This window comes from Elaeis guineensis, chromosome 13 (assembly GCF_000442705.2).
Source record: "Elaeis guineensis isolate ETL-2024a chromosome 13, EG11, whole genome shotgun sequence".
Taxonomy (NCBI): domain Eukaryota; kingdom Viridiplantae; phylum Streptophyta; class Magnoliopsida; order Arecales; family Arecaceae; genus Elaeis; species Elaeis guineensis.
In genome coordinates, this window is record NC_026005.2 from 42,373,464 (window position 1) to 42,445,285 (window position 71,822).

The following is a 71,822-nucleotide window of genomic DNA, read 5'->3' on the forward strand; positions in this document are numbered from 1 at the left end:
CATAACTGAAATATCTATTTAAAAGTCTCTATCCTCTCGTCCGACAACAACTCACAGCTAAGCAGGATGGACTATCCATGGTGGTTAACTCCAACAAATGGACAGAATAATATTTGATATGTATTTGTGAGGTAAGTAGAGTCAAAGATTAATACATCACTAAAGTAAGTGCATGCTATTCTTGATCTTAGATGGATCCAGAACATAATCTATAGCTGCGCATTGCTATTCAAATCCAATGTATAGAAAAAATTTATATTTTTTTGCTTGTATTTGTGTGAAGTAGACAACCATTGACTTTGCATCTCCTTCTTTCAGCTGACTTTAATGTTCTCGATAAATGTAATTATGAGTGTCCTTCTTTATGAATTCTAATTGCCTTCTTCTCCCTTTCCTTCTTTCCATGGCAGAGTATATTTGAGTTGTAGGTATATTCACGGCATGCAAATTTGTAATCTCTGCCTTTTTTGGTATGCTGATATTCCCGTGGGACCGTAGATAAGCGACAGTTAATATGGATAGCTCATGGTTGTGTTCTAAAACAGTATCCTTCAATCTCCACTTACCAGTCTTGTTATTAAGTTTGGCTTTTATTGAGGCCTTAAAATTAATTTTACTAATATTTTTGAGATTTATGGAATTATCCATTTTTTTAGATTTTTTTTTCCTCCAGCATGCTAGACATTTGAAGCATAATTCTTATTTTTATTGGATCTACTGCACATGGTTGTGATTTCAAAACCAACTCTTCTTGCATAAATATTATAGAAATTGTAAACATCAATTATTGAATTGAACTCCATTCCAATATAAAGATCAATATTACTATTATCTAAATGCGGTACAATAGGAGAAGATAGATTCTTAAAGAACCACCACATGTTGTCATAAGATTATCAAAACAATCTTTGAGAGATATTTTATCTATAAGATGTCAATACCAAAATATCATAAAAATATAAAAAGGATATACTTCAAAGATGTTAGAGGAACAAGACGTCATAATATTAACATATAATGTCATAATTTTAATATACGATGTAATAATATTGTCAAAATTATATATGAGATACATTTTACCTACAGATTATAATAATTTTTAACATAAAATATCATAAATTTTATCTATTATGTCATAAAATTATCAAAAAAACTATTTTCAATAGATATTTTATCTACAAGATATCATAATTTTGATCTAGATGTCATAAAAATATAATAAAGTATACTTCGGAGGAGTTATATGTACAGCATATCATAATATTAATCTTTAATATCATAATTTTGATATAGGATATAATGATATTATCAAAAATTATATATGAGATGAGTTTTATCTATAGAATATTATAATTAAAAAATAATAAATTTGATCAATTATATCATAATACTGTCAAACTTATATTTGAAAGGTATTTTATCTATACGATATCATAATATTATACTAGAATGTAATAATTTTGATCTAAAATATCATAAAAATATCAAAAATATATATCTTGCAGGTATTTTATATTATCGAATGTCATAATATTAATCTAGTATGTCATAATTTTGACATCGGATGTCATAATATTGTCAAAATCATATTTTAGAGGCATTTTAACTACATAATATCATAATTTTAATATCAAATATCATAATTTTATAGCAGCATGTCATATAAATATTAAAATATATATATTTTAAAGATATTTTTTCTGTAGGATATCATAATATTAATCTAGAATATCATAATTTTAACTCACGATGTCGTAAAAATATAAAAAACCTATACTGATAGACATTTTACCTACAGAATATCATAATTTTAATATAAAATATTATAATTTCGATCTAGAATATCATAAAAATATCAAAAAAAAATTGATTTTATCTCACCAATAGGATGGCATAATATTAACATATAATATCATAACTTCTTCCTAAAATGTTATAGTATCATCAAAACTACTTTTGATAGATATTTTATATATAGGATATTATAATTTTAATTTTGAACGTCATAATTTCGATTTAGAATGTCATAAAAATATCAAAAAAAAAATATTTCACTTACAAGATATCATAATATTAACATATAATATCATAATTTTTTCTTAAAATATCATAACATCATCGAAACTGTTAGATATGTGCCCTAGCAGTCAATTATTGGCTGACACATTTTATAATTTTAGGACTTAATCTTGTACATATAATATTTTTATTATCAATAAAGAATTTTTTATTCTAATCATGTTTATGTGTCCATAATTTATCCTAAAAATTAATAAAGATGATTTTTGTAGATTCTCAAGGTGTTGAGAATTTGAAACATACATTAATTAGTGGTTAATTTTTAAATATTTTTGATTAAAAGATTGTCATAAAAGATAATGATCAATCCATTCGATATCGATGCACGGTTCACCTCTCTTGTAGACAGATAAGTCTTAGATCTGCAGTGTAAGGATATTGGAATGAGGGTGCAGGTGGTTGTTAAAGAACAACTTATACTGAACGTGATCAATATGAGAAATCACTTGGATGTCTACTCACTCATCAGTGGTTGACTCGATACTGTAGTTGTGTGAGTGGTTCTTTGACTTATGGTTGTTGGAAATAGTGTCCCAAAGTCAATCATCAGTCTGTTGATGGTTGTGCTCATTTTTGTATATGTACATAAATTATGAATTAATAAAAATTATTTTGATATTTTTCATCATAAAATATTTCATCTTCTAATGAACTCTTATGTTGTGGTGAAGTCCTTAGGACTCTTTAGACTCAACAAAGGAGGATTTGTCGTTTAGTCCTTAAATCTGTTCGCGACCAAATGATACGTTGTTACCAAGGATAACAACGTTTATCAAGCATAGATCATTGTGTGCCATATAGGTTGGTTGTCCTCTTAACCAATGAGTGTGGAGATACTGGTATGGCATACAGATGAGATGTAAGGGTACATCTGTACTGAACGTGACCGACTCCGGAGCTATTTCTGCTGTCAAGATTTACTCCGATGGAATATGAGTATAAATATCCCTCCGACCTGAGACCGTCACGGTGACTTGCAAGCAACTCACTGCACTTAGGACTGGACTACCAAAATTTCTAATTCAGTGACGGAAGGCTGCTGGGTGTAGTCAAGTACTTGACTTGTCGGTACGTGTGTCAAGATGGCATTGACCACTCCAGTTTAGGAGCTGTGTACAGTCGTGTTTCAATTTAGCAAAACCTTGGCCAGGGTAGTCCTTGTGAGGAGTCACAGGACTGTTTGAGTTGAGCACGATTCGGATGATCTGATCAGAGTTGACAGTTTAACCCTGAGTCGTCCTAAACACAGGGGTCAAAAGGATAAATTATACAGTGTTGCCCAGCTATGCAACCCAAGAGGGGGGGGTGAATTGGGTTTTAAAAATTTTAGGCTTAACTAATTACTTGTAAAAATTATATATCAAAAGCTTGATGAATGAGAAGAGAGACTTTAGTTTGAGATTAATTACTTAAAACAAGAATGCAAGGATATAATGGAGAATTAAAGAGAAACAATAAAGCATGCCACAAACACAATGATTTATAGTGGTTCGGTGCCAACCTTGCACCTACATCCACTCCCCAAGCTCCTACTTGGGAATTCCAATCCACTATACTTTGTATTCAACCCGAATACAACCGTCGGAAACTCCGACACTAGCTATCCCAAGCTAGTCCACTTGTTTTCCGGGTACAAGCCGACCCAATACACTCCGATTTCAGGTTCGGATCAACCTTTCCTTGTTTTGGAAACCCTCCAAAACAAAAATAATTACTCACAAGATAAAATCAGTTTAGAGCACAAATAAGTACAAGAATAGCTCCTTAAGTGAGCGAATATAACAATAAATACGCTTTACTCAAATGAAGAAGCCCCTCTTGGATTTCCTCAAAGTGGATGAGAGATGAAGTAAATGCTTGAGGAGTTGGTGAGCTTGATTGATGGCTTCTTGAAGGCTTTTAAATGAGCTCTTGTATGATGTTGAGTAGTTGGCTTGAAAAACCTTCTCTTGAATGCACTTGAATGCTCTTGATTTTCTCTTTTCAAATCACTTGAATGCCTCTTGGATATTTGGATCTCTCTCCATTTTGTTTTCCACCTTTTGAAACCTTTTATAGCCTTAAGAGACAAAGGAAAACAAACTAGGCAGAAAAAGAGCCGTTAGAGCACAAAAAGCAGCATTAAAAAGCAACCAAATCTGGCCAAAAACTAGCCGTTACAGAAAAATCCCGTCATATGAGTCGACTCATGAGTCGACTCATGCCTCAGGGGTCGACTCATGAGTCGACCTCTGTTGCAAAGTCCAGAGATTTGGTTTCTGGATTTTCTTGGCCCAAAACAGCAGAAGTCGACTCATGAGTCGACTCATGCCTTGTGGGTCGACTCATGAGTCAACTCACAGGTCGTGCCAAGCCAGAAAACCAGCGTGCCATGGCTAATCTTTGCGTGCCAATCAGCTCATAGTTTCATGAGTTGACTCATGAGTCGACTCATGAACTTCAAACCTTCATAACTCCAAAAATATAAGTCCAAAAACCATGAAACTTTCACCAATAGATTACATATCATTTGTTCTACACGATGATCCTATCAAATCAGAGTTTTGATGAAATTACGATTTTGCCCCTGTAGAGCATAAGGTCTTTTTCAAATAAAAAATATTTGTATCCCTTCAAACTGTTTTGTAGTCATCAAAATCAATCTAGGAGCAACATACAGTAACCATATTCATATAGATTCTGAGTGTTGCGATTGTGACTCTTCGACCTATCCGAACGTCGGATACCATTGCTAGATGGTCACTTCGATTAGTACAGGAATTGGTTCCTGTGCTATCGGCTTAGGTTCGAACCTGCAGGATCACACACATTAGAGGTTCCTATCTGATCTGATGGCTGATGTAGAATCCTACATATTTAAGACTCAGTGATCGAGAATCAGGATTCTCTAATTATGAGTTCCACACATTATGGGTACCGGGGTCAAGAGTCCCACTGGTTGGGACTTTTCGATCAGGGTTATATATCGATGAATTTTGATGTCCGATTGCCCATCGAATTTGGATTCAGTATTTATGAGAGGTTTAATTAATAATTTGATCGTTAATTAACTCAATTTGATTGAGTAATTATTTTTGGATCAAGTCCAATTGAATTGGATTCAGTTGGGTTTGACCCGATTAGGTTAAGAGTTGACCTAATCGTCGAGATGGTTTGGTCCCTGATTTGATCAGGGGTTGGGCTTAGTCAATTTCTAATTTAATTAAGATTTTATTGAGCTTAATTAAGTCTAATTAAGTTGGGTTTAAATTAGTCTAATTGGACCTAATTTATTTGGTTCAATTAGGTTGGTTTAAATAATTAAACCATCTTGACCCAATCTCCATGCGCCACCTCACTTTCATTACACCCATTTGAATTCATGAGAAGAAACTTCTCATGAATTTTTTTCTCATGCCAAGTCCTTCTCCACGCTCCACTTTAATGTGCCAAATGAATGGATAAGGATGATTGGTTGGCCATTCAAATTCAAAATAAAGTTTGAATTTGAATGGGCAATCAGTCTTTGCATCTTATCTCTTTTTTTACGCCCCATTTATTACATGAGAAAAGGTTTCTCATGAAATCACTCCATGTACAATTTAAGCCATGCCTCATGCTTTTAGTGGATAAGAGATGAGTTGGTGTCCATTTGAATTCAAATTTGATTTGAATTCAAATGTGTAATTACTCATCTTTATCCTTTCTTTTGGATAAGACGTTTGACGTTGTTATAAAAGGAGGAGAAGAGTGGCGCATGCAAGAAGAAGATTTTTGGAGAAAAATTCTGGGGCGTGAGAAGTCTTATGCGTGAGAAGGAAGTCCATATCCTTTCAAGAGAAAAAGAAAGAAAAAAAAAAAAAAGTGGGTGCAAGGTTTCCAATGAGTTCCCTAGAGTTTTAGCATGGGGTTCAGGAAGTGAGAAAGTGAGCTATGAGTGTCGTGAGCCCACAAAATCTCGAAAAAATCTTCAACATCCTCTCAAGCACATCTATTGATGATTCAGAGCATCTGAAGAATCGACAGATATCGATCGAAGGAGTTCGATCAGCATCAGTCGTCAAAAGGGCTCTACAACGAGCTAGCACTCGTGAGGAGTTGATCAGATTGGGAGCTTCGTGTGGACGATCTATAGAGGCCAGACATACTGTGTGACTGCATCGCGATGATCAGACTCTTCCGACGGTGATCAGATTACGGCGATCTACTACCCACACAAAGGTATTGTGTTTTGAACACATTACAGTAAAGTGATTACTGTTCGAATTTGAATTTCAAATTTAAATGCATGCATGCTATATATCATATTTAGATCCTAGTATAGGATAAATTTATATTAATTAATTAGATTAATTAATATTTTTTTGCTGTAAAATCATAATTTTGAAAAAGTTTTAAAATTACCATTTTACCCCTGCACTAAATTTTCCCCACAATGGTGTCATAGGCTATTCGCAGCGAGGCTACTGAGTTTGATTGCACATTTTCTTGGTTCCTAACCATTCGGATCCTTGCTGTGTATGTTGGCTACAGTAGATTCAGATTTGCTGTTACGAGTATGATACATCTAGAAGGAATCTATCGATTTTGGTAGAAAAGAAGAAGTTCTATGCAATTAGCGAGACTAAATTCAGAAAGTCTTTGACCAAAGCAAGGGTAAATACTGAAAAAGAGTCTTCATGGAATTCATAAATAAACTTGAATCGAGCTAATCTAGCATATAACTGATGATGAGATTTGACGAGTTCTCCATGACCTCAGTCAAGTCCGGACTCATGATAGAAGAACTAAATCATACGATAACACCTAGAGGTTCATACTTTCATTCTACTGGATTGCTACTATATACTGCTAGGTATCACTGATAGATTGTAGAACTCATCGGACATCATCTTGATGATCGATGACCCTCGAAGGGTAAAGTTGAAATTGTTCCAATCTATTGAAAAATATTTCAATGATATTATGATGGAGATCATAATATATCTCACTACCAGATAGAATAGAATCTATGGGATCACACATTAAGAGATTTAATCTTGAATTAACCAATTGGGCTTATAAAATTCTAATTAGATTAGGATTTAGTAAAATTCTATTGGATTTATGAGAACCATGCTAGTATATGGTTAAACCTAATTCTTCTTTAGACTATGATTTCTTATTAGATAAAGAATGGATCAAGCCCATAGCCTTGACCCTAATCTAAATCCATTTTGATTTAGATTTAGCTGGGTATTTAATTGTGAGCCCAAATGGATTGAATTAATTCAATAAGTTGGCTAACTAATCTCTTATTTTTTTCTTTGTTATTTTTTTTTGTAGCGAGGAATGATTGGAAAGAAGTAAGGAGGCGCAAGCCTCCCTTTTGGCAGGTCCAAGGGGTGCTAACCCCCTGGAGTGGAGTGAGGAAGAGAGAGGGGCCCGCCCCCTCTCTTGCCTTGGCATGGAAGGAGAGAGAGAGGGGCCACGCTCCCTCTCTTGTGTCAAAAATCCTAGAAGGGGCGCCAAGAGTTGGCACCCCAACTACTTGCCTTTTTAGTTTAGGGGCACCCACTTAGTCTACCTTATTTGCTGAGGGGTGCCTCATCTACTTGCCAAAGGAGGTGAAGCCCATACCAATTAAGTCTGATTTTTTGAAAAAATAATCAGATTAAAAAAGTAGAAATCTTTATGAGATAATGACTAGCCTTTTTAGGTTGATTGGTTCTTGATTTAGAATCAAGAAAAGGTATATATAAAAAGATGATCTCTTAAGGTTTAATAATGATTGGAATTAGATCTCTCTCTCCTCTCCATGCCTCACCCTCTCTTCCTCCTCTCTTTCCCATGCCCAAAGGTTGGGCGTCTATCATCTCACACACCTAAGTTGAAAGGTGTCTCTTCTATAGCAAGGAATGAGGAGAAAAAGACTGCAGTTCAAGGGTTGAGGTTGCAGTCAAGATCAATTATTGATTAAGATTCAAAGAGTTTAAGATCCTACTAGGAGAAGAAGGATCTACCACAAGAAGAATGATTCAAGATTGATCTCGGTGGATACCTGTGAGGTCGGACACGTGTGCGGCTCCAGGATCTTCGGATCTAAGATCATCAGTAGCGGTGTATTTCAACTCGCACAAAGGTATTGAGATTTCATCTCTTCTTTATTTTAACTTTCAGATTATATGCATATCTTTATTTTTGGGCTCGGATAGGATTAAATGAGATCTAATGCATGTGGGGTTAAAGGGTTTAACCCGATTTATTTTCACTACTATTCAAAAAAATTTTGAAATCTATGCATGCATCCTATCTGATTTTTTAATAGTGGTATCAGAGCCACTAATTTTTAAGACATGTATAATCTAATTTTTATCTTAGATCTGAAAGTTTAGTTGATTTAAAATTGATCTTGTGCTGGTATAATAAGGTTATCCTGATATAAGATTTACCCTCTATATTGAAAAGGTTGTCCTAGCACAAGATTGATCGATTTTGACAACTATTTTCGAAATGATTAAATCAATCTTTTATATCCGAAAATTAACGTATATGGTATGTCTTATTTCATATTTAGATCTAAAATTAGAATGATTAAATATTCGCATTTGACTGATATAAAGTTGTCCTGATATAGGATTTACCCCTTATATTGAAAAGATTATCCTAATTTGATGCGAACCAATTTTTTTAAAAATATTTTTAAAATATTTTATCATTATTTTATATCTGATTATATATGTATTTGATATATAATTTTTAGTTTAGATCTAAAACTACATATATGTGATATATGATATTAGGTTTAGATCTGAAACTATTTCAAGATCATAAGCCACTAATGCATACAATGAAATATAATCTAAAAAATATTTTTAAAATTTAAAAATTATATTATTGCATGTGGATATAATCTTTCTTTTCTATGCCCAAGGGTTGGGCGTCCATCATCCCACATGCCTGAGTTGAGAGATGTCTCTTCTACAGCAAGAAACAAGGAGAAAAAGGCTACAGTTTAAGGGTTTAAGTTGCAGACAAGATCAACTATTGATAAAGATTTAAAGAGGTCAAGTTCCTACTTGAAGAAAAAGGATCTACCATAAGAAGAAGGATTCAAGATTGATCTCGGTGGATACCTGTAAAGGTCGGACACGTGTGCGATGTAAGGACCTTCGGATTTAAGATCATCAGTAGCAGTGTATTTTAACCTGTGCAAAGGTATTGAAATTTAATCTATTCTTTATTTTAATTTTCAAATTGTATATATATTTTTATTTTCAGGCTCGGATAGGATTAGATGAGATCTAATGCATATAGGGTTAAAAAGTTTCATCCGATTCATTTCTGCTACTATTCAAAAGATTTTTAAAATCTATACATGCATCTTATCCAATTTCTAATAGAAACTGTCTTCGGCAGGCATTTTACATATAGGATACCATAATTTTAACTTCGAATATCATAATTTCGATCCAAGATGTCATAAAAATATCAAAAAAAATTCTTCAATTTTGTTTTACCTATAGAATATTATAATATTAATATATAATATTATAATTTAGATCTGAAATATCATAATATTATCAAAACATATATTCAAAAGGTGTTTTATATACACTATGTCATAATTTTAACATCGAATGTCATAATTTCGATTCAAAATATCATAAAAATATCAAAAAAGATTCTCTGATTTTGTTTTACATATAGGATGGCATAATATTAACATATAATATTATAATTTAGATCTGAGATATTATAATATTATCAAAATATATATTCAGAAGGCGTTTTACCTACAGAATGTCATAATTTTAACATCGAATGTCATACTTTCGACCTTGAATGTCATAAAAATATCAAAAAAAAAAATTTAATTTTATTTTATCTATAAGATATCCTAAAATTAATATAAAATATCATAATTTTGATCCATTATGTCATAAAAATATCAAAACATACCTTCGAAAAGCATTTTACATACAAAATATCATAATTTTAATGTTGAATATTATAATTTCAACTCAAGATGTCATAAAAATTTCAATTTTATTTTATTTACAGAATACTATAATATTAACATATAAATCATAACTCTCCCCTAGAATGTCATAATATTATCAAAACTATCTTCGATAGATATTTTATCTACATAATATCATAATTTTAATATAGAATATCATAATTTCGATCCAAAATATCATAAAAATATAAAAAAAAATTAATTTTATTTTATCTATAAAATATCATAATATTAACATATAATGTCATAACTCCTCCCTAGAATGTCATAATATTGTCAAAATTATCTTCGATAGGCATTTACATATAGAATGTCATAATTTTAACGTCGAATGTCATAATTTCGATCCAGAATATCAAAAAAAATATTTAAAAAAAAATTAATTTAATTTTACCTATAGAATATCATAATATTGATATATAATATTATTAATTAGACCTGTAATATCATAATACCATCAAAACTGTCTTCGGTAGGTGTTTTACGTATAAGATGTCATAATTTTAACGTCGAATATTATAAATTCGAACTAAAATATCATAAAAATATCAAAAAAATTTAATTTTATTTTATTAATAAAATATCATAATATTGACATATAGGAGATATTTGGTTGGGAGGAGTGGAGGTTCAAAATCAAAATCAGAATAGGTAACTCCCATTCCGACCGTTTGGTTGGGAGGAGTCCTATTTCGATTCTAATTTCGGGATGGAATGGGAATGGCTCAATGTATATAGAACTCAATCCCTACTCTCCTCTATGGATTCAATTTTTTATTCTGATTTCGATTCCGATCATGAACTAAATATTTTGGAGGATTTGGCCATTCTGATTTTGATTCCAAGCCATTTCAATTCTCATTCCCATTTTGATTCTGGTTGCGAACCAAACATCCCCATAATGTCATCATTTAGATCTAGAATGTCATAATATTGTCAAAATAGCCTTCGGTAGGTATTTTACGTACATAATGTTATAATTTTAATATTGAATGTCATAAATTTGATCCAAGATGTCATAAAAATGTCAAAAAAAAAAAAAAATTTATTTTACTCATAGGATGTCAGAATATTAACATATAATATCATAATTTGGATATGAGATATCATAGTATCATCAAAACTATCTTCGATAGGCATTTTGACCTATAGAATATTATAATTTTAATATTAAATATCATAATTTCAATCTAGAATATCATAAAAATATTAAAATAAAATTTTTTGATTTTATTTTACCTATAGAATATCAGAATATTGACATATAATATTATCATTTGGACTTGAGATGTCATAATATCATCAAACTACATTCGATAGGCGTTTTATGTATATAATGTCATATTTTAATATTGAATATCATCATTTTCACCCAGGATGTCATAAAAATGTCTAAAAGTATATTTTCAAGCTGATATCATAATATCAATTTAGAATATCATGACATCCTAACTTATTATACTTTCAGATAAAATTTTTATCACATGCTGTATTCAAAATTGAAAAGAGAACTCCATTTGAAACCTACATGTCATGCCTCCGATCCGAGATTGTGAATCGAGGATCATGGCAACCGTCATATACTCATAGAAAACTCTTCGCATAAGCATGCAAGGCATCTTATCATGCTATCTTAAAACAACAGCGGAATAATTAGTCAATAATTCAAATCTAAAACATAATGGCCTAAATTTTTTCTTTAATATCTCAATAAATTCAATAATGATTCATAGGCCTTACATCAAATTCAATAAGACTTTCAACCTAAATTAAAAATATGAAGATTCTGCTTCTGATCACTCTTCCATTCATATCTTGTATCATCTTAATTCCTCAACATCTATAAAAATAGTAAAATAGGAGGTAATGAGCTAGACAGCCTAATAAACAATGATCACTTTTCAATAGATTTCATCAGACATTTAAGTAAATAATCATTTATAGAAAATAAGCATATATAGTTCATCAATTTGAAATCAATTTCAATTATGCAACATAATTCACGCCAAATTTATTTTTTTTTCAAAAATTTAAGTTTCTTTCCAGATTTTAATTTCTTTCATTCTTAAAATTTTTTCGTCAACCATGAGCTATGACCATATTTTTTCTATGGCAGGATCATAACACCGTGTATCTTCTTGCGGTGAGCTGCGAATCATCTGGCAGTAAAGTCTTTCGAAACCGCTGGTCTCTCTGGCGGTTTGTCGCTGGTCTCTCTGATGACATGAACCCTCAAGACAAATCAATTACCAACGTATATACCCCCATTGGCGGAGTCCTTTATATAGTCAGGTTATCAATTCATAATGTTCTTATATCAGAATTCTTCATAAATCATATTTCATATTCTAATTTCGATAATAAAACATATAATCATGTAGTATCGAAATCAATCAATATAATGCATCATGGAATCAATATGTTCAATCATGCTTCATCATAACATTTTAAATAAGATATTTTCATAATAAAATATCATTCATTCAATTCATGCATCGTTTCACAAATTATGTCAGAAAAATATATTATAATTTATCGATAAATCTAGAAAAAGTGAAACATTACTTACCTCGAACGCATTCCAATAAATCCACATAATTCTATAAATTTTCTTCCAAAAATTCTGTTCGTAGATCATATCGCGATATCCCATGATCAAACATGCACAATCCTATATAGAATCAATTTTAATAATTAGAAAGAATACGAATACCATATTTTAATGATTTAGATTGGGTCCGATCATCTAATTTCATCTAATCAAAATCTAATTAACACCTAAACGATCCAAAGTTTGACTATCAGATCAAATCAGATTCGAAGTGATAGGATCGAGGTTTCTTCATTGATTTCATAAAATCAAGTAGAGAGAGACAATTAAAGGAGAGAGAATTTATGAGGTACAATTCGAATTGATCAGGTGACACAATCCAATATTACGATTGGTCCAATATCTCGATTGATAAAATCAACATGATCAAATCAAGTCATGGCTAGATCGAAATCATGGATGATCAAATCTAAAGATTCATGGTCTGATCAAAATGGGTGCCAGTACGCTGTCTGACAACCATGGATCAGGGTTCTTCATTAGAATCAGATCAGGACTATTAAAAAAAAATTTTTTCATTCACTAATCTTTTTAGAGAGAGAATCAATCAAGAGAGAAAATATTTTAGAGAGAGAAAATTTTAGAGAGAGAAAATTTTTAGAGAGAGAAAACTCATCTTGAATTTTTTAGATAATATGATTCAACAAATCTGATCGATCGGATCAAATCATGCTGAAATTATCATGTGAACAATTCAATAAAATCATGAGAAATAAAATCTAAAAATACCTGATATGATCAAAGTGGATGTCGGTGTACCATCCGACGATCACAAATCAAAAATTCATCATGAGGATCATTTAAATTCATCATCATTCTTCTCAAAATTTTAGAAATCTTAGGAGAGAGAAATAATCTAGAGAGAGAATTTTAGAGAGAGAAAGTAGAGAGAGAAAGTCCAATTCTAGAGAGAAAAAATACTAGTTCAAGCTGAAGAGAGAGAGGGAAGAGAGAGAAACTCTCTTTCTTATATTTTATTATTTATATCATTATTTTTTTAATTAATTTATTTTATTTTTTCTTTCTTCTTTTCTTTCTTTCATTTTTTTTCTTTTTCTTCACGGAAGAGAGAGGAGAGAAAATCCTATTTATTATTATTATATTATTATTATTTTATTATTTTATTCTTTTTATTTTTTTTTCTTTTTTCTTTTTTTTCTTTTTCTTTTTTTTCTTTTTCTTTCTTTTCTTTTCTTTTTCTCACGGGCTCTTTCCTGGCCGAAACAGGGGACGCGATCCCCCCTTCTTTCCCGTCCAAATCCCCCACGAGATCTCGTCAAAACGACGGGAGAGGAGGTCCAACCTGAGGTGGCGCAATCATGACACCCGATCTGGGTGCTCGCCGGCGGCGAACGGCATCGAAAAAATCCAAAAAAATCCGAAACAGAGGTTCTTGGTACCAATTTTTTTTTTCCAAAATAACACCGTAATAATCAGCAAAAATTCTAGTTTATAATCAAGAGGAGATTGAGGAGAGGATACCTTGCTCTTCGTGGAGATTTTTAGGCCACAAAATCACCGGCAAAAATCTTCAATCCAAGAGCAATGAACAACGAAAAATCGAGAGAAAAAGAAGATGAAAGGAAGATTTTAGGGTGATTCACGAAGGAGGAGGCGAGGGGCTTGGGTTTTATAGAGGAAGAATCCGTTTTTTACTCAGATTCCCCTCTCTTTTTCATGGTGGGAAGAAGACTCTCAACAGGAGTCTTTTTCCTCCCGATATCCTTTGTTTTCTCTTTTTTTTTTTTTGTTTGGGCTTTGTGGGCTGGGATTCATTACTCGGGCTGGGCCATCACATCTTTTCCTCTAAAAGAAATTTTGTCCTCGAAATTTTTCTTACTTGAGTCTTCGTATTTCCTTACTTGAATCTCATCCTCAAATATTTCAAAATTCTAATTCTTAATACAAATTCATTCTTAAATCATTTCATAAAGAAAAAGTCAATACATTAATATCGATCTGAAACGGAACTATTCATTTTCTTATTTATCAAGATCAACATCTCAAAGATTTTCAATGTTTCAAGATTTCAAAATTATGATCTCATTTCTTATAAAAATTAATGTTCAATATCTCATGACTCAAATTAAAATCAAATCTATCTCTTGTGAATAGAAGAAGGTCAATGTCTTTATTCTTGCATAAGAACTTCATTCATCATCATCATTCATTTTTTTTTAAAAATATTATCCACTCTTAATTTCAACCCATCATAAGATAGGAAAAACATACTTATGTGAATCATATGATGACATCCCAATCAATCAAAATTCAAAAATATTTTTTTCTTATTCATACTTTCAAAGGTTGAAGATTTATCATTTCAATCTCATTCTCGAACTTTTGATATTTTAATTCTCGATACAACTTTATCATTAAGTCATTTCATAAAGATCAATATCACCATTGTTGATTGAATCAATATCACTGTTTCTAGTCATCGAAATTTTCTTACTCAAACCCTCAAACTCTTAAATATTCTAATTCTTGAAGCAAATTTTATCATTAAGTCATTCCATAATAAAAATCAATAACTCAAAAATTGATCTAAATCAAAACTATATTTTTCTTATAATCAAAATCAATGTCTCTATTCTAAGTAAGTATATCAATTTGCTTTATCTAAATATTAACTATTCTTAATTAATTGATTCATTATCAAATTAAATTATAAATAACTCCAATTCATCTTTTGTAGAACAATCGTCAATACCAATAGATAACCTCAATCTTTTTCATTCAGTCAGAAAAATAATAATGATCAAAAGAGTTCAAACTTCAAATTTTATTATACCCTGGAGATAAATATTTGAGTATAATAATCTAAGATCGAAATCATTATTCGATAAACAATCTCAAATTCTTCCTAATAAATAGAGAATTATAAAATTTAATTCTAGGATAGAGAAAATTTATCTCTAAATATTTTAAATCTAAAATCAAAAATCAAGGATCCACTCATTCTAGAATTAGGATGCTAAATATTATTTTTTTTTAGCATAGTAGGTGGAAGCACTACTTTTAAAAATCACATTAGGATATCTAAAATAATTCAAAATTTTTAAAATATTATTCTTTCTAATATCAATAAATTTTTTGTATCAAACTATATCATCTATCATAATTCTTTGACTCAAAGAATCAACATTCCTGACTTACTCAAAGTAATCCAGATTACCATGCTTCCGCTGCGCACTCTGATCTAACAATTAAAATTTCTTAGGTTCATCAAAAAAAATTTAATTAAATTATTTCTTTACCTTATCAATAGAAAAAAAATTTTAAATTTTAAATTTCAATTGAAGCCAAAAATTAACTTCTAATTCTCATTCATACTTCTACTGGTATACAATAATCTTGATTACCCTTGAGTCCAATATCATATTTAAACTATCATATAGATTTACTATAATCAATATGAATTAAATCTTAATTCTCATATCAATTCAATTCAAAAATTTTCAAACCAAAAATTCTTATAAGTCAAATTAATGAAGAAAAAAAATCCTTCGATGCTCCACCAAATTTGAACATAATCAGAATATATAAGAATTTTAAATCATTATATATATATATTTTAAAATTTTTATCATCAGGATCTTCAATATCTATCAAATATCCTTTCATAACAATCATACAAGTTTCAAAAAATCAAATCTCTATTTAATAGTAGTTTCAATTAGGGACCTCGTTAACAAAAGCAAAGGAACTTCATATCAATTTTTAAATCTAAAATTTCTAAATTATAAATTCACATGGATCCCTTAATCTGAAATAAATATAAATTAGATCTTTTATCTTAATCTAAAGATATCAATTTTTTATTAACAACCTCAACAATAATATCAGAAAATCTCTTGATCAACTTAGATAAGAAATCTTTAAATTAAAATTTCATGCACATCATGTAGTCTCCAAGAGATATAATAAGATCTATTATCTAGATCTAAGGATGATGATTAAAGATTCCAGTACGATGAATATTCTACAACCTCATAATTGATTTCATCAATAAGAAATAGGTTTCTTTACAATATCTTCAAATATGCATTCATCCTAATATGCCATTTTATATATAATCCACATACCAAATTTAATTTCGATAAATATTCCAATCAAGCATCATAAAAGATTTTTCTTAGCCCATTCTGGAACAACATTTTATTATCAAATCTTTATCTTGCCAATAATAGTCAACTTCTTAACTAGAAGTAATATCATAGTATTATTCTCACATCGAATTTGAACTTACGATTCACTTGAATAACCAATGATCAAATTAATAACCACAATGCACAATAAAATTTTATGTCAATCCTTTTGTGATTACTTTCGATCAAGATCTAACTAATCATATCATAATCTATAGATTATCCATCATATTTCAAACTCCATATGTCATAATCTCTTACGATCCTTTTATACATAATCTCAATGTTTAATCAAAATTATAAATTTTTTTTTTCACTACAGTCATCAAAGATCTACACCATAATGTCCCTAGTGTCTATCCACTTACATCCATTCTATATCTGATTTTATGTTTCATAATTTATCCACTTATGCTCTGATATCATATTAATTGTCACGCCCCCGACCCAAGATTGTGAATCGAGGATCATGGCAACCGCCGCATACTCATAGAAAACTCTTTCCATAAGCATGCAAGGCATCTTATCATGCTATCTTAAAATAACAATGGAATAATTAGTCAATAATTCAAATCTAAAATATAACGATCTAAATTTTTTTTTTAATATCTCAATAAATTCAACAATGATTCATAGGCCTTACATCAAATTCAATAAGACTTTCAACCTAAATTAAAAATATGGAGATTCTGCTTCTGATCACTCTTCCATTCATATCTTGTATCATCTTAATTTCTCAACATCTGTAAAAATAGTAAAATAGGAGGTAATGAGCTAGAAAACCCAGTAAGCAATGATCACTTTTCAACAGATTTTATCAGACATTTAAGTAAATAATTATTTATAAAAATAAACATATATAGTTCATCAATTCGAAATCAATTTCAATTATGCAACATAATTCATGCTAAATTCATTTCTTTTTCAAAAATTCAAGTTTCTTTTCAGATTTCAATTTCTTTCGTTCTTAAATTCTTTTCATCAACCATGAGCTATGACCATATTTTTTCTGTGATAGGATCATAACACCGTGTATCTTCTTGCGGTGAGCTGCGAATCATCTGGCAGCAAAGTCCTTCGGAACCGCTGGTCTCTCTGGCGGTTTGTCGCTGGTCTCTCTAACGACATGAACCCTCAGGATAAATCAATTGCCAACGTATATGCCTCTATTGGCGGGGTCCTTTACATAGTCAGGTTATCAATTCATAATGTTCTTATATCAGAATTCTTCATAAATCATATTTCATATTCTAATTTCGATAATAAAATATATAATCATGTAGTATCGAAATCAGTCAATATAATGCATCATGGAATCAATATGTTCAATCATGCTTCATCATAACATTTCAAATAAGATATTTTCATAACAAAATACTATTCATCCAATTCATACATCGTTTCACAAATCATGTCAGAAAAATATATTATAATTTATCGATAAATCTAGAAAAAGTGAAACATTACTTACCTCGAACGTATTTCAATAAATCCATATAATTCTATAAATTTTCTTCCAAAAATTCTGTTTGTAGATCATATCGCGATATCCCATGATCAAACATCCACAATCCTATACAGAATCAATTTAATAATTAGAAAGAATACGAATACCATATTTCAATGATTTAGATTAGGTCCGATCATCTAATTTCATCTAATCAAAATCTAATTAGGATCTAAACAATCCAAAGTTTGACTATCAGATCAAATCGGATTCGAAGTGATAGGATCGAAGTTTCTTCATTGATTTCATAAAATCAAGTAGAGAGAGACAATTAGAGGAGAGAGAATTCATGAGGTACAATTCGAATTGATCAGGTGACACAATCCAATATTATGATTGGTCTAATATCTCGATTGATGAAATCAACATGATCAAATCAAGTCATGGCTAGATCGAAATCATGGATGATCAAATCTAAAGATTCATGGTCTGATCAAGATGGGTGCCAGTACGCTGTCTGACAACCATGGATCAGGGTTCTTCATTAGAATCAGATCAGGACTATTAAAAGAAATTTCTTCATTCACTAACCTTTTTAGAGAGAGAATCAATCAAGAGAGAGAATATTTTAGAGAGAGAAAATTCTAGAGAGAAAAAATTCTAGAGAGAAAACTCATCTTGAATTTTTCAGACAATATGATTCAACAAATCCGATTGATCGAATCAAATCATGTTGAAATTATCATGTGGACAATTCAATAAAATTATGAGAAATAAAATCTAAAAATACTTGATCTGATCAAAGTGGATGTCGGTGTACCGTCCGACGATCACAGATCAAAAATCTATCATGAGGATCATTTAAATTCATCATTATTCTTCTCAAAATTCTAAAAATCTTAGGAGAGAGAAATAATCTAGAGAGAGAAAGTAGAGAGAGAAAGTTCAATTTTAGAGAGAAAAAATACTAGTTCAAGCTGAAGAGAGAGAGGGAAGAGAGAGAAATTCTCTTTCTCATATTTTATTATTTATATTATTATTTTTAATTAATTAATTTTATTTTTTTCTTTCTTTTTTTTTTTTTTTCTTCACGGAAGAGAGAGGAGAGAAAATCCTATTTATTATTATTATATTATTATTATATTATTTTTTTCTTCTTTTTTTTTCTTTTTTCTTTTTTCTTTTTTCTTTTTCCTTTTTCTTTTCTTTTTTTTTCTTTTTCTTTTTTTTTTCTTTTCTTTTCTTTTTCTCTCGGGCTCTTACCTGGCCGAAACAGGGGACGCGATCCCCCCTTCTTTCCCATCCAAATCCCCCACGGGATCTCATCGAAACGACGGGAGGAGAGGTCCAACCTGAGGCGGTGCAACCGTGACACCTGGTTTGGGTGCTCGCCGGCGGCGGACGGCGTCGGAAAAAATCCGAAACAGAGGTTCTTGGTACCAAATTTTTTTTTCCAAAACAACACCGTAATAATCGGCAAAAATTCTAGTTTATAATCAAGAGGAGATTGAGAAGAGGATACCTTGCTCTTCGTGGAGATTTTTAGGCCACGAAATCACCGGCAAAAATCTTCAATCCAAGAGCAATGAACAACGAAAAATTGAGAGAAAAAGGAGATGAAAGGGAGATTTTAGGGTGATTCACGAAGGAGGAGGCGAGGGGCTTGGGTTTTATAGAGGAAGAATCCGTTTTTTACTCGGATTCCCCTCTCTTTTTCATGGTGGAAAGAAGACTCTCAACGGGAGTCTTCTTCCTCCTGATATCCTCTGTTTTCTTTTTCTTTTTTTGTTTGGGCTTTGTGGGCTGGGATTCATTACTCCATTTGAAACCTACCTAAAGTATTAACTTCGCTTAACTACCAAGGAGTTGCTGTAATAAAAGAACTACTATAAAATCATAAAAAAATATCTACAGATGATATTTTACTTCCTAATAGATAGGACATATTGCTTAAGTAGATAATATTATTTAGATGCTATTCAAGAACCTCGGATGTATAATTGTGGCTGAAAAATTTTTTTTTGGATGAACAGAATCTCAACAATACGAAGAAGAAGAGAAAGAAGAACAACATTCGAAATGCTCAATCAAACTGTAAAATAGTAAAAATATCATCTTGGAGGAAAAAAATATTTTTATAATATTAAATTTAAAAAATAAATTATAATATATATTAAATATATTTGATGATAAATATTATACCATCTTTATTTTTTTTATATTTCCTTATATTCGATCACATCAAGAGGATGTTACTGTGTTAGATTTTCTGCATCACCGGCGGTGTACAACAGTTAAAACGGATCTTGATAGATGTTAACCAGCCTACCTTTGCTGTGTACGAGGAACGAAGAGAGAATATATCTTTAGCACGAATCCATCATTGCATTTACTTTGAGATCTGTGCAGATGTACCCATAGAGAGCCGTGTGGATGGACGGAGTTCGAATACTTTCGGATCTGTGTTAAGATCCTACATCCTCCGACGTGCCACGCGATCTGCGAAAGGATCCCTTTCTCGCCTCTTCCACCCTCGCCCTTCTCCACCGCCGGTCGTTAATGGACCCCCTCCTCCTCTCCTCCTCCTCCTCCTCCTCCTCCTCCTCCTCCGTCCCCAAGCGCCCCTGCCCCCGAGACCCTCTCGCCGCTGGCGGCCCTAGGGTTCCGTCGGACCTCGCCGCCATGGACTGTCTCTTGGAGGCCTTCCTCTCCCTCTCCGATCCCTCCCTCGCTCTCGATCTCTCCCTCGATCGCCTCATCGGCTCCCGCGTCCTGGAGTCGGATAAGGACCGTGCCATCGAGGGCGCCATCCGGGTTGGATCGGCCCTCCTGGAGGCCGCCAAGAGATCGGCTCGGAAGCGCGCCATCAACCACAACTCCGCCTCCTGGCCTCTTCCCGCTGATCTCACCATCAAAGTACTTTATCTTTTGTCATTTCTCTTTAGTTTCTTAAGTCCATTCACTTTTGTCACGATTAAATCCTTTAGATACATCTTTAATCTTTTTTTCGTCGTCAGATATATCTTTAATATAAAGTGTGCTGATTGTTGGTCTGTTGATTCACTCATGCATCATGCTACCCAGTCTCGTCTTTTTAAAATTTAGATGCCATTAGAGCGATGAATATATAAATGGATTGGGGAATATGCATGTAATGGGTTTTGTAAAGATCGTGATAGGGCTAAAACCGGATCGAATACGGATCGGATACCACCATATCCATATCCATATTTGTTTTGTCTAACGAATACAAATACAGATATTATTTGGATGCAAAAATTTATATCCATATTTATTTTAAACGGATATAGATAAAATTCGGATGCCGGAAGTATGGATATAATTACAGATATTACTTAGATAATTAAATTTTATGACTACAGAATTAAAGATATTATTAAATAGATGATAAATTAAATTAATAATATGTTTATATAGTTGTATATTTTTTTTAAAAATTAATAAGTACTATATAAAATCATATAAGATCACATATAGATTTGGATATTCGGATACGGATCCGATAGTTGTCTATCCATATCCATATCTATTTTTATTTGATGGATATGGATACGAATATGGATATTAGTCGGATCCTAAAATTTCTATCCATATCCGAATTGATTCGGATGCGAAAATGGATCCGGACAGATAATATCCATACTACTTTCACCCCTAGGTCGTGGCTATTTGATGTTTATATTATCAGTTAGTTAATTGTAGTTGCTGATGTTGGGCGGTTTTTAGGTTGCAGATTTCATGTTATGTTGTTTGAAATTTAATGTTAGGTTGTTAAAGCATGGATCAAACAAGCAACAAATGGTTCATTGTGACCAATAAAATTTTCCTTCTTCCTCTTTTCCTTTCTTACATGGATTTCTTATTTTTCAATTCTAGTTGATCCATGTCGTTGTGTGCTTCTGTTTCAGCAGATGCAATATGAACTAATTACAAACCTGTTTAACCATAGATGGCCTGTTCTAGATTTTATGCTATCTCTGGCCCATAGAATTTGAGTATTGATTTTACGTATACATTAACGTTTAATACATTTTCATGCATATTGTGAAGAATATCTTTACACATTTCGTTTGTGCTTTGGTTCATCAGTGGAACTTTTCTTATGTGGCGCCATGTAATGTTCCTTCAGTTATGAAGGTTGCAAAATTTGGAGTAGTCTCATCTAGTTACAATCTATATTTCCTAGTCATCACAAATCAGGTCATGATGTTTACTTATTGTACCTTAAGCAATTTATAAATCTTCAATGCAATTGCTGTCTCCTTTGGATCAGTTTACAGAATAGTCAAATAAATGTTTACATGTAGAAATACTAATCTTTGCTTCCATATTTTCCATATCTTAGTTTTTTTCATGTTGCCTAAGACTTTTACCATCTTGTGCCGTGAGATTGGAGGAATTTAGCATAAGCAGTATGCAAGTGCAGAAATAATGAAGATCAACATATCTGAAGCAATGAAATCTATGCAATACTAGGGACACAGTCTTGAATTTTAGAAATATTCTGGAAATATCTCTAATTATCAACTTCCATTCCTAGAATGCTCCATAAATGGCCTCTAGTCTTTGCATAGATTTTCACCTTCTGGATCTTTTTCACATGGGATGGTGGGAAGGTGTACAGCTTCCTTACTACTTGAAAAATTGATAAAAGTAATCTTTTTTATCCCCTTCTGACGTATCTCCCTTGCCCGCAATCTCTGTCAATGATATATACCTTCCTCATTTCAATTCCCTAATTAATATCAACTCATTATCATACTGACCCCTAAAAAAGTACAATAAGACCCCTTCAACTTTACTCAAGAAACACTTTGCCCCCCAAAATTGTAAAAGTATTGAATTAGCCCCTGAAAAATATTTTTTCATGTTAATGTGGTCTAGTTGTTAATCTAGCTTCTGATGCCGTTAATAGACTGGCTCAAAAGGTGAAAATGCACTCAATATTAATGCTATGATGTAATATAAAACCTCGATCAACTGCTTGCAAACCTTCTGATGCGGCTCCAAAAATACAAGAAAGGAAACAAGAAAGGGAAATAAAGTGAAAGGAAAACAAGAAAATCAAGACAAAGAAAAAAACCAACACACTTTAGGGTTTCGATTTGTTATTCAAAGCTGTCCACTCAATATAATAGGAGTCTTTAAATAGAAAAATAAAATGAAAATGAAATCACATCTTAATGAAAGTGAAAATCATATCTCTTAAAATAGAAACAAGATAAAATCTCTTAAATAAAATCACATCCTAATAAAAATGAAAATCATATATCTCAAAATGGAAACAAGATAAAATCTGAAAATGAAAATCACTAGTGTTCTTGAAGGAGGTCATTCGACTTTATGGTTTGCCTTCTTCCATAGTGTCTGACCGTGATGTCAAATTTATGAGTTATTTCTTGAAGATCCTTTGAAAATTGTTTGTGACCAATTTAAAGTTTTCTTCATCCTTTCATCCTTAGATGGTCAAATAGACGTTGTAAACCGTAGCTTTGATAATTTGCTTAGGTGTCTAGTTCGCGATAGATCTACTACATGGGATTTGTCATTGCCTACGACAAAATTTGCCTATAACAGCTCAGTGAATTGGTCTATTGGCAAGAGCCTTTTTGAAATTATTTATGGCCTTAATCCTCGTCAATCCATTGATTTTGTTCTTTTACCTATGAATTGACACATTTCTGAGCTTATCACTTCTTTTGCTTAACATTTTCGTGACATTCATGTTGATATTTGGCGAAAGATTGCTATGAGCATCGAGAAATATAAATTTGCTGTTGATGCTCATTGTAGGAATGTAGAGTTTAATGAGGGTGACTATCAGATGTCCCGTATCTGTTTAGAATGTTATCTTTAACATTCGTTCAAGAAATTGCATGCTTGAACTACTGGTTCCTTTCGCATCCTTCATAAACTTGGACCTAATGCTTATTATTTAGAGTTACCTTCTTGTTGGTGTAGAATTCCGTCGAAGTTAGAGAAGCTGGAGCTGGGATGACCGCGGCCGCCGCCGGGACCTGCAAAGAAAGTCTAAACCGGAGTTGGGGGTGCTCCGACAAGACCCTCCGATGCTCAAGTCAGTACTCTGCTTCAACAGAAATGGAGTGCTCGAGCGAAAATTTTGGCAGAGTTTCGAGATAGAGTTACCAGCTTCGAGAAGAACGTGTCTGGAGATTCTTTATTTATAGACGGAGGGTGTAACTGACCGATAGCGACGTCTGTAACCGTCTGGTAGTGGACCGCTCAGAGCCGCGTGGAGTTTGTTACGGAGAGTAGTGGCGTCAGGGGTCATTCAGGGCCACGTGGAGCTTGTTGCGGAGAGTGGAGTGGTGTCCGTTGTCGGGACTTGCCAGAGAGTGGTGGAGCTACATGAAATTCGTTGTAGGGAGTGGAGCAGGAGGGCGGCTCTTGTCGCGACTCGTCAGAGAGTGGTAGAGCTGCATGGAATCCGTTGCAGGGAGTGGAGCAGGAGGGCGGCTCTTGTCGTGACTTGTCAGAGAGCTCGGATCCGTCGGCTGGGACATCTGATGGAGCGGAATGGCTCTCTATTGTTGGTCTGGGAGAAGCTCGGATGTCCCCAAAGCTGCTGATGAGTCTACTGTTGTCGGGTAGTTTAGGCGTTGATACTACAGGTGGGAGTCACCTGCTGTAGAAGCTCGGATAGAGACTTTTCGTTGGCGAAGCCTGGTAGGAATCCGATTGCTAGAGAAGTCCGTCTGGGATTCGTTCGATGTGGAAAGTCGCCGGAAGATGATCCGTTGGGGAAGTTCGATTTTATGAAGGATCTGGTGGAGGGTCGGCCGGTGATGGGCTTCGGATGGGTTGGGGAGATTCGGCAGACATCGGAGGCGATCGATCGTTGTAGGAATCCAGCTACTGGAGTCCGATCGTCGTAGAAGCTCATCCAATATCCAACTGCCATGGAGGTTCGGTCGAAGTCTGATTCTTGTAGGAGGCTGAAAGGAGATCGCTTATTGTAGAAGCTCGGTCGAAGGTCAGTTGCCGTGGAAGCTCGGAGTAACGACATGGACGATGAGTCCTGTCCCATTGTAGAAGCTCGGTCGAAGATCGGTTGTCGCGGGACCCGACTACGAAGAAGCTCGGCTGAAGTCTACCTGTGATGGAAGTTCGGAAGGAATATGTTTACAGCAGAGGCTCGGATGGGATTTGCTTACAGTAGGGATCCGAGGTAGGTCGTCCGCTGTAAGGGTTCGGAGTAGACTGCTCGCAGCAGGAGTTCGGGGCAAACCACTCGTAGTGGAAGTTCGGAGTAGGCCGCTCGCGACAGAAGTTTGGCTATCGCAGGAGCTCGGTTGGAATCCTGAAGGCGGTCGACCGTCGTAGAAACGTGGAAGGAGCCTGGTTACTGTAGAAATCTCGTTGTCGGAGAAGCTCGGATGCTGACGAAGCACGGAAGAAGTTCGGGGGTAGTCGATTGCTGTAGAAGGACGGCTAACAGCGACGCTCAGAGGGCCTTTGGGGCGGCCCGATGGGTGAACACTGAGGCCCATCGTCGAGGAAGTCCGGACGGCCGAGGGAGTTCGGAGAGGCGTCACGTACAAGGTCGGGAGCCGGAGGAGCCCCGAAGGATCAGTCCTCTGCAGATTTTGGCCGGGGGGCACTTTATACCCAACACCGGTCCCCTTACTTTCGAGTTCGGATTCCGAACGAAGGAAGTACAGAGAATTTCTCACGACCGAAGCTGCTCTCCTCGATTTCCGTACTCAGCGGTCGTCAGATATTTTGACGCTCGGTACGCTGGTATTGGAGCCTTTTCGGAAAAGGCTTCTCCTTTTTGGAATTCCAGTCGGAACGCAGTTCCAGATACAGTGCCATAATGGTTTTACTAATTGTCGGCCACCTCTAGCCGCTTGCCACGGTGAGTGGGCCACGCGGTGGCCGCGGACTGGTCTGAGGAGCCTTGCAGTCATTATTGCACCGACTCTCATTGCTTATTTAAACTTGCTTCCCCCCTTTTGGGATCTCACTTTGTACGGGAGCTTCTTCAGTCTTCCCTTCCTTGCCTTAGGCGTCCGTCGAGTCATCCTCATCTCTGTACCCTCGCATTCCTCAGACCAGCTTGGGTTAGCCTCAAAGCTTTCTTCGCTTCTGTGGTCCCGTTTGTAGACGGCACTGGCCTTCCTTCGTTGCCGATATGGGCATGGATGCGGCTCTGATGTTAGCCCAGAGCCTGAATGTCTGCGAGCGGGAAGACACTGCAACTTCTGGGTTGGCGAAGAAGGTGAGGGTAGAAGAGACAGATCTAGCCGTGTTTCGCCTTGACGGCCCAGAGCCCGCGCTTATGCCACATCTTCGACCGCGAGGGCTTCCTGGTGCGCGTCATCGTGAGGAGAAATCTGACCTCGGGAAGAAGGTCATGCCCGCCGTCACTGTGGGGGGGAACCTGACCTCAGAAAGAAGGTCATGCCCGCCGTCACCGTGAGGTAGCGGAAGCCATGGCGCGGCAAAAGACGGCGTCTACATGTACTTCGAAGATAACGCTGGAGTAATCGCCGATCATGCCCGCCGTCATCATGGCGTCTACGTGTACTTCGAAGATAATGCTGGAGTAATTGCCGTCATCATGGCAATTAAGTATCAATCAATTTGATCGCTGCGTATTATTCTATCTTTCCCACCAATTGATAGGATACTTTCTGTTAGGAATCCGCAATGAAATCTGTTCCCCACAAGAGTCGATTATAATCTAATTGAACTAACAATCAAATGGTATAATAAAATTAATATTAAAATTAATCTAAAACTTATAGATCGGACGCGTGCAATGCACTATCCTAAGACGATTTCCGACCCTCGTGCGGGATCGGACTCGAGAACTCCATCCCAAGATATAATCGGTGACCTCCTTTGCAGGCATGATCGTGGAGAGGATGACAGAGTTTCAACCTAGCAGATGAAAGATCAAATGAACAGATTAAGAAAAATTTGGAAGAGGATTGAAAGGAGAATGTTTAGAAGAGAAGAAGATCTTAGATTAGATTAGAAGGAGAGAGAGTATTTTCTTGCATACTCCAACCTCTTCAACATGGACCCAATTTATAGGCCCAAGGACTAGCCGTTTGGACTAGTCCAACATTAAAAAACATATTAATCATGAAATTAACCGGTCTAAATGAGCAGAAAAATATTAATCAGTCTAATGGACGGATAAAAAACAACGGGCAAAACACAACATTAAAATTTGGTATTTAATAAGGAAAATTGGTAATGATTAGGAAAAAATAAGCAGAAAAAAATAAAATGTAGGCCCCGTCACGCCACAGAAGTGGGTGAGGTGTGATCGCGAGCGTGCGAGCCCCTAGGCCACTCATGTGTGTGTGAGATTCATCTCAAATGCTCACAAAGCCCAAGAGAAGAGGTCTTCAAAATAAATCCCTTTCCAACTTTTCTTCTTTCCAATATGGAGCTAAACATCTTTAAAAGTTATAGGTTTGGTTGGAGGAAATTTTCAGTTTTCAAATTCCTCCAAAACACCAACAATCTCCCTTAAAATTCAAAATTTTCAAAACCATTAAAATTTTAAAAAAATAATAATGTGAAATAATTTTCTATGGGATATATATTGGGCAATAGGTGAAGTGTTTCATAACTTAACTTCACTTAGTATTAATAGTATCAATCTGAAGGAAGCGGAGTGAATTAGATCTTGAATTATATTCCTTTGATTCAGATTTCTACTATTATACACACAATACAGAAGCTCATGTCACAGATTTGCATATTAATGGCCGTGTGCAGGTATCTTGATTATTTCATGAGTTTTTATAGATTGTCTACGTTTCTAGCCACGACTAAGTACGAATACTCTCACATAGATGAGCCCCTTCAGGGATGTGTGTAGTATCACATCTCGAGAAATACTTTTTGGGTCTTATTCAGAGATAAACTCTTTCTAACCACTGCATAGGAGCATTAATTATCATAGGGATGGGTTGGAGTCTATGACTTATATCCTGATAAACTCCATGTGCTCTCTGACCAACTAATCAATTTGTTATTATCAAATTGAACCTCCTTCAAGGGATCTCTATCACAGAGGTTGGATTTTCACTGCTGAAAGGTCCTTTATAGATTAAGCCCCATCCTCCTCGATGACTCTAAGATCTTAATCCTATTTAAGCCTTTTGTAAGGCAATCTGCAAGATTAGGATTAGCTGCAACATGATTCAAAAAAATAATTTGAAGTTTCTTTTTTCTTCTTACAGATTTTTGTCTTAGTTTAATATGTCTGTTTATTTTAGTATTCACAAGTTTTCTTTTACAAAAATCTATTGTAGCTCTTGAATCACAATAAACAGATATGAGAGGAATAGGAGAAGATACTAAAGGAATCTCAGATAGTTCTTTTAGCTATTCAGCTTCGAAAAGATGGAATCGAGGGCAACAAGTTTAGCTTCCATAGTACTTCTAGCTAAAATGATTTGTTTGGAAGATTGCCAACAAACAACACTTTCTTTAAGAAGAAAAATATAGCCAGAAGTAGATTTAACATCTAGTGTATTAGAAATCCAATTTGAATCACTTGCCCTCAAGTACATTTGGATAACCTACAAAATGTAAGGAATAATCCATAGTTCCTTTAAGATATCAAAACACTCTCTCTAAAGCAGTCCAATGAACCATACTAGGATTACTAGTGTATCTACCGAGTCTAAAAATAACATAAAATGTCAAGTCTAGTCCGATTAGATAGATACATTAAAGAACTAATGATCTTAGCATACTTCTCGTGGTTCACAGATTTTCTTGTGTTCTTGAAGAGATGGATGGATGGATTATAAGGAGTAAATACAGAAAAGTAATCAGAATATCTAAATTTATTAATAACCATTTGAGTATAGTGCGACTGGGATAGATTGAATCAGAAATACGAATGATCTTCATATCAAGAATTGTATCAGTCTCAGCTAAATTTTTCATATTAAAATGATGTGATAGAAAATTCTTGATATCATTGATTAGGTCAAGATCAGGAGCAAGAATCAAAATATCATCAACATAGAGGCAAAGAAGAATGAATCGATCATCAATTTGTTTATAATACAGATAATTAGTTGATTCATTGACTTGAAATCTATAAGAAAAGATTAGTTGATCAAATTTTTTGTGTCATTGTTTAAGAGCTTGCTTCAATCCATAGAGGGATCAAACAAGTCTGTAGACTTTTGCGCTCCTGTCCTGGCACAAGAAAATGCTCAAACTGCTGTATGTAAATTGCTTCTTCAAGATCTTCATGCAGGAAGGCAGTTTTGACATCCATTTGATGAACAATAAGTTTATGGATGGAAGCTAAAGTAAGTAGGATTCGAATAGTAATAATATGAGCTACAGACGAATAGGTATCGAAGAAGTCAATATCCATTTTTTGCCTAAAATCTTAAGCAACAAGTCTTGCCTTATATTTTTCAATGGTACCATGAATCCTCATCTTCTTTTTGAAGATCCACTTGCATCTTAAAGGTTTGTTTTCAGGAGGTAAATCAGTGAGAATCTAAGTGTTATTCCCAATAATGGATTCAATTTCACTGTTTATTGCCTCCTTTTAGAATGGAGCATCAGGAGAGTTCATGGCTTCTTGATAAGTGGTAGCAGTATCTTTTATTAAGAAAGTAAAGAAACCATCATCCAAGTATTTTTCAATTGTAGTTTTCTTACTTTTTCTAAGCTCAGATTCAGGAGTTACTTCTACTGGAGTTGGAAAAGATGATGATGGAGGTAAATTTGAAAAGGATGAATGATCAATGGTTGATCTAGAAATTTGACTTTTAAAAGAAAAATAATTTCAAAAAAGGTTGCATCTCTGGATTTAATGATGATATTATTTTGATATGGTAGGTATTTCGGAATTGACAACAAGGAACCTATAGGTGTTACCATCTAGAGAATAACCAACAAAAACAGCATCAACTTTTTTAGGTCCCATCTTAGCTCTCTTCGATTCAGGAATTCTAACTTTAGCCAAGCTCCCCCAAATTCGGAAGTAACTGAGCCAAGGTGGATGTCCTTTCCAAAGTTCATAGGGTGTCTTTTCTCTATCCTTAAATAGAATTCTATTTAGGATATAGTAGGTTGATAAAAGAGCCTCACCCCACAAGTTCTAAGGTACATCAGAACTTATTATCATGGCATTGTCCATGTCTAGTAAGATTCGATTCTTTTGCTCAGCCATGAGAATAGGGAGCAGTGACTTCATGAATTATCTCATTTTCTTCGTAGAATATGGTTAATTCATTTAAAGTATATTCATCTCCTCGATCAGATCTTAGAATTTTAATTCTTTTTTCAAGTTGGTTTTTTGCTGCTCCTTTGTAAATCTTAAAATTATTCAGGACTTCATCTTTAGTTTTCAAAAGATAGATATAGCAAAACTTAGAGAAGTCATCCATGAAAGTTACAAAATGACGACTACCTCCATGGATTGGTCCTCTATTGGAATCATAAACATTACTATGAATAAGTTTAAGAATTTGAATATCTCCAAAAGCTACAGGCTTGAAAGTTTTTCTAGGTTGTTTGGCCTGAACACAGACTTCACATTTTGAATTTTGATTGATGTTGAATTTTGGAATTAGATTAAGATTAGACATTTTATTAATTGATCTAAGATTGATATGACGTAATCTTCCATGCTAAGTATCACAAGATTCAGAATTTAGCACAAGAGATGAAAAACTAACGGAACGTTCATTAATTTTGGAAGGAGAAATTACATCTAACTTGAACAATCTTTCGGACATAGTCCTTTCCGATAAATACATCTCCTTTAGAACTTATAATTTTATTGGATTCTAAGACAATCTTAAAACCTAACTGAATAAGTAGGGAACCACTTAATAAGTTTCTTCTAATGTCTGGTACATGCTGTACATTTTAAAGAGTTAAAGTCTTTCTCAAGGTAAACTTTAGGTTAACCTGTTCCACTTCCTAACACTTTGACAGCTGTTCTATCACCCATAGTTACATTTCCTCCACTTGATCTCTGATATGATGAAAATCAAGATCTACTAGTATAGATATGGATGTTGGCTTTGGTATCTAACCATCACTCTAAATCTAAATAGATTAAATTGATAGAGGGAGTAAAAGAAACCGACCTAAAAGAAGATGGTTTTCCTTCGATCATGTTAACCTGAGGTCTAGGTGGGTTTTGATTCTTCATATTCTTCTTCTTGTAGATAATTTTCTGCTTTTTTTAGTCAAAACACTTGGATGCGAGATGATTGTCTCGATCACAGACAACAGAACCTCTCACTATCTTGTTCCTTAGGTCTTTGGACTTGATTGTTAGATCTAGGCTTTTTTGATTTTGAAACCTATGTTTTCTCTTTCATTTGATATTTTTTCCTTTGACTTTGAAATTGAGGTTTTGACTTCTATAGTTTTGACCCTTAAGATTAGGACTTTGATTTTGGGATCCAGTAAGATTAATCTTGGCTTTAAGTTGGTTTTCTTGATTTTTCTAAATTTCTCTAAGTCTAAATTGATTTTCTATTTTAATAGATTGAAAAATAGATCTAAGGGTGAAGGGAAGACTGGGATCTTCTAAGGTCACGAGCAAATTGAGACCAAGAGAGTGGAAGTTTATCTATCAAGCATGATACTTGATAGTTTTCATCAAGAATAGAACTTCCTCTATGGATCTCTTGGACTAGGTTTTGGAATTGATGAATCTAGTCATTGATAGGTGTGTTGTCCACCATTTTAAAACTGTGAAAGTCAGAAATGGTGAACCTTATAGCCCCCTCATTATCTCGGATATAGATTTCTTTTAAAGCTTGCCAGAGGTTTTTAGAGGTCTTATACTTCCTAAAAGTTTCATATAATTCATCAGATAGACAACTAAGTGTTCTAAACCTACTATAATAGTCTACTTCTTTAGGAGATTTACAATATATGCTAGATGAAGATGATTTGAAAGGAAGCGATTTTCCTAGAGCAGATAACAAACTTAGAAATATCAACCAAGCTCTAATTATTCTTGCCACCTAAAAAAACTTTTTTCATTGAACCTATCTGGTTTGGGACTAGAAAAGTCTTCAGAGCTCATGAAAAAATATCTAAGATGAAAGCTAAGGAACAAGATTAAGAGAGAAAAGAGCTACAAAAAGAATATATTGAAGTATTTTAATCATGGAATGCTGTATCGTGTCGAACCGATCGGTACACCTTGTACCGAGCCGGACCGGCTAGTACATCCCGTACCGAGTCGGACCGGTGGGGAACCGGCACAGTTTGACCGGTTCAAATGGTATATTGGTGGAGGAAGGAGGGAAAGAGAGGGAAAGTGAGAAAGAGAGAGAGGAGGAGAGGGAGGGAGGTGGGAGCCGTTGGAGGCCGGCGGTGGCCCGCTGTGGCCATCGGAGGGCCGCGAAAGCATTCGCAGCTTGTCGGTTCGCCTGATAAAGCTTTGAAATGAGCGAGAAAGAGAAAGAAAGGGGGAGATCACTGGAGATGGGAGCAGGTGGCGTCGCGGTCGTGGATGTAGGCTTCGTCGAAGTCGGGGGAGGGGGTGGAGGAAGCGGCGCAGGCGGCGTTGCGGTCACGGAATATGGGTTGTCGTCCTTATTCACGCGACCCGCTTTTTTAAAAATGAAGATCAACAGTGAAGCCAGCAAAATGAAGATCAACAGTGAAGCCGGTAAACTATTTGTCGGTTTCATTGTTTAAAAGATTTTTTAAAAAAAATTAAAATCAATAAAGCAGGCAAACCATTTGCCGGCTTCACTTAAGTTTAGGTTTTTAAAAAAAAATCAAGAATCGGGACGTCGCTCCTGTTTCACGCTCACAGCACCGTGCGCGTGGACTGCACCATCTGATGGCTAGCCGGAGGCCATCCAACGGCCTCGCCCCCTCCCCCTCCCTCCTTTTCTTTCTTCCTCCCTCTCTCTCTCTATTTCTCTCTTTCTCTCCTTTTCTTCTCCCAGTTTGGGTTTGGTGCCTTTGTCGGTTCGTTGTCGGTATGGTACGATATGGAATGATATCGAATTGTACCATCGGCCAGCTGAAATGGCTGTTAGTATCAAGACGGCGAACCTTGATTTTAGTAATTTCATATCAACGATTTATTTATAAAGATTTAATATTTTTTCTACCGATTGTTTTTTTCTGCCGGCAGTAAAAGATAAATTTAATGCAGAACTAATATTCTATTTTATAAATTGCAATTTAAGTTTTTTTAAGCAAATTAAATTTAAATAAACATGTATAGAAGATTTCAAAAATAAAAAAAATGTTAGTTAACAGAACTAATTATACAAGATGAAATAAATATTATGCTAAGATATTTGATGTATTGTTTGTCATTAAATTAAAATCGGAATGGGTTTCGCTTTAGATTGTCAGGAATCCGTGATGAAATCTGTTCCTTATGAAAGCCGATTGCAATCTAATTAAACTAACAATCAAATGATATAATAAAATTAATATTAAAAATTAATCTAAAAATTACAGATCGGAGTCGTGCAATGCACTGTCCTAAGATGATTCCCGACCCTCATGCGGGATCAAACTTGAGAATTTCGCCCCAAAATACAACTGGTGACCTCTCCTATGGGCACGACTGTGGAGAGGATGACAGCATTTCAATCCAGCAGATGAATGATTAAATGAATAGATTAAAAAAAATTTGGAAGAGGATTGAAAGAAGGATGTTTAGAAGAGAGGAAGTTCTTAGATTAGAAGAAGAAGAGTATTTTCTTGCCTACTCCAACCTCTTCACCACGTGCCCATAGGCCGAAGAACTAGCCATTTGGGCTAGTTCAACGTTAAAAAATATATTAATCACATAATTAACTAGTCTAAACAGGCGGAAAAACATGAATCGGTTTGATGGGTAGGAAATCAACGGATAAAAAATAATGGGCAAAACACAACGTTAAAATACGGTATTTAATAAGGAAAATCAGTAATGATTAGGAAAAAAAGTAAACAGGAAATAAATAAAATGTAGGCCCTATCATGGTACAGATGCGGGCGCTGCATGATCATGCATGTGCGAGTTTTTAGGAGCTGGGCCGGGCCCCGCACGCTCGTGTGAGATTCATCCCAAATGCTTACAAGACCCAAGAGAAGGGTCTTCAAAATAAATCCCTCCCCAACTTTTCTTCTTTTCAATATGGGACTAAACATCTTTAAAAGTTATAAGTTTGGTTGGAATTGGTTAGAGGAAATTTTGAGTTTTCAGCTCCCTCCAAAACACCAACACTTTCTGCCCATCTCTCACTTATTCGCACCATGCCCCTACCTGCCTCTCACATGGTTTCACCCTCTCATCAAGCCCTTATTGTTCAGCATGCTTGGGAATACAAATCTATGCTTTGTGGTAAATCCTGTGCCAATCAAAATACATTTCATAGTTTCTCTATATGGTATGTGCACTAATTTATTTACTTATTAGCATATTCATGTATATCCATTCATAAGATGCATGTATATCACCTTCTAAAACTCTCAAGTTTCTGGGTGTTATATTCCATTAAATTGCATAGTTTGATAGCTTAGCAATTAATAGCATTGAATGCTACACTCAATTACTACCATATTTCTTTTCATTTAATGCTTTCATTACATATACATGCATTATATTCCATTAAATTGCATAGTGTGATACCTTAGCAATTGATAGCATTGAATGCCACACTCAATTACTACCATATTTCTTTTCATTTAATGCTTTCATTACATATACGTACATACCTACGTACATATCATTCATTTATCGAAAGGGGGGAAGGATTCCCGGCCTTGTGGCTTCTCTTAAATGTTGTGGTAACATGCAGTTGTAAAATTCAGATAGGAAATACTCATCATCATTTATAGATTTTCCACTGAAAATGGGTTGAGTTTAATTCATCTGTTCACTTATGAACTAGAAATTGTATCAGGTCACATGTTTTTGAAATCAATTCACTTGGTGAGTACTGCATGGGAAAAATAAGACTGAAAACATGGTCAATGATGGTCAAATTTCTGGATGAAAATAGTGAAGGGTTGACATTACTTTGTTAGCTAGTTATTAAAAGATGCTCAAATTATTAACAATATATAAATCAACCAGAGGTAGGCCTTATCTAGATAAGGGTTTAGAAAGCCAAACCCAAATAGTAAGGACAAGGCTTGATGGTTGTATACTTTTCAGGCAGGAAACCATTCTTTTCCTTTTCTTGTCTGTTGCTGGATATTCGATCTCCATGCTTTAATCCTTGTTCCCTCAGGAAAAGAAGGCATTGAGACCATTGATTGAGTGAAATTTCTAGCCCTAGAGGGTGGAGATCGAGGGTTCAAGGCTAGAGGCAGCTTTTGGTTTCATGATGGCACTGTGGCTTAAATAAAACACTTCTGTGATGATGGTGAATAGATATCTTGTGATTTAAGCAGCTTTCTTAAGCATGGCATGTGGGGTTGGAGAGGTTGACATACCCCTGGACCATGTCATGTGGTTATGGGTGAAAGATTTTAGTTGTAACTTGTAATTGATGGACCAGACAATCATTGTCTTGAATGACTTAGGCCAGTGGGGCTATTGCTACCTTATTGGCTTTAAGCCTGTCCCAGCAGCTGCATTGGTCTATTAGCCTAAGAGACCAATGCAGTCATGAGTAGGTCTTTATGATTATTCTCTTTGGCTGCAGTTTATCAATAAGAACGAAAAGTAAAAAATGGTGAAATTTGTTGATTATCGAATTGTGTCATGTTATACTCATTCTGTTTCAGACTCATTCTGTTTCTTGCATTTTTGAAGGTTGCTTGTTAATTCCTTTCATTTTTTTGTTCTGTTATATATGCTGTTCATGCATCATACTTTTTGTCATTTATATATGCTTCTTTCCTTTTTTTCTTTATTAAATTGTTCTGCCATTAGATTAGTCTATGAACTCCACTTAAGTGTTTTTTTTTAGTAAATTTTGTTAAGATGTGTATTTATATAATTATGTTTTCTTGCAACAAATACTATCATGATTAAAATTTTTGATTACACTATCTGCTTGTACTTTCCATTGGGTCTCATAATCGTTGATGGCAATGTTCTAACAAATTTGAATTCTGAAGGTATTCTCTATGCTAGACACATGGAGTCTGTGCCATGCTGCAGCTGCTTGTTCAATGTTCAACAAGTGTGCAACGGATCCATTATGCTATGCTAATATTGACTTAACAGCAGCACTACCGAAAGCTAATAACATGGTTGTGTCTACAATGATACAACGGGCAGGAAAAAATCTTCAGTAAGTATATTTCTACTTTATATTTGAAAAAGTATTTTTTCTTTTTAATTTAAAATTTAATGGCCTTCCGGTGTACTGTTTGTCATAATGCATTTTATTCTTAAATATTGGTAGTTAATTTTTGTTCTTTGATTGATCATCGGTTAATGCATGATATACCAGCAAGCTCTCTGCCTGAAAGTTAAAGCTGTGCTGGGTTATGTAAAAGATAAATGCTCATCTCTTTACTGGTGCCAAATCCATTTATGACATGGACACCTAGGTTGGCATGTTAGATCTCTTTATCCATCACATCATACTTCCTGGTGTCTGACAATGATGTCATATTTATGCAGCTTTATGGAAGTCCAGTCCTCAACACTCAAAAGTATGTAGAGCGGTGATGAAATGAGATGGGTCCCTTATACTTCTAGGGTAACATTAGCATATTTTGCAGGCTACAGATACCAATGTGCATGACCTCAAATTCCTGTTTATGATGAACTGGGCAGAGATTTCTATTGACATTTAACTCATTTATGATCAGGGATGAATATAATTTCTAATGAGATTCATTTCCCAAGTTAAGAGTCCTCTCGGGGAAGTTGAAATGTTGGTCCCTAGCCAAATACGGGTCCCCCATGCAAACCATTATGGAAGAATAGGCTAAGCAGGTGATGTTGCTTGCTAGTTTAATAAAATAAAGCAGTTTATGAATAAAAACATTGCAGTGCAATAACTATAAAACATATACCTTGTCGCCATACATGTAATAATTGCATATTATCCTATAATAGTAATGGGGAAGCAATTGGTTAGAGAGATTTTTTCATTTCCATAGTTGTTGATGGTGACAGATTGGAAACCTGGGTTGTGTAAATTAAGGGCAGTTCTTGAGCTTGTATAAATATTTGAGGTCACACGTTTCACTAGTGTCACCAAACAGATTTTTTGGCTCTATGGAATGCTTTTTATATGCCTGTTCAAAAAATTAAAAAACATTATTATGTCATCCATATCTCCAAGTTGTGATTGGAGGTTGTTTAATAAATGTATCATTTTCTTAGGTATTGCATCTTATTTAACCTTGTGGGTGATGACAATTTCATAGTTTTTAGGTATCATTCAGGTATTCAAATTTTATTTTGTTTTTGTCCAAGCATTAAATCAATTTGCTTGTCTATCCATTTGTTTTGATTGTTACTAATAAGTGCTTGGCCTTTGAAACTCATAAGGGGCCGTTTGTATGCTTGCAATTCAACTATAAGCTGTAGTTGGAAATGTAGCCGCAAAATTTGTTTGACTGTTTGTAATTGGAATTGCAAATGCAATTGTAGCTTTTTGGTTGTATGATGTTTAAAGAGATATGATAACCTTGCAAATTATTTGATAAGACTACCTCCTTGAAAACAGTGAACTGTTTACCTTTGTTATTATATTATAACAATTATTGTTCTTTTTATACCTATATCAAAAAGTAGTAACATTATTAAATTATATTGGTTCATTATAACAATAATTACTATAATATTGTATCACTATAAAATAATTTGATATTATAGTAATTAGTTATATTGTTATAATGATGAGCATATTTATAATATGTGTTGTTATTAATGGCTAATATTCTTCTTACAGTGTTAAATTCATACCATATTGGCATTTTTATATCTAGCTTCCATGCTTAATCAACCCCTTAACCTGTTCCCCCCCCCTTTTTTGGTAACTCTTAACCTGTACCCTTTACCGCTGTTCCCTAGCGACCAAATCCCGAACTAGAAGAGGGCAAAGTGAGTGAGAAGGGGTTGATCCTGAGCCTCATTGGCTATTAAATTGGAAGGATTTTTGTCCTTCTATGATACTGACCAGTGTTCCATCAACAAATGGTAGTGGAAGGACCAATTTATGCAAGTGGAGAACTCCACGGGACCATATGAACATGAAATTTAGAGAATAATGTACAAATATGGATGATTTGGGTGTTATTTGTAAAATGCCCTATTATATAATAGTTTATAGTATAATTATGACTCATACTGCAATAATATATGTAGATTATAACAAATCATTATGGTACACTAATAATGACTAAATAAGTATATTAATGCCATGGTAATAATTATAATATAAAGATTATTGTAAACATTATAGAAATAATAATTTTTTAATATACTCATTCTATTATAGTATAATAATTATCATATTTTTATAATTTTAGCGAAATAGTATTATTATTAAATTTTAATTGGGTTATTATAGTGATAATTATATCTATAATGTATAATATAATGATAAGTAGTAAATGTTATTTAATATAAGTTAATATAATTACAATAATTTGTACATTATATACTATATAGATTATAATAAGAATCACTGTGATAGTTGACTAAATAAGTATATTATGATCATAAATGCTAAATAAGATCGTGACAATAGTTATTATAGTAATAGACTTATTATATTACATAATATATCATGTTTTAATTTTCCTAAAAATAATAATATTATAAAATCATTATTGGACTTTTATAACAATTAATATTCTAGTATTTATATCATTATAAATAATTTGATATTAGAATAATTAGACATACCGTTATGCTCTTAAATTTTTTTATAATATGTATTATTTTAAATTTTTAATAATTAATAACTATTCTATAATAGAAATTATTAAATAATTATGATCTTATATTGTACATTGATGGTAATAAGAATCATTATGAGATGAATAATAATTATATAAGCAACTAGTATCATAATAATCAACATTTGCCAAACTATCCTGAATTGGCTGGTTCGAGGCATGCCGAATTGTATTGATGGCTGATTGGCATGGTTTCGGTGTCAAAAATGGTACATCAGGGAGGAGGAAGAAGAAAAGAGAGAGGGAAAGGGAAGGAGAGGAAAGGCCAGAGAGGTTGCTAGAGGTCGTCAGAGGCCTCCGGAGGTCCTCCTCTATAGAGAGGAAAATTGGGTTATCGACTTCATTGTGGATGCGATAAAAAAAAATTATCATGATTGAAATAGGGGTGGGGTGCCCCCCTGTTTCGACCCGATAGAGGACGGGGAGGAAGCCAATAGAGGACGGGGAGGAAGATCCCACCCTCCGAAAGACTCCATGGCCCTCCGACGGCCACCGTGGGCATCCTCATCCACTCCCCCTCCTGCCATTCCTCTCTCTTCCTCCCTCTTTCTCTCTCTCTCTCTTTGGTCCTCCCTTTCCCTGCTTTGCAATATCAGTTCGAGCCTAGTATGGAACGGTATGGAGTGTACTGAACCATGCCGCTGGCCATCTGGCATGGGGTCTGGTTCTGGCATGACGAACCTTGATAATAATAATAGTTATATTATTCTTGTCTTAACAATAATTATCATAGAAAGATACTATTATAAAATTTATTTGATGTTACAGTAAATATGTATAATGAAGTTATTTTGTATATTATGCTTATGAGAATATTTAAATATATTGAATTTTTGAATATATAATTTGAACTTTTAATTGTTGGAGAGTGGTGAGGTGACTCGTTTGAGGGCTGCTTCCAGTTGCAATAAATCTTGCAATTGGAACTATGGTCAATTATGGCTGCATTTCAAGTGCAAGTTTTGGGTCCTTTTATGCGGTTTAAATGCAAACTTGCAGGCATCCAAATAGTTGTTTTAGATACCTGCAATTTAACTGGAGCATTTGCAACTGCAACCTGCCTGATTGTATGCAAACAAAAGCCCCTAAATATTGTTAAAGTTTTTCCTGGTGACAGTGAGTAGTTCAGTGGAGGGACAATTCGAGTTATACCAACATCTGTTATGTTGAGCTATCCTTAGTAACGAATATAAATTTTTTTCTTTTTAAGTTTTGATAAGCTGAAAAAGGTTGTTTGAGCACTTTGTGCAAAGAATTTGTAATTTCATTTGCTGCTTGCAAAGTAAAAATAATTTGTGCGTAATGTCTGTATTCGTGTACATCTATATGTATGCTAAAATGTAGATGTGCATGCATGTGAAGTTGCACGATGATACTCATGGTTGTATGGTTTTGCGGAAAACATGGTTTGTTTTGGGAACTCACCAAGTGAATAAATAGCATTCCTTCTGGGTAACCAAATGACAGTCTGATTATTTTGAAGAGTTAATGCAAAATAGTATGTCAAGTGAACTCCTGAGCACATAACGTTATGCGCTTCTCTAGGTTTACCAAGTATATATGTTCTGCTGTCCTTCTTTATGATCAGTAAATTGACCATATTCAATTTAGCTTTTATATGTTGCATCTTGTACTGATGGTTGGATTGCTGCAACTCTAATCTATAAACATATAGCTGTATAAGTTGTTGTATTCAAATCAGCAATTCTTTTGGAAGAAGATGGTGTGAGGGTTTAGACAAGGAAGTCAAGTTGGCTTTATGTTTTAGACATGATTCAGTGCATTTTAAAATTTCAAACTTATAAGTAGATTGGAATTCAGACGGCAAGTCTAATCATTGTCTTGTGATGTCTAATAAAATATAAAAGCCTTGAGTATGCCGCAAGAAATATGGTGATGAAAAATGAAAGGAGGGGAGAACATAAGAAGCAAAGAAAAAAAGAAGAACGAATGAAAGAAAAAAGGATAGCTATCAGATGAAATGGCAATTGAAACTCAAATTTTGGTGAATTAAATAGCCTATTCTGCTTTTTACCCAATGTATGGAAAGGATTTAAAGTTGAAATATACAATCTGCATTGTGGTGAAACACAACCTTGATTGATTTCGCAATGTAAAGACTTCAAAATTTGAGATATTCCTAAATAGATATCTGCTGATAAGATTGGATTGCAATGGGACCTTAGTATCTTAGGGCTGTAATAAAATTATCAAGATTTGGTTCTATGAGATTCTTCAAGGAACGTTAACTTTTCCTCTGTTGCTGCTTGCTTCTTCTGTTAGATGTATGTCTTAGAAGTCAATATGGTTGACACATTGAATGAAGCTAGTATATAATTTTATACTTAATATATTGATTTGATTAATAAAAAGGTAAATTTATTTTTCATTCAAGTGTGATGTGTCCTTGAATCATCCATGAAATTAACATTTCGATACATATTCTTAAAGTGTTGAGAATTAAAGACATATTTAATTTCGAAATGCTCCCCGTCATAGTATCATCATGAGGACGGTGATCGATCTGGATAGATCGGTGCACAGATCGCTTCCTTCGGGGTATATGAGTCTCTGATCTATAGTGTAGAGACACTAAGCGATGAGTGCGGGTAGTTGTTAGAGAACAACTAATACTAAGCGTGACCATATAAGAGATCACTTGGATTTCTACTCGATCGTCAGTGATTGTCTCGATGCTGTAGTTATGTGAATGATACTTTGATCTGCGATAGTACGACTGCTCGCAGTGAGGCTGCTGGAATTTTACTGACACATAAACATGATCTTAATGAGTTTTTGTAGTGGATGTTGGCGACAGTTGGTTCACTGTAGGAGTAGGATACGCATCAAGATGGGATCTATCGATCTTGATAGAAAGGAGTAGTTCTATGAAATTTGAGAGGCTAAGTCTGAGAGTCTGTAGCCACAGCAATGTAATTGATGGAAAAGAGTTTTCATAAGGATCATAATTGGACTTGAGCTGATCGAATTTATCATATGACTGATGATGAGGTTTGACGATTTATCCATGACCAGTCGGGACTCACGATAGAGGGATTGAATCACACGTTAACTACACCTTGAGGTTCATTTTCAATTCTACTGGGTTGCCACTACATACTGCTAGGTGTCACTGATGGATTGTGAGAGCTCACTAGGATTGTTCAGGATCGACAATCTTTGATGAGTTAGAGTGAAATTATTTCGATCTATTGAAAAGAATTTCTATAGTACAATGATATAGATCATTGTATATCTCACTATCAAATAAAATTGAACCTATGGGGTCACACAACAAAGAGATTAGACCTGGAATAAGCAATTTGGTAGAAATCATTGTATATCTCACTATCAGATAGAATTGAATCTGTGGGGTCACACAACAAAGGGATTAGACCTGGAATAAGCAATTGGACTTATGAAGTCTCAATTATGTTTAGAGAAATCCTATTGGGTTCAGGATAATCTTGCTAGCACATGGTTGGATCAAATTTCTTCTTTACGTTTGAATTTCTTATTTGATAAGATTAATATAAACTAAATTACCTGCTAATAATCTAAATGAATTAGATTCATTGGGTTTCAATTGTTGGGTGTCTAAGGTTTTGGATCAAATGAATTAAGAGTTCAAGTCTTTAATTATTTTCTTTGATAGTTTTGATTCGGTGCCACTTGATTTGATCAAGTTGGGCGTGTCCATCAATTGGTAGGCGTGTGGGACCAGCTTTGGGTGTCCCATGGGTGCAAAGTGGGGTGTGTTTTTGTGGGTGCAAGGGCTCCAATAGTTGGTGCCTAATTGATTTCTTAAAGGAAGTTAAATAACTAAAGGAATAAAGATTTCTAATGCAAGTAGGAGTTGTATTAAGTAGTTGTTTATTTTTGAATAGGATTCAAACCTTATGCCTATTTAAAGAGGCTTCCTCTAAGGTCCCTAGATACTTCAACCAGCAGCCCCACACCCCCTTAGGAGAGCCCCACGCCCCTCTTTTCCTCTTCCCTCTCTTCTCCCTTGGAGGTCCAACGTCCATCATCTTGGACGTCCTTCATCCTTCACGCCCAAAGGGGTTGGGCATCCCTCTTGTTTGTTGGTTTCTACTCTCTGGTTGCTGCATAATCTAGAGAAGAAAAAGTAAGAGAAGAAAAGAAAAAAATCAAAGAAAGGATCAAAGAGTTGATCACGATCCAGACTTCGTTTAAATTCATAGGCTGATTTTTTTTAGAGAAAAAAATCAATTTTAAGAGGACTATTCTAGGTAGATCCTGAGTGGATACCCGTAGAGACCGGACACTTGCACGGCTAAAAGAGAGCCTCTTCTCTTCCAGATCTAGATTTGAAGAAAAGAATTGCGAAATAGGTATGTGATTCGATCACATATTCAATTTCAGCATATGTTCAATTTCAGCATATGAAGTAGATCCTAATGGTTATGTTTTATGCATGCATGATGTAGATTAAAAGGTATTTTAATCTTTTATTCTGTTGCGATGTTTAGAAAAGAAAAATTTTGAAACATACATGCATACTCCGACATTAAAATTCCAATAGTGGTATCAGAGCCACGGATTTCATATGCATGAAATTGACATACATGTTTTGAAAGGAGATTCAAAATCTGATTTTTTCTTGATACATGAGATGTATAGATGAGTATTTTGAATCTGAATTTATTTTAGATTTAATTTTAAAATATATAGTTGATTTATGAAAGCATGCATAGATCTGAATTTTGTTCTAGAACGATTTTTAATTCATAATTATGTGATATGTAGATGCATGCATAAATCTGAAATTTTATTTGATCTAATTCATGATTCATATATGAGGTATATGATTGCATATTTAGATTAAAAAATTATTTTCAATGTGATTTATGATTTGTATATGAGATATATGATATTATGTTAAGATCTGAATTTTTGTTTAGATCTGAATTTTACATACATATGTAAAATTATTTTTATTATATATGTTTGTATATTAAATCTGAAAATTATTTTTATGATTTAAAGCTTATCTTTTATGCAAAGAATTTAGATCTGAAATTTAATTTTAGAATATGAAATTTGTGATTATGTATGAGAATTTTGGTTATGAAAAAAATCAAAAATTAAGTCATGTAATTAGATTGTATCTAGGATTTTTGATTTAAATATTATGGGTTTAATTCGATTAAGTAATTGATCAAACTGAGTCAAGTGTTGATTAGGGCTAGATCAATTAAATTATATGATCATATAATTATTGTTGATCAAATCGATTAAATCCTATATGTAAAATCGATTAACCTAAGGACCTAATTCGGTTCGATGGCTTGAGCCTGATTTGCTTGAGCTAATCTATTTGGACCAATTGACCTATTGTGTCTAAGGCAAGTAATTGAGAGGTGATTATTTAATTGATTTCGTTAGTTGATCTGATCAATTTATTGATGCCTAAAGAAAGCAACAGAGGGACCCCTACCGATCTCCACTTACCTGATCAATTTGGAAGATTGGGTCTTCAATAAGGTTGCTTGGCATTTTGGTTTAGTCCATGCCAATTAGATCAGTCATATGATGATTGATTAGATTAGATCTAAATCTAAACCTCTCCATAAATATTTAGTCCATAGGTCTTCCATCATTGTAGATGTGCGGGCGTGCTACTGATGTTGATTGTTTTCGGCTGGTTACAGTGGTTCAGTTGCATCGGAAACACGCAACTACTTATTAGTAAAGAGTTACTCCAAGGTAAGGATAGGGTTGGGCTCAATAACTGTTAGGTGAGGGATCCAATGACGGCTTTGCATCTGCTTGTGAATGGTGGATCGGACTTAACTAAGGAGTGTGGTTAATAACTGTTAGGTGAGTCCACATGACTTAGAGATCAAGTCACTGCAATATGCTTAGAGAAGCATCTGGGCAAAGAGTTGTCCACGCATCGGTGTGCATATTATCAATAACTGTTAGGTGAGGTACATAACATTAGTGGACCACAGCACCCATTAGAAATTCATTTGTCGCGTTAGGGTTTCCGTTTTCCACTCGAAGAGTGGAGGGATCCAAAAAATTAGTGAGAGTCATTGTTTGTATCTTAAAGTCCCTAGAACTAAATATAACTTTAAAAGTACAAAAATCTAACTTGAATTTCTACTCTCGCAGTTAAACAATGTCAGCTTTAAATCTTCTAGCCCGCATCTTTGAATCCAGTCGTTTGATTGGAACAAATTATAAAGACTGGCTAAGAAAGCTCAGGATTGTCCTGATTTCTAAAAAATTAGATCAGGTACTCGATCAAAAATCTATAGTGTTATCAAATCATCTTACTGTTGAGCAAAGAGCTGTTTATGAAAAATGAACGGATGAGGACAGCCGGGTTAAGTGCTATGTGCTGGCTTCTATGTCAAATGAGTTGCAAACTCAGTATGAGCATATGTCCACTGTCAGGGCTATGATAACTCACCTACAAGAGTTGTATGGTGAGCAGAGCCGTACAGCACGCTTCGAAGTGTCCAAAAGACTCTTTAATTTGAAAATGCATGAATGGCAGTCAGTCCATGAGCACTGTATGACAGTGATTAAGAATATTGAGGAGCTTGGGAAGCTCGGGCTTGATATGCAAAAGGAATTACAGATGGATTTGATCCTTCAATCTCTTACGAGTTCATATAGTCAATTTATTATAAATTTTCATATGAACAAACTCGATTGCACTATATCTGAATTGGTCAACATGTTGGTCACTACGGAAGGAATTTTGAAGAGTTTAAGGGGCACTGTTCTCGCTGTGGAGCGGATTTCTTCCAAGATAAAGTCTAGTTGGAAGAAGACTAAATCTGCTAAGAAGCAGAAGAAAGAAAGCAAATCAAAGGACGTTCCAAAAAAGGCTGAAGTAAAGGGAAAGTGTTTCCACCGTGATGCTGAAGGCTACTGGAGAAGGAACTGTCTACTTTACCTGGAGAGTCTAAAGACCAAAAAGCGTAATAAACTTTCAGAAGGTATGTTCGTAATTGAATCTAACCTTACGGTTTCTTCTACTTTTAGTTAGGTATTAGACTCTTGTCCGAGTGTTCATATATGTACCTCAATACAGGGTCTAATAGAAAGTAAGAGGTTGAAAGAAGGTGACATGATCCTTCGGCTCGGCAATAGAGCAAAAGTTGCTACAGAAGCCGTTGGCACTTATCCTCTTCGATTACCGTCAGAATTTAGATTAGATTTAAAAGACTGTTATTTTGTTCCTGTAACTAGTCGGAATTTGATTTTCGTGTCTGTGCTAGCACTGGAAGATTTTGAATTTAATTTCAATAAAGACTTTTGTTCCATTTATTTACAAAATAAATTGGTTGCACGAGATCTTTTAATTGACAGTCTATATCGCTTGCATGTTGATGCGAATATGAATTTGAACGAGCAAATAGTGAGTACTGTAGGTCAAAAAAAATCCAAAGATGAAATTAACCGGAAGTACTTGTGACATCATAGACTAGGCCATATTGGAGAGGACAGGATAAACAAACTGAAAAAAGATGGGATCCTCGGCTCTCTTCATCTAGAGTCGTATCCGGTTTGCGAATCTTGTCTTCGAAAAAAAATTGTCAAGTTATCCTTTATAGGATAGGGAGAAAGGGCCACTGAGTTACTTGTCTTGGTACACACTGATGTGTGTGGGTTATTTGATGTGGAGGCCAAGGGTGGAGGTCAGGGGTGGTTATAGTTACTTCATTACTTTTATCGATGATTTATTTAGGTATGGGTATATGTATCTTATGAAATATAAATCTGAAGCTTTTGCAAAGTTCAAGGAATTCAAAAATGAAGTAGAAAAACAAACAGACAAGCCCATTAAGGTTCTTCGATTTGATCGAGGAGGAAAATATCTCAGTCGAAAATTTTTGGGATATCTCAAAGATAAAGGTATAGTCTCTCAATGGACTTTTTTCGGAACACCTCAGCTCAACGGGATATCCGAAAGGAGGAATAGGATCCTATTAGATATGGTCAGGTCCATGATGAGCTTCACTGATCGACCCTTATATCTTTGGGGACATACTTTATTAACTGCCATTCACCTGTTGAATAGAGTTCCATCAAAATCCGTTCCTACCACACCTTATGAGATATGGTACGGTAAGAAGTCGAGTCTAGGTTATCTTAAGATTTGGAGATGTCCAGTCTATGTTAAGAGACAGATGGCTGATAAATTGGAGGATAGATCTGTAATAGCTCGTTTTATAGGGTATCTAAAAGAATTATGAGATACTACTATTCACAAAATCACAATGTGATTGTGAGTCGGAACGTCATATTCTTAGAAAAACAGTTTATCCAGGATGGTGGCAGTGGGAGGTTAGTTGAGCTCGAAAAGGTCTCTGAAGAGCAAAGAGCTATAGATCCTCAGGAACCCATTATTCATGAGCCAGTAGTTGACGTTTCTCTACCACCTCGTAGATCTAGCAGGATCTTCCGACCTCCTAAAAGGTACATGGATATGCTTACGAAGAAAATAAAGAAAATATTCCTTATGGGAGATAAGGGTCATGGTGATGATTCTAATAGCTTTGACGAGGTGATGTCTGATATCGATTTTAAGAAATGGTTAGATGCAATGAAGTTAGAAATTAACTCGATGCATTCGAACCAAGTATGGATCTTAGTAGATTCATTCGAGGGTATAGTACCCATTGGATGTAAATGGATCTACAAAAGAAAAATAGGTGCCGATAGTAAGGTAGACCTATAAAGCTAGGCTTGTGGCAAAATGTTATTGTCAGCACGAGAGCATTGACTATCAAAAAATCTTTTCGTCCGTAGTTATACTGAAATCCATCCGCACTCTGCTTGCTACTGCAGCTTATTATGATTATGAAATCTGACAGATACTGCTTTCCTGAATGGATATCTTGAGGAAGATATCTATATGGAGCAGCTTTTAGGTTTCACATTTGGTGATGGTGATCACAGTCTGCAAGCTACAAAGGTCCATATATAGATTAAAGCAAGCTTCTCGGAGTTGGAATTATCATTTTGATGATGCGATTAAATCGTTTGATTTCATTAAGAACGAAGAGGAACCTTGTGTATACAAAAGGGTCAGTGGGAGCGCAATAACATTCCTCGTATTGTACGTGAATAATATTCTCCTCATTGGGAATGATATTTTCATGTTGACCACAGTCAAAAGATGGTCGTCCAAAGAATTCTCTATAAAAGACCTAGGGGAAGCGTCCTATATTTTTGGAATAAAAGTCTATAGGGATAGATCTAAAAAGTGCTAGGCCTGTTATAAAAGTTGTACATAGAAAAAGTGCTGAAGAGGTTCAGCATGAAAAACTCTAAAAGAAGATTTTTACCTCTTAGACATGATATTAATCTTTTCAAGATGATGTGTCCGACTACATCTGAGGAAGTTCAGTGTATGAGTAGGATTCCTTATGTTTCAGCCATAGGGAGCCTCATGTATGCCATGCTGTGTACTCGATCTGATATTGTTCTTGCTGTGAGTGTCACGAGTAGGTATCAGTCGAATCCAGATGAGGAGCACTGGATAGCTGTGAAGAGCATCCTTAAGTACTTGAGAAGAACTAAGGATTTGTTCTTGGTTTTTGGAGGAGGTTCTGAGTTGTGAGTCGAGGGGTATACTGATTCAGACTTCATGTCTGATCCTGATGATAGAAAGTCTATGTCAGAATATCTGTTCGTATGCAATGGTGGCGCAGTCAGCTGGAAGAGTTTCAAGCAACCTATCATAGCGGATTCGACCACAGAGGCTGAATATGTCGCTGCTTCGGATGCTGCAAAGGAAGGCTTTTGATTCAAAAAATTTATTGCAGAACTTAGGGTTATGATATCAGATACTATACTACTTTACTGCTACAACAATGGAGCCACAGCACTTGCTAAGGAGTCGAAGTCTCATCATAAATCAAAGTACATTGAATGATGGTATCATATCATACGCGACTACCTCGAAAAAAATATGTCGAGGTGCAAAGAGTAGACTCCGCGGACAACGAGGCAGACTCACTGACAAAGCAATTGAGTCAGTCAAAAATGGAAGTCCACCTTGAGAGGATGAGACTTAGATTAATGGTCAATTGACTTTAGTCCAAGTGGGAGATTGTTAGATGTATATCCTAGAAGTCAATATGGCTGACATATTGTAATAAAGGCAGGACACAATTTTGTACTTAATATATTGATTTGATCAATAAAAGGACAAGTTTACTTTTTATTCAAGTGTGGTGTGTCCTTGAATCATCCATTGAATTAACGTTTCGATACATATTCTCAGAGTGTTGAGAATTAGAGACATATATTTAATTTCTAAATGCTTTCGGTCATAACATCATCATGAGGACGGTGATCGATCCGAATAGACTGACGCACAGATTGCTTTCTTCGGGGTAGATGAGTCTTTGATCTACAGTATAGAGACACTGAGCGACGAGTGCAGGTAGTTATTAGAGAACAACTAGTATTGAGCGTGACTATACGAGAGATCACTTAAATTTCCACTCGATTGTCAGTGATTGTCTCGATGTTGTAGTTGTGTGAATGGTCCTTTGACCTGCGATGGTACGATAGCTCGCAGTGAGACTATCAGAGTTTGATTGACACATAAACATGATCTCAATGAGCCCTTATAGTGGATGTTGGCGATAGTTGGTTCACTGTAGTAGGGTGCGCATCAAAATGGGATCTATCGATCTTGATAGAAAGTAGTTCTATGGGATTTGAGAGGCTAAGTTCGAGAGTCTGTGGCCATAGCAATGTGATTGATGGAAAAAAATTTCTATAAGGATCATAATTAGACTTGAGTTAATCGAATTTATCATATGACTGATGATGAGGTTTGACGATTTATCCATAATCTGCCATCTAGTTGGAACTCACGATAGAGGGACTGAATCATACGTTAACTATACCTTGAGGTTCGTTTTTGGTTCTACTGAATTGTCACTACATACTGCTAGGTGTCACTGATGGATTGTGAAAGCTCACTAGGATTGCTCAGGATCGACAATTCTTGATGAGTTAGAGTAAAATTGTTTCGACTCATTGAAAAGAGTTTCAATGATACAATGATAGAGATCATTATATATCTCACTATCAGATATAATGGAACCTATGGGGTCATACAACAAAGGGATTAGATTTGAAATAAGCAATTGGGCTTATGAAGTCTCAATTGAGTTTGGAGAAATCGTATTGGGTTCAGGATAACTTTGCTAGCATATGGTGTGTATATCTCACTATCAAATAGAATTGAACCTATGGGGTCACACAACAAAGGAATTAGATCTGGAATAAGCAATTCGGCTTCTGAAGTCTCAATTGAGTTTGAAAAAATCCTATTGGATTCAGGATAACCTTGCTAGCACATGGTTGGACATCTAAAATAAGCAATTGGGCTTATGAAGTCTCAATTGAGTTTGGAGAAATCCTATTGGATTCAGGATAACCTTGCTAGCACATGGTTGGAATAGAGATTATTATATATCTCACTATCAGATAGAATTGAATCTATGGGGTCACACAACAAAGAGATTAGATCTGGAATAAGCAATTGGGCTTATGAAGTCTCAATTGAATTTGGAGAAATCATATTGGGTTCAGGATAACCTTGCTAGCACATGATTGGATCCAAATTTCTCTTTATATTTGAATATCTTATTTGATAAGATTAATTCAAACTAAATTACCTGCTAATAATCTAAATGAATTAGATTCATTGGGCTCCAATTGTTGGGTGTCTAAGTTTTGGATCAAATGAATTAAGGGTTCAAGTCCTTAATTATTTTTATAGATAGTTTTAATTGGACATCACTTGATTTGATCAAGTTGGGTGTGTCCATCAATTGGTGGGTGTGTGGGACCAGCTTTGGGTGTCCCATGGGTGCAAAGTGGGGTGTGTTTTTGTGGGTGCAAAGGTTCCAATAGTTGGCGCCTAATTGATTTCCTAAAGGAAGTCAAATAACTAAAGGAATAAGGATTCCTAATGCAAGTAGGAGTTGTATTAAGTGGTTGTTTGGTTTTGAATAGGATTGAAATTTTATGCTTATTTAAAGAGGCCTCCTCTAAGGTCTCTAGACACTTCAACCAGCAGCCCCACGCCCCCTTAGGAGAGCCCCACTCCCCTTTTTTTTTTTCCCTCTCTTCTCCCTTTAGAGGTCCAACGTCCATCATCTTGAACGTCCTTCATCCTTCACGCCCAAAGGGGTTTGGGCATCCCTGTTGTTTGCTGGTTTCTACTCCCTGGTTGCTGCATAATCTAAGGAAGAAAAAGCAAGAGAAGAAGAGAAGAAAAAGATCAAGGAAAGGATCAAAGAGTGCTTCGTTTAGATTCGCAGGCTGATTTTTCTTAGAGAAGAAAAATCAATTTTAAGAGGGCTATTTCAGACTGATCCTGAGTGGATACCCATAGAGGTCAGACACTTGTGCAGGTAAGAGAGAACTTTTTCTTTTCCAGATCTAGATTTGAAGAAAAAAATTACGAAACAGGTATGTGATTCGATCACATATTCAATTTCAGTATATGTTCAATTTCAGCATATGAAGTAGATCCTCGTAGTTTATGTTTTATGCATACATGATGTAGATTAAAAGATGTTTTAATTTTCTTTTCCGTTGCGATGTTTTGAAAAAAAAAATTTTGAAACATACATGCATGCTCCGATATTGAAATTCCAACATTTTCATTAACCATCCTTATTCTTGCATGATGAGCATTGCTCTACATTATAGAATTTTCCATTATCATCCTGACTTTATTATTTTCCTTAAATGTCTTTCCTCAAGATCAGTCATAATTTGTAAAAACTTATCCGAAGAATCATTTAACATATATGAAACCACATACTTTTTGTCATGTTGTATCCTGCTTTTGCTTGATGGAGAACATCAGTTCTTATTTGAGTTGTTCCTTGTGTTTAATTGTAAATGAAATTCATTAGTATATTTATGAAGATGCCATACATACATTACATACATACATATTTTTTTTCAATTCTCTCTTACTATTCATTTCTCTAAAATTAGGTCACTCAAGCTTGGTGTACGACCTAGTCCAACTTCAACGGCAGAATTTTCTCAACCGATGTCCACTTCTACTAAACATTCCATAGATACATTTGGTCTTCCATGGAATGAGAAGAGACCTAGGCCAAGGAGGGAGTCGTCTGTCCTTACCCGGTCCTGTCTGCTGGCTTTAAGTGTGGATGGTGGTGCTTCTGGGTATGGCAGGATTGGCTTGTGGCTGCTATTTTTTTCAGAACCTCATATTTTTGTGGTTGATTTTTTCACTTACATGTTTGAAGGGCTCTCTTGAGGAGGCTGCACCTGTACAATATTGATAAGATGGATAATTCTGCACTTTGCACAGCATTGGTAGCCTGCCAGTCTCTCCTTGATCTGGAACTCATTGGTTTGTAAGTACATCTGTTCTTATATCTACATCTTAATGGAGGTGATTTCTAGTCAGTTTCACTTTTTAGATTCTCAAACTAAGAAGCACTTTTTGAAGGGAAAGAACTACAGTTAAGTGTAGGTTTCATATTACTTAGAAAAGTTTCGGTTTCATATTACTTAGAAAAATTTATGTTTATGTTTATGTGCATTTCGTCCACACCTACCATGCTACTTAATTCAAGGGTGCAGAATTGTGAAGGTCTTTTCAGCAAACTAGCGACCATGAACAATTGGTCATCTACAAAATGCATGTAGGAATATATCATGCTAATTTATTTAAGGCTGAATAGTTTTTGTTGAAAGCAAGAAATGTGGAACCATCTCAAACCATCCGATTTGGGGCATAATAAGACATACCAACGGCGGATTGGGATGGTTCCAGCATTCCAAATAAGAAGCTGGCGAAGGAGGGGGAGAGAGAGAAGGAAAGAGAAGCGCACACAGAGCGAGAGAGAGAGAGGGTGGCAAATGACTGGTGGAGGTTGATGGAGGTTTGCGGAAGGCCAGAGGAGGGCTTTGCTCCCTAGATCCTTGTTTCATTCGAAAGGTATTAGATGGGCCCTCTTTTTTTATTTTGAAAATATTAAGTGAGGGGGTTGCAGACTTTATTTAAAATTTTCAATTCGGAGGGCGGAGCCTGTCCTTTGGCCCTTCATGCCCCTCTCCGGCCCCTCAGCGGCCACCGCTAGCTGTTTGCCACCCTCTCTCCCCCTCTATCGCTTCTTCCTTCCCCTCTCCCTCCCTTCTCTACCTCTCTCTCTCTCTTTCTTTTCTTTTCTTCCTTTCTCCCTCTCCTTTGCCCTTTTTGCTATGTTGGTTTGGGCCCAGCACGAAATGGCATGGGTGTACCGAACCTTGTTGCTGGCCAATCAGTAGGGGCTTTAGTACTAGCATAGCTATCCTTGGTTCAAAGTTTTTTGGTATATTAGTGACTACAAAAGTTGATTATCTGTGACATACTGTGTCCTTGCTTCAGAAATTGTATTCTAAGCACATTCTTCTAGCCAATCAACATCTTTTGGATTGCATAATAGATATGATTGCTCACCCAGTATATTCACATAAGAAAATCATAAACTTCTACATGCATTTTTCAAGTTATGATTTAAATATTGGTCTTTATCATATGCCTCTATTTGATACAAGGTTCAAAGGTTCGTCGAACTAGCCTGAACCATACTAGCGGCTAATCGAAATGGTTCCGGCATTCGAAATGAGACACCGACAAGATGGGGGGACAGAAGGAAAGAAAGGAAAAGAGAAAGAGAGGGGAGGGAAGAAGAGGGAAAGGTCAGAGAGGTTGTTGGAGGCCACCAGAAAGCGGCCAAGGCTATTGAGGGGGCGAGCCTATTGGAGTTTCACCCTCCTTTATAGAAAGGACAAGAGAGAGAGGAGGGGTGAGGAAGAGAAGGAGAGGGAGAGCGCCGGGAGGCCCGTGGTGTGTACCAAAAGACCACGAAGGCTTTCGGATGACTGGAGCGGCTCCATCGTCCATGAAAATTGGGGCGACTTGCCTCTATTTTAATCATATTTTATTTTTTTAAGTCAGCAAAAAAATAAAATATGATTGAAACATGGGCGATCCAGAGGGTGGAGCAGCTCCGGTCATCCGAGGGCCTCCGTGGCCCCCCTCCACGATGACCACCGGCCTCTCGGCCCTCTCCCTCCCCCCCCTCTCTCTCTCTCTCTCTTTTCCTCTCTCTTGCTCCTCTAGTCATCGAGGGCCTTTGCACCTCCCGACCCTCCCCCTCTCTCTCTTTTCCTCTCTTTGGTTCTTCTCCTGCTTCCTGTGTTGTGTCAGTTTGGGTCTGGCATTGAACGACACTGGGCTATACAAAATTATACTGCCGGCCAGTCGGTATGGGCCCGATATCGGCAAAGCCAACCTTGATTTGATATTTATTTCACTATACTGGTACCATATTGTTATTCAAGGGTATGTATTGCAAATCATTTTGTCATTCATTGTATTTGCTGTGCTATACTAGGGCATACTTGTTAGTTGTTACTTTTCTTTTTGGAAGGGTATGAACTTCAAACTAATATTCTTCATGATGCTTGAATAATTTAAATTCTTTTTACACCAATTCATTTTCCACTCTTTTTTAGTCCAAAACTGATTTCAGATGTTGCCTTTAAAGAGTCAGTTTCTTTGATTTTGAGGTTTTATTATTGATAGGTATGTTATAATGATTAAATAGAGATTAACTATTTCAAAATGGTGTGCTAGTTCATTGAACTACATCTCCTGCACATGTGCCATCTCGTTGATGGTTTATATGCTGACTAATGTTAATTGATTTGAAACTCATCCTTCTTTGCTTAAATAGATGAAGTATATTTTATGCAGAGTTCTCTAACCCTCCTCCCCAAATTTCTCTTCTTCAAGTGTCGATGCCAACTCTGACTGATTTAACATAACTAACATAAACATTTTTCAGGTACTCTAGCTGCTTTGCCTTGTGTTCCTATTAGTCAATTTAAATTTGGATCCTAATTCAAGGTTGGGATGACTAAATCTGCCAAGGAAGGACTCAAAACTACATGCATATCTGTGATTTCACCAGTCAAGAACCTATATACATTAAGTGTCATGCCATAACATGCCAAAGCCTGGCATGTATCATCCGGGAAAGACAAGCTAGTTTGTGAAAATATGCACAATTGGCATGCTAAGTTACAGTCTACAATTAATAGAAAAAAATTTAATTGTTTGATGCTAGTTCCCAGATGTATACCAAATAATTATACAGGGCATTTCAAATAAATATTAAGTATTTTACTATTCAATAAAATTATAAATCATAAACAATCCATTATTTCTACGGTTGGATAGTTTCAAAAAATTTGCTATACATGCTAACAAGACATATTTATGTTCAATTTGAGCTCACAATTTCATCAACAAAGAATTTGGGAACAGGTAACTATGTTATACTTTACCAACATATTTTAGGTTTTTGCATGCAAACTGCTACTTTTATGTAAATCTTACTAGCAATGTATTATATGAACCTTAAATGCTATTGGTTATCTCAGTTTGTAATACTTGGCATATCTAGGAGGATTTTTCATCATTATATTGTCCAATATGTGGACTGGGCTTTCACATTCTTTTAAAAAAATAAATAATAAATTAATGAAAGAGTTTCAAATTTTCTGCTACAGAAACAAAACTGCTTAGGATAGTGCGATGCTGTTTTAAAATGTGAAAGTAGGTTGCAAACAAATATTGCTATCATGCTATACGTCTGCCTGTACAGCTTAAGATCACTTTGATGTTATATTAATGCAGTCTAGTCTGGAAACGGGGAGCATAAAAGTATGCACCTGTTTACCCTACATATTCTCTTTTGGCTTGTTATGTGTCATAGACATGCATGGTAATGATGCATAGCCATAACCATGACCATCCGGCCATTTCTGAATTATTTGCCGTTGGATCCTTATTCTCCAAGTATGTCTATTTAGGGCTACCTCTAATGGTATTCCAAGCTTCACCATATCTTTCCTTAAAACCTTCATCTCTGCTATCTTAGATCTTCCTCTACCTCTTTATACCGGAGCCTTTTTGGATCTTTGTTGTACATATCCATACTATCTAGATCGATTATCCATTGCTTTATCCTTAATTTGTTTAGGTCTTAAAGCCTGCACACACATCTATTTTGAATTTTTAATATTTTCCTTTTTGCTACACAACTTGTTTTAGTGAATGTGAACTCTCTTTATCTTCTAGTACTGCAAACCTTACAAGATACAACATTGCAAGCCTTATTGTTGTTCTATAGAAGCACCTCTCGTCTGTCTAACCTGCTCTAGTTCTATTACATATATGTTCATCTATCTCCCTATTATTTGGTACAATACACCCTAATTAATGAAAGATCGCTTTGTGGTATTTCTGGTCCATTAATCCTCATCAGGATCAAGGTGGAACCATCCTAAACTATCTAGCTTGAGGCGTACTGAGCCATACAAATGATGGACCGGGATGGTTCTAGCAATGAAGCTGAGACATTGGTGGAGGGGGGAGAAGGAAAGAGAGGAAAAGAGAGGGTGGTGGATGGTCACGGAGTGGTGTGGAGGGGTAGATCCACCTCCAGTTTCTTGTTTTGTTTGAAACAAGGGTCCCAAGGGGGCTTTTTAATTTCAAAAATTTTAACTAGAGTGGGCAACCTTTTTGGTGACTTATTTTTTTCCAATAAAAAAGTTTATTTAAAAAAAAAAATTAGTGAAGTCGACAAGAGGTTTGCTGACTTAAATTTTTCAAACTAAAAATGTTCCTCCCTCCGGGACCCTTATTTTGAATGAAATAGGGGAACTAGAGTGGAGCCCCTCCTTCCCTTCATGGCTCCTTAGCCCTCCACTAAATGTCTATCACTCTCTCCCTTTCACTCCCTCTTCCTTTCTCTCTTGTTCTCCCTCTCCCCCACTCTCTTTGCTATGTCGGGATGCACTCTGCTAGCCTCTGCCGGTCTTCTCCCTCTCCCTCCTTCCCCTCTCTCTCTTTTCCTCTCTCCTATTCTCCTTCTTCCTCACCTTTCTACTATGTTGGTATGGTCCTGGAATGGCGGCGTACTAATCGTATCGTCAGGCAACCAGTCTGGACCCTAGAAATGTACAACGATCATTGTTCGGGATCATCGTCTGTTGTATCGCCCTATACCACCCAGTATGGGGTGTACTGTACTATATTAGGAGGAAATTGGTATGTAACTCAACTTTAAGTCAGTACAAGCCTTGTACCAAGACATACCGAGGTGCGTATCGATCTGTACTGAAGTGTACAGAATTATATTGAGGCATACCAAGATAAAAATTGAGAAAAATGGTTAGAGAGCTATTTCGGTATAGAGTGTGTACCATATCGAACTAGTAAGGTAATGATATGGTACCTGGCATGGACCTTGATCGGGATAGTATCTTCATTGCTATTCTCTCTTACATTGTTCGACTAATTTTTAAACTCATATCCTCTGAAGTTTTCTTTCATAAGTTCAATTTAGTATTTAATGTAGTCCCTGTTTCATCAGTGAACACTTGTCTCATTGGCAAAGACACCAGGTACATCTTTTTGAATATCAGCAGAGTATTTATCCATAATTAGTGCAGAAAAAGTATGGGCTTTGTGTTGATTCTTGATGTAAGTCATCTAATTGATATTTGTCATGGTACAAATAAACACTTTAGCTCTTGTTGCTCATACAATGTGGCCAGCATGGATACTTTTACTACATGATATTGATATATAAGGTGCCTGTACAAGGAATATTCCAAAATGTAAATATGAAGTCACTGAGGGTATACATCTAACTTCATCAATACATACATCTATGTTATATATTTATATCATTAAAGTGTTCTTGAGTCAATCAGCAGAAGAGAGATGCACTAAGATTGCGTGTTAGACACTGAAACAAACACCCATGTCTGTAAGAGTAATCTAAACTTTTTGACTACCATCACAAACCTGCCTTTCCTCAGAAAAGAATCAAAGCTGCCCATTTGAATTCCCAAACAAATGCAAACCAACTCAATAGTGAGAGAGTCCCAACTATTTTCAGTTGAAGTCGGTGGGTTTTGATACCACCGACCTAGGTTCACCTGTTTTTGCACGTGCTTCCTCTCATCCTAGTTCTTAGCCTGACCTCGGTTCACTGTATGCTGTATGTATGAATGGATAGGCATCACCTTTTCTTTCCCCTTTTTTTTTTCAAATTTTTCCAATTTGTAATGTCAATTTCAGGCTTTGCTATAGTAGGTGGACGTTGTTGCTGTAGATTGCTTTCTCCTTGCTTTGCAGTCAGTGTTTTTTGAAAGTGCATAATTGCATAGTTCTTTGACATGAATGCCTGAACAGACATGTTGAGCTGAGGCGAACATTGGATGTAGTCAGCACACATTGTCACTCCATAGAGCGTTTGTTCTTTGAGTCTTCTGATACTGGTATGACACATTCCTGGTTATCTTGCTTCTCTCTCTCTCTCTACACCCTACTTGTATATCCATAAAATTTCTGTATAATCAGGTAGAGATGATAGTTTGAAGTCGCCAACTTGCATCGGTCTGGTAAATGGCTGTCCTAATTTAACAACATTAGCCCTCAGGGGATTCAAGCTTCATGATCATAAAGTCCGTATACTGCTTAAGGTATCATTTTCATATAAAGTCTGTTTATTTTTCCTTTTGTCCTTTTATTTATTTCTTTTGATTTAGGGGCGCCTTTTTTTTTCCTTTTGGCCAAGAAGAACCTGTTCTATCTAGGCATTCTATATATCACTATCAAGTTTGGTTAGAATTATACATAGCTGTTGGTACTGACCAAAAGACTTATTTATTTTTTGATATATTCTGCTTATGTCAGTAGTTAGTCAAATTTAGCTCGATTATACTGTGATTTTGCTTGCAAAAATACAATATTCTGAACTGGATTGTTGATTTTTGCACGGTAACATTTTCTTTTGTAGGGATTTCGCTCTCTCAAATTTGTTGATTTTTCAACATCCTATTCAATCACAGGCATGTTTTTAAGGTATGAATTCTTTTACTGCATTTTGAGACTTTTCACTTGGGATATCCTCAGCTATGCTTCTCTTGTTCCGAAGTTTCTATTTCTTGAGCTGTATTTCACAGTTTCAGTTGTTTAGGAACCTTGGCAATGGCACAAATCCCCTTGCATTGGAAGTCTTAATTTTGCGTGACTGTTTGCATCTCAAAGAGGTGATGATTTCAGAACACCGGATGATGCATACCCTTTGCCAGTATGTTGATATTTTTTCATGTGGACGTGTCCAAGAATATATATTTGGATGTTTTGTATACTTTTTTTTATGCAGGTTGAAGTTTCTCGGTTCTTATCTGCTGTGCTTGATGGAGACTTTAAGACCCTCAGATATTTGGTAGGAAGCTAGATGATCACTTGGGCTTCCAATAAATGGAAAAAGCTTCCTGTAAATTTGATAGATTCTTGTTTAATGTAGCATGTAATTGCTGTTGTTCTTGGACTTCTTTGAACAGGACATATCGAATAAGGATGGCCTTTCTGCTAATAATGACTGGAACTATCGGTGCTATAACCCAAGGTAGTGGGGTGCCCCTTGTGAATTTCATTGAAAATCTTACATTCTGGCTCATTCTTTTATTTGTCGCTGGTGCAGTGCTATTCCAATTTCACGAGTTTTGAAAGAGAGACCTGATATTTGTTTGATGGCCAATTTTCCCCCAGAAGGGAGGTCTCTCTCTCTCTCTCTCTCTCTCTCTCTGGCACACTAGCATGCGCGCTGTTTGGTGATTACTTTTATCATACAAGGAATTGTTTTTGGCCATCTTAGTTACAATTTTTTTGCATGCATTTTGCAGCTTTATTGATATCGAACACTTCAGTGACAGTGAAATAAGCAGCAGCACAAGCTTTCAGATGATGGCTGCTGCTGTATTTGGTTCTTATTCTACAAGCTCATCTGACAGCAGCTATAGCAGTGATCCAGGGAGTGGAAATGAGGATGTCCATGATGTGAACTTCGCATTCTATGGTGCAGATAGCTATGATGAAATGGAGTTTCAATTGGCTTAGCAAAAGGTCGGATGGGTAATGCAAGATGATACAGCGTCATCCATCTGAATGCGGTCCCCCACCCTTTTGTTGGTTGAATTAGTTTCAAACTAGTGGAAGGTGATGCTACATTGCATTGAACAAATTTGTATATGTCATGGAATTTCGTTGGTTCCATTGGACTATTTGTGTCCGTTAAGTTAAGCAAAACCATATCAAATTTGGATCCATTTCATCAGTCTTAGTCCAACAAGTTCTACAATTGGCTGTCAACCTAATTTCAACCCTCCACCTTTCTTATTCGAGCTTGGGACTTTTCCGTTTCAGTGTTTCAAAGCATGCAAGACAAAGGATTTTAATAATGGTGCTGGTCGCTTGTTGGTATCTTATGTGCCATGGTATTACTGCAACAACTTAGTGCATGAGATGTACGCAAGAAAAGTATACCAAGCAGTGTGAACAGCTTGTATAGATGGACCACCCAGGCTCTCATACGCCTGGGCAAACCCACCATCCAGGCCAGTGGACGGAGATTGGTGCCTGGGTTGGTTCTTAGCTGCTTTTTGATTGTTTTTCTCAAGGTGGATGCCGATTTATGTTATCATTTATTACTTTAAATTGCTTCCATGTTTCTTCTCATGTACAATAAAATTTATTCAGTATTTATTAATTGGTGTATTTAGGGTACATATATATATTTTTTATTGGTTTTATATTAATCAATTTTATGTTTCTATGGTAATTATATGAGGCTAGAATACAAGTTTTATTATTTTTAAATTTTAAATTTTTTTTTAATTATTTTTTAGTAACTCCAGGCATCCGCTTGGCTATCTAGGCATTTAGCCTGTGCATTTCAAGGTGGTAATGCCTAGGACTGCCAAGGTGTTTTCACAAGTATGAGGCAGTTTGCTAAAGAGCTTGTAACAAGGGATGCGGCCTCGGTTCTGCATTGGTACGGTATGTTTCAATCGGTACATCTAGCTCCTCAATCTTCATGCTGGACACTAGATTTGGCCTCTATGTCCTCGTCATTTCGGCCCCCGGGCCCACCTCAAAGTTTGACCAAGCACGTACCAAGATAATGTGGATGGAAGGATAAGCTATTAGAATACTTGATTTAGTGGAGGGCTTTCTTAGGTATTCCGTTTTCCCAGGGACACTTGCGTATGGTGGTGTGCACACGTGATTTGGCGTATTCTTTTTATTCCCTTTATTCGGATGGTATTGGGGTTGGCAAATAATTCCTGCATTGACTTAGGATTCCTACCTTCTCTCCTTGTGAAACATATAGATGTTGCTGGCCCCTTGCTCAATGCTATGGCCAGTCCATTTTGGCATTTTGTCGGGTTCGTGTTGCCGGTTCTCATTCCTGAGAGATTTGGCTTCCTTTTCCTCCAGAGAAGCAAGAATAAAGGAGATAGGAAAGTTAAAAGTTCCAAGAAATGCTTGGCATCCATAAGCCATCTCAAGGGTCAAATTTAGATTCATTGTATGTTGGAAGGATCATGTTTCTACTTTGTTTTTTCTATCCTAAAATGCATATTTATTTTTGTTTTTAAAATGCAGATAGATAGTGTTGCTGTCGAGGATTGATCTGGCTCAAGCTGATGAGTTAGAGCCGAGGATGGAGAGGTAAAGGTGGTGATCCAAGAAGAAGCTCGAGTTGTCGATTGTTGGATCTTCAGTCTAGCCTCTAAGAGCACCCCAAAACACCATAAGTCCAGGAAGTCTTCTTATTGGGGGTTTCCTGATAGGAGACCTTCGAATAGAGGAATAAAGGAGGTTCAGTATGAAAATGGATAGAGAGAGAGTGAGTAAGAAAAGTTAGAGTATATATGGAGAGTTTGAGGGGTGACAAGGGAGAGAGAGATCTCTGTGAGTTCAGGAGAGGTTAATCCCATTGGAAGCTTAATCTTGAATTGTGAGAGATTTTGCTTAGGATCTCCTTTAAGCTCATGAGTTGGACTCAACAAGTCATACTCTATAAAGCTTCTATAAACCAAGGACTTAGGATGGCTTAGTCCAAGCTTAATTCAACTTAGAGTGACTCACTTGGAGGGTGTTTGGGGAAAGGTTTATATAGGTGAGGCTCCATCGTGATTGGCATCCTAGGATGTGTGAGGGAGTTTGTTGGAAACTGCTTGCATGTCTGAGAGATATGCTGTGATAGCGTGAGATATAAATCTCATGATTTGAGAGACTATTCTGTCATTGTGACTAGCTGTCATCGAATGGAGAGAGATTAAACAACTCCACACATCTTTGGAATGGTCATATAGCGAAAATTAGTTGGCCAAATGAAGGGCTGCATGGTTGGTTTGCATTAGGCTCTCATTTGTTGGTAATACCACATCAAATGGGTCAAATTCGATGTGTATCACTTTTGTCCCACTTTTGAGGCTGAGGTGCTTTTTGAGAGCTCAGATGAAGGAAGTAGAAGAGCTGACCTGAATGACCAATTGTAACACTGTTGGATGTATGCCCTAGAATTTAATCTTGGCTGACGCATACCATATTTCTAAGATATAATTTTGTACTTTATAGATATTTATATTACTATTTATGTTTTATGTGTCCATGAATCATCCAAGGGATTAACAAGATGATGACACATATTCTCAAAGAGTTGAGAATTTGAGACATGTGTCATTGATGGTTAATTCCTAAATTACTCCTGATCATAGGATCATCATGAGGATGGTGATTGATCCAGATAGATTAGTACACAGATCATTTTCTTCGGACAGATGAGTCTTGAGTCTGCGGTGTAGTGACACTGGAGCGAGAGTGCAGCTGGTTGTTAGAAAATAACTAGCACTGAGCGTGACCAACACGAGAAGTCACATGGATGTCTGCTCACTCGTTAGTAATTTTCTCGATCCTGCAATTGTACGACTGATTCTTTGACCTGCGGTGCTATGCTACTCGCAGTGAGGCTGCTGGAGTTTGACTACACATAAATATGGGTATCAATGAGTTCTTGTAGTGGATGTTGACGATAATTAATTCACTGTAAGAATATGGTGTACACCTAGATGGGATCTATCGATCCTAGCAGAAGGGAGTAATCCTATGGGATTTAAGAAGCTGAGTCTTTAAGTCTATGGCCATAGTAGTGTGATTAATGGAAAAGAATTTTCATGAGAATTACATATGGACTCGAGTTGATTGAATTTATCATATGACTAATGATGAGGTTTGACGATTTATCCATGACCTGCCATCTGATCGGGACTCATGATAGAGAAACTGTATCATACGTTAACTGTACCTAGAGATTCATCACCTTTTATTCTGCTAGGTTGCCACTATATACTGCTAGGTGTCATTGATGGATTGTGAGACCCATGAGCATCATTTTGATAATCAATGATCCTTGATGGGCAGAGTTGGAATGGTTCCAACCCATTGAAAAGAGTTTCAATGATATTATGATAGGGATCACAATATATCTTACAACTAGACAGAATAGAACTTATGGAATTATATATAAAGAGACTTTTGACTGATCAGATGGTTGAATTACGATTATGAATCGTGATAGGATTTAATGATCAATTTGATTGATGATTAATCTAATGCAAAAGTTATAATTAAATAACTCGCTAAAGATTTAGCGAGTTATAGGAGGATTAATTAGCAATTAGATTGCTAATTGGCTCAATTTGATTGAGTTATGGGGCTTACATCAAGTCTAATTAAATTAGATTTAATTTGACTTGACATGGGTTTGATTTGATCAAGCCTAATTGGGTTATAAGATAATCAAATTACATGAGAGAATAATTCGTTATTGTATTAGGATTTGAGTTTGACTTAAGTTCTAATTAGACTAGGATCTAAACAAGAATGTTTGAGTTTCTATTTAGACTAAGAATTCTCATCTTCATGGGTGCACCAAATCCTAATTGGATTAGGATTAAATTGAGTTTGACTCAAGCACCAAGAGAGAGTCCAGAAGGACTAAGACTCCTTCTATAATTAGGTGACATCTAATCTAAATAGCTTAAGCTCCAAATCAGATTTAGATTTTTATTTATTTGGGTCTAATCAATTTTTAATATGATTAGAATTAGTTAGAATTTAAATTGATTTAAATCAGCCACCTAAAGAAGAGTTCTATGTGCATTAAACTCCTCCTTTTCATGTGCCAACCAAGGTCCCACGCCACCAGATTTTGGATGCCTATTTTCTCTCCTTTTTGCGTAAGTTTTTAGTGTGTAAGAACCATGGGAAAATCTCCTATTTCCATGTGATATCTGGGTGCAAATAAAAATTAGGTGGGTGACATAATAAAGAGAGAGTCCAAGGCTAATTGGACTCTTATCTCCTACCCAAATCAAACTCCTCTTTGCCTATTTAAACATGATCTTATGGGATGGTTTTAGGAGCTGATAGAGATCAAGTTTCATGCCAAAAATCAGAGGGTTTTGTGCATGAAAAATCAAGGGAGAGAGAGGGACGGCGTGATGCATCTAGGCGTGAGGTAAGTTGATGTATATCTCTTCTTTCTTACTAACAACGAAAGGTTGGTTGTTAGGATCTCTTCTCTCTCTCTCTTATCCATGTTTGGATATGGATTTTTTTTTTCTCTTTATCCAAAAGTTGGACAAAATTTTTACATCTCTAGTGTAGAGATTTGGTGCATGGGTTTTAAGGAAGCAAAAAGAAGAAATGGTTCTTTTCATAATCTCTAGTGCGGAGATCAACATCCTTGATAGCCTATTTCGCAAGTGCACGAAATCGCTCAAGTAATATAATGATAAATAAGAGATCGTTTCCACGAGGACTGAGTTTAATTACCAAAAATGAATGCTAATTTTACTAATATCTAAACGATCGAAACTGAATGACAGTGGAAAATAAAATTAACTCTAAAGAACTCAATGAAAGCTGAAGCAAAATTCGATTGATAAAGCACTAGGGTATATCTGATTTCACTTGGACCAATTATCAATTCCAGCTATTTCGATTAATAATCCAAATTTAATTATTAATGCAAGGATAAATAATCCTAAATTATTTAATAATCTCTCCCGAGTCTTATTAAATATACTAATTAAAACCTATAATCTATCTTCCAATAGTAAAATAGATTTCAATTAGTTCAATAAGCACAGTGATTATTTCCAAGATCCCACAGGTCAAATCTTCTGCTCCCGCTCCAATTATTATTCCGATGATGTTTGTTATTAACTCCAATTTATAATCTTCCTTCCCAGTACCAATTATAAATCGAAATCAATCAAGTACCAAAGATAATAATACTTAAAAGCATTAAGTGCAAATAACAAACAATTGCATTAACAAAGAAAATTAATACAAGATTCTGGAATTGAAATTAAATCCAAGCTACATCAGGTACCCTAGCTAGAAATTTAGCTTTTCATCATATCAAAATCAAACTCAAGTTTACTTGAATAAAACTCCAAAATCATCCTAACAATGAGTTCTAAAAAATAAATGCAAAGTAAACAAGAGAAAGAATTAAAAACTCTGAAGGAATTGCAGAGCCGAATGAATCCTCTCTTCAAATCTTCCAGATACTCCAAACTCTCCTTGCTTGATCTCTAGCTTTCAAAGATGATTCTCCTCCTTCCTGCTGGTGTTTTAGGATCCTTAAATAGGGCTAGGGCTAGGGTTAAGGTGGTATTTTTCTCATGATTTTATTCTATATATCATTCTTTTTATTTGGTATAGAATCTCTCCTCCTTTGGATAGGCTTTAAGCAACCACCAGCCATCTACTCCTTATGCTGCCCAAATTTTCTGATTTTATTATGATTTCCATAATAAAAGAAGGAAAGGAGGCATGGTTAATTAGAGGAGAAGAATTTCTTCCTTTCTGGGTCCACAAAATCTGCAAAACAAGGTAAGGTTTCGGCTGCCCAAATCAAGTTTTTCAAGAATTAGTTTTAATTCTTTCTCAGTTTGCTCTTCATGCAGAATTAGTTTGGACTCTGATTTTCTTTCATTTAATTCTTTCCAAGATAGCTCTTTGCCACCCAAAATTAGTTGCCATATCAGATCTTTGTGCCAAGAAATACTAAGAAGAATCTGGGTGTATCGGGTGTTTCTTGTTGTGTCCAACATTGTTACCAACTTCAACCTATTGTAGCCACCTCATCTGGAATTCAAATTTAATTCTGTAAATTATGTTCCTTTCTTGCTTCTCTCAAAATTCTGTAGGATCTAATCTTGCTCAATTTGGGGTCCTGTAGCTTGCCTTTTAGGAGTTCTCACACCAAAATATCCAGAATTTAGATTGGTTGACTAGATGGGAGAGATTAACTGCTTGATTTATTTTCTGCATCTCTAATTTCTTTTCTGGCTGATGATGCCAAAAAGGATAAGGTGTGGGGTCCATTGATATCTTGATTTGATTATTCTGCTTTGAGGTGGACTCTGATTTTGATGCAAGACCTGATAACTCTGGATGACAAATCCTGCTGAATCGGACTCAACCAATTTCACTTAATTTGATCTTTAAAATATGGTTAAGTCCAATTATGTGTGACCTGGCTCAATTACCTGCAATTGACATAAAACATATCAGGTTCTTACATTTATTTAGTTAATTATTATATCAATTTCATCAAAATCATTAAAACTAATAATAATAATTACTATAAAAATGCAATACATCAAATACCCCCAAACCTAAGTTTTTGGTTGTCCCCAAGCAAAAGAAAAGTCCAAATCAAAAATGGAGAATCTCAAAAAAATTAATGCTAAAAACTTTATTTAACATTAATATACTCAAAATCCATCTAGACACAAAGGAGTAATACCCAAATGCCATGGCTTAACCACCCCAACTCAAAACCGAAAGGCAAACCCACAAGCTAACTATTCCAAACTCATTCATACTCAAACAAAATTACGCACAATCAATAGCTACCCTGCTTCCTTTAGGTTTTAATAAAATAATTCGGTTCAAACATCCAATCCTGAATGCAAAATCCTATCAGCCCATCTCCACTAGTGCAAACAACGTACTCAAGAGATCAATAGGACTTTTTCGGGTAAAAAAAATAGAAAGCAAGCAACAAGAATGATGGTTATGGTCACATAAGTGAAAATAAATTAACCACAATAAATCAGAGCATACTCAATTACTTATGCTTTATATCCCTTCCTTTATTTATTTTATTTTATACTTTTAGAACAGCCTATACACTTTGGCACTCTTCCTTAAGTCATCATTTGCCTTTTTACGCGAATACCGACATTGGTGATGAAGGCACCCGGTTACTCAGCAAGTCATATACTCAAAGTGCTTTGCATACTCATAATTCAAGTCACTGTTTGACGTAAAAGCAAACATGGGGCTCATGAATGCTCCTAGTTACTAGGCAACTTGAAACAACGGAGTAGATTGTGCTTTTTTTTTTTTTTCTTCTTTTTTTTTTTTTTTTTTTTTTTGAAGGGAAGGAAAACTAAAAATTCAGTATGCTCTAACCATTATAATCAATTTATTCTCAAAAAATATGAACAGTAGATATGAGATAGGATGAAAAGAAAATACAAGGGGTCAAAAAGGATATGCCAAAGGAATGCCTATATCATTTCTCCCAAGTAAATTGTCTACATTTTATTGCAACAAAGCTCACAAATAGGATTGGCGAAGCAAAGTAACTATCTCCTATACGAGATTTTATTTAAGTATTTACAAGTATAAAACAGTCAATCCCTGAATTTGACTTCCAAATTTAAAGCTAAGATAGCCAAACACTAACACAAAAGTAAAATTGTCCCCCTCTATATCCTTACAAGTGATCAATGAATCAACATTCTAATTTCTTTTTTTTTTTTTTTTAAATTTTATTAAAAAAATAAAGATAAAGATGCAAACATAATGGCAATCCTATATTATTAACACGAAATGCTCATGCAAATGCACCCCCAAATCTGAATTTGACATTGTGCTCAATGACAAGATCATCATCACAATACATATTATAGCAAGGCATTCTTAAAGGTTAGGGGTACTCCCCTTTGTAGCGTGCCTATGCGCTTGTGTGAGTTTGCAACTCGTCCTCAGTCATTTCATATCTCTTGTCTTCTTCAATGTGCCTACAAAAAGTGAACAACGTCCATTCAAACCTTGAAAATATAGTGAGGATTAAAATTGACTCAAAAAATAAAAAAAAAAAATTTGCTTGGGTTGCCTCCCAAGAAGCGCTAGTTTATAGTCGTTAGCTTGACTATCCCAATGCATTATATCAGTGCTATGGAGGTTTTTGGTTGCTCAAATCCTCCATCTATGTATTCCTTCAACCTTTGCCCATTGACTTTGAAGGTCCTATCACCACTCTTCAGCTCAACAGCTCCATGTGGAAAAACTTGTATAATCTCAAATGGACCTGACCACCTAGACCGGAGCTTGCCTGGAAATAGCTTTAGGCGAGAGTTATACAGCAACACCTTTTGTCCTGGTTGGAATTCACGCCTCACAATATGTTTGTCATGCCATCTTTTCGTTCTCTCCTTGTAAATTCTTGCATTTTCATATGCATGGAGGCGGAACTCATCAAGTTCATTAAGCTGTAATAACCTTTTCTCCCCAGCAGCTTCCATATTGAAATTTAGCAACCTAGTTGCCCAGTAAGCTCGATGCTCTAGCTCCACAGGTAAATGGCATGCTTTTCCATAAACTAGACGGTACGGGGACATCCCAATTGGCGTTTTGAATGCTGTTCTATATGCCCATAACGCATCATCTAATTTTAGGGACCAGTCCTTTCTTGATGAGTTGACAGTAGTCTCCAATATTCTTTTAATTTCACAGTTGGAGATCTCTACTTGTCCACTTGTTTGAGGATGATATGGTGTTCCTACACGATGAGTAACACCATATTTTATCAATAGAGAATCCAAATAACGATTACAAAAATGCTTACCTCCATCCGTGATGATAGCTCTTGGAATACCAAAGTGTGTGAATATGTATTTCTTTAAGAACTTGAGCACACTCTTGGCATCATTAGAGGGAAGTGCTACTGCCTCAATCCATTTGGATACATAATCCACCGCCACCAGGATGTATTGATTTGAATGAGAAGGTGGAAAAGGCCCCATAAAATCTAATCCCCACACATCGAACAGTTCTACTTCAAGGATATTGGTTAGTGGCATTCCTGTCTAAAAGAAATATTTCCAGTTCTTTGACATCGGTCACAAGAAGAAACAAAAGCAATAGCATCTTTAAACAGGTTAGGCCAATAAAAACCACACTGTAATACTTTAGCAGCTGTTTTGTTGGGTCCAAAATGGCCTCCACACTCTAATGAATGGCAGTATTTTAAAATATTTTTAATTTCATCATCAGGCACACATTTCCTAATAAGCTGATCTGGACAATACTTATATAAATATGGATCCTCCCAAAAATAATATTTTGCATCATGTAAAAATTTTTTTTTTGCTGGTAATTAAATTCCGAAGGAATAATATCACATGCCTTAAAATTAACAATATCAGCATACCAGGGTGTACTAGATGTGAGTAATGCAAATAATTGTTCATCAGGGAATGACTCATTAATGGGTACCTCAGTGTTCTCAATTTCTTTACTTAACTCTAACCGAGACAAGTGATCTGCTACAAGATTTTCTGCTCCTTTCTTATCCCTAATCTCCAAGTCAAATTCCTGCAATAAGAGCACCCAACGAATTAGTCTCGGTTTCGCATCCTTCTTTTCAAGTAAATATTTAATTGCTGAGTGATCAGTATAAACTATTATTTTTGCTCCTATAAGATATGGCCTAAATTTATCAAAAGCAAAAATAATGGCGAGCAACTCTTTTTCTGTGGTGGCATAGTTCAACTGTGCATTATTCAGTGTTCGACTCGCATAGTACACCACATGAAGTCTATTCTCCTTTCTTTGTCCCAAGACTGCTCCTATAGCATAGTCGCTTGCATCACACATGAGTTCAAATGGTAGATTCCAGTCAGGTGCAGTGATGATAGGAGCTGAGATTAATTCTCTCTTTAATCTGTTAAAAGCAACCAAACACTCATCAGTAATTTTAAAAGGCGCATCCTTGATCAATAAATTAAAAGAGGTTTGGTAATTTTAGAGAAGTCTTTTATAAATCTTCTATAGAAGCCAGCATGCCCTAAGAAACTCCTCACTCCTTTAACAGATGTTGGTGGTGGTAATTTTTCAATGACCTCCACCTTTGCTTTGTCTACTTCTATCCCTCTAGATGAAATCTTATGGCCTAAAACTACTCCTTCCTGCACCATAAAATGACATTTCTCCCAGTTCAACACAAGATTAGTTTCTTCACAACGCTGTAGAACTTGGGAGAGGTTAGTCAAACACATATCAAAAGAAGGACCAAAAACTGAAAAATCATCCATAAAGATTTCAATGAATTTTTCAACCATATCAGAGAATATAGACATCATACATCTTTGAAAAGTTGCAGGTGCATTACATAACCCAAATGGCATTCTCCTATATGCAAATGTTCCATATGGACAAGTAAATGTAGTTTTTTCTTGATCCTCAGGTACAATAGGAATTTGAAAATATCCTGAATAACCATCTAAAAAACAGTAGAAGGGATATCCGGACAATCTCTCAAGCATTTGATCAATAAAAGGCAAAGGAAAATGGTCCTTTCGTGTGGCTTTGTTTAACTTCCTATAATCAATACACACACGCCAACCAGTGACTGTTCTAGTGGGTATCAGCTCATTTTTATTATTTGTAATAACAGTCATCCCCCTTTCTTAGGAACTACTTGAACAGGACTCACCCAACTACTATCAGAAATAGGGTAGATAATTCCTGCATCAAGTAACTTCATTACTTCAGCTCTAACTACTTCCTTCATATTAGGATTTAACCTACGTTGATGCTCAATTGAAGGTTTGTAGTTTTCTTCCATTAAAATTTTATGCATGCATATACTGGGACTAATTCCCTTAATATCATCAATAGACCAGCCTAATGCTCTCTTATGCTTTTTCAACACATGCAACAATTTTTTCTCTTGTTCAGTAGACAAATGAGCAGATATAATGACAGGAAAAATAGATGAGTCTCCCAAGAATGCATATCTTAAGTGAGAAGGGAGCTGCTTAAGCTCAAGCTTGGGGTTTGGCTTAGCCTCTACTGAATCCTGTATTTTCTCAATATCATTTAATACATCAACATGCTGTTTATTTTTAACACCATCAATCAAGTCATATTCAGAATTGTCAATTATTTCACTAACAAATTTATTAATCACATCTAATCTAAAACATTCATCATTCTCAAGAGGATATTTAGATGAATTAAGCACGTTAAAAATTACCTCTTCTTGTCCCACTCTTAAAGTAAGCTTACCCTCATGGACATCTATAAGTGCCTTGCCAGTTGCAAGGAATGGACGTCCCAATATCAAAGGAACCTCTCTATCTTCCTCCATATCCAAGACAATGAAATCCACTGGGAAGATAAATTTATCCACCTTGACTAATACATCCTCCACTATGCCTTTAGGATATGTCACCGATCGATCAGCTAGTTGTAATGAGACACTGGTCGGTTTCACATCCCCTAGTCCAAGCTTCCTGAAAACAGATAAAGGCATTAAGTTAATGCTAGCACCTAAATCGCACAATGCTTTAGTAAATTCGATATTGCCAATA

At 35.5% G+C, this 71,822-nt stretch overlaps 1 protein-coding gene across 1 annotated transcript; it reads left to right on the top strand.

Moving 5' to 3' along the window:
- The first annotated feature begins 20,728 nt into the window (after positions 1–20,728).
- On the top strand, positions 20,729–60,441 carry LOC105035183 (F-box protein SKIP17). Its single transcript, XM_010910629.3, has 12 exons — positions 20,729–21,185; positions 36,360–36,535; positions 52,185–52,379; positions 52,463–52,573; positions 58,477–58,562; positions 58,645–58,766; positions 59,084–59,148; positions 59,264–59,336; positions 59,453–59,515; positions 59,634–59,698; positions 59,774–59,848; positions 59,976–60,441. Exons 1-12 carry the CDS (start codon positions 20,829–20,831, stop codon positions 60,187–60,189), a joined length of 1,602 nt encoding a protein of 533 aa, XP_010908931.2. The 5' UTR covers positions 20,729–20,828; the 3' UTR covers positions 60,190–60,441.
- The last annotated feature ends 11,381 nt before the right edge of the window (positions 60,442–71,822 follow it).

Excerpts from the sequence above, each read along its gene's own strand:
- LOC105035183 (XM_010910629.3), top strand. The coding sequence starts at position 20,829 with ATGGACCCCCTCCTCCTCTCCTCCTCCTCCTCCTCCTCCTCCTCCTCC. Across the intron at positions 52,574-58,476 it reads GATCTGGAACTCATTGGTTT|ACATGTTGAGCTGAGGCGAA; the intron begins GTAAGTACATCT and ends ATGCCTGAACAG. Across the intron at positions 58,563-58,644 it reads CTTTGAGTCTTCTGATACTG|GTAGAGATGATAGTTTGAAG; the intron begins GTATGACACATT and ends CTGTATAATCAG.